Raw genomic sequence first — 72,089 nt, 5'->3', positions numbered from 1 at the left:
ATCTTGCAGCCCGCAGATGAAGAGATCCCCTTGTGAGCCAATACCACCAGGGCATTAGGTTCAAAGCACAGAGCTGTGCAGACTCTTGGAGGTCGCTCAGGCACACACAGAGACCCAGGAATTTTTGCATACTCGGGCCCTGGGAATTCTGGTGAGGCAGATCTGTCCATTCTCCTAGGAAAGGGGCTGAAGTCTGGGAGCCAAGTGGCATTGTTCAGCAGGCCTTGCTCCCAAGTTAAGACCCACTGGCTTGGAATTCCAGCTGGCCAGAAGCAGCAGGCTGGATACTCTATGAGATGTTCAAGTTCCCTGGTGGAGGGTCGGCTGCTATCTCTGCAACCTGAGTTTGCTGTTTTAGTCTGCCGGCTCCAGGGAGTCCGGGTGGTCCAGACCAGGAGCAATTCCCCAGAGCAGAGGACAGCTCTGTGGCAGATCATGGCCAGAGACTGCTTTTTTTTTTTTTTTTTTAATGGAGTCTCACTCTGTTGCCCAGGTTGGAGTGCAGTGGCACTATTTTGTCTCACTGCAACTTCTGCCTCCCAGGTTCAAGCAATTCTTCTGCTTCAGCCTCCTGAGTAACTGGGACTAAAGGTGTCCTCCACCACACCCAGCTAATTTTTGTATTTTTAATAGAGATGGGGTTTCACCATATTGGCCAGGCTGGTCTTGAACTCCTGACCTTGTGATCCGCCCACCTCAGGCTCCCAAAGTGCTGGGATTACAGGCATGAGCCACAGCATCTGGCCCAGACTGCTTCTTTAAGTGAGACCCCAATCCATCCCTCCTCAATGCGCGGGGCCTCCCTTCAAGAATTTTAGTGACTCTCGCCAAGGTTTCATGGACAGAACTCTGGTCTTTCTGGGTGGAGTCCCTCAGGGGAGGGGTGGCCATCATCTTTGCAGTTCAGTGACTTACGCTTTCCTGCCTGCTGGATCTGGAAAGTTCAGGAGGTCTGGAGGAGGGGGCTTTCCCCCCAGTGCAGCATACCTACTCCACCAACGGGCAGCCAGACTGCTTCTTTAAGCGGATCCCTGATCCCATTCCTCCTGACTAACTGAGACCTCCCAATAGGGATCTCCAGGCACTTCCTGTAATAGCATTTGGGGGCAGCATCAGGTCAGTGCCCTTTGAGATGGAGCTCTAAGAGGAAGGAGCAGGCTGCCATCTCTACTATTTTGCAGCTTCACTGGTAATACCTCCAAGTGCAGGGGGTACCTAGGTGATTAAAGTCTGGAGTAGACCCCCAGCCAACCACAGCAGCCCTACAGAAGAGGGGTCTGACTGCTGAAAGAAAAACAAACAAATAGAAATCAACAACAATAGCAGCATCAACAAAAAAGACCCCACAAAAACCCCATTCAAAGGTCAGCAACCTTAAAGATCAAAGACAGATAAGATCACAAAGATGAGAAAGAATCAATATAAAAATGCTGAAAATTCAAAAAGCCAGAGCCCCTCTTCTCCTCCAAATGATCACGACACCTCTTCATCAAGGGCACAAAACTAGGCTGAGACTGAGATGGCTGAATTGACAGGAGTAGGCTTCAGAAAGTGGGTAATAATGAACTTCACTGAGCTAAAGGAGCATGTTCTAACCCAATGGAAAGAAGCTAATAATCATGATAAAACGTTACAGGAGATGATAACCAAAATAGCCAGTTTAGAGAGGAATATAAATGACCTGATGGAGCTGAAAAACACAACAAGAAAACTTCACAGTGAAATCACAAGTATCAACAGCCAAATATGCCAGGCGGAGGAAAGAATCTCAGTGCTTGAAGACTGTCTTTCTGAAATAAGACAAGCGGAAAAGAATAGAGAAAAAAGAATGAAAAGATATGAACAAAACCTCTGAGAAATATGTGATTATGTGGAAAACAAATGAACAAACAAACAAACCTATGACTGATTGGTGTAACTGAAAGAGACGGGAGAGCAGAAGCAAGTTGGAAAACATACTTCAGGATGTCATCCGGGAGGACTTCAACCTAGCAAGACAGGCTAACATTCAAATTCAGGAAATCCAGAGAAGTCCATTAAGATACTCCACGAGATCAACCCCAAGACATCTAATTCTCAGATTCTCCAAGGTTGAAATGAAAGAAAAAATGTTAAGGCAGACAAAAAGAAAGGCTAGGTCACCTACAAATGGAAACCCATCAGACTAACAGCGGACCTCTCAGCAGAAACTCTGTAAGCCAGAAGAGATTGGGGGCCAGTATGCAACATTCTTAAATAAAAGAATGTCCAACCCAGAATTTCGTATCTGGCCAAACTAAGCTTCATAGGTGAAGGAGAAATAAGATTGCCTTCAGACAAGCAAATGCTGAGGAAATTCATCACCATCAGGCCTGCCTTTTAAGAGCTCCTGAAGGAATCACTAAATATGGAAAGGAAAAACTGTTACCATCCACCACAAAAACACACTGAAGTACAAGCAGTTCTCATGTCTCAGCCTCCCAAGAAGCTGAGATTACAAGTGTGTACCACCATACCTGGATAATTTTTGTATTTTCTATAGAGATGGGGTTTCACCATGTTGTCCAGATTGGTCTTGAACTCCTTGCCTCAAGCAATCTGCCCACCCCAGCCTCCAAAAGTACTGGGATTATAGGTGTGAGCCACCACGGCCTGCCAGCATTAATTATCTTACATCTGGATAACTTGCTGCAGCTTCTCCATCAACATTTGCTCTTTCACTTTGTACTTTTGCTTTATGAAGATGGCTTCTTTCCTTAAACCTCCTGGAGCAACTTCTGCTAACTTCAAACTTTTCTTCTGCAACTTCCTCCCCTCTCTCAGTCTTCATAAAATCCAAGAGGGTTAGGGCCTTGCTCTGTATTAGGCTTTGCTTAAGGAAATGTGGCTGGTTTGATCTGTCCAGACTACTAAAACTTTTTCCATGTTTTGCTTTTATATTATTCATGTGTTCATTAGAGTAGCACTTTTAATTTTCTTCAATAACTTTTATTTGCATTCACAACTTGATAACCGGCACAAGAGGTTTAACTTCTGACCTGTCTTAGCTGTCAACCTGCCTTCCTCACTAAGCTTACTCAGTTTAGCCTTTTGATATAAAGTGAGAGACTTGCAACTCTTCCTCGCATTTGAATACTTAGAGAACATTGGAGGGTTATGACTTGGCCTAATTTTAATATTGTTCTGTAGAAATAGGGAGGTCCAAGGAGAGGACGACATATAGCAACTGCCTATTGTTGGAGCAGTCAGAACACACACAACATATATTAATTAAATTTGCCATCTTATATGGGTGTGGTCCACGGCACCCCAAAACTATTACAATAGTGACATCAGGGATCACTGGTCACTGTAACAAGTATAATAATAATGAAAAAGTTGAAAATATTTTGAGAATTACAGTATTGTGAGAATGTGGCACAGAGATGTGAAGGGAGCACATACTATTGGGAAATAGTCCTTAGAGACTTATTTGATGCAGGGCTGCCAAAATCTTTAATTTGTAAAAAAAAAAAAAAAAAAATGCAGTATCTGTACAACACAATAAAGTGAAGTGCAGTAAACAAGGTATGCTTGTATTTGTACACTTATGCTCATAGCAGCATAATTTGCAATAGCCAAAGGTGAAAACAACCCAAATGTTCATTGACAGCCGAATGTATAAACCAAACGTGCTATATACACACAGTGGAATATTATTCATCCTTCAAAATAAATGACGTTCCAACACATTACAACATGGATGAACACAGATTGAAGATATTATGTTGAGGGAAATAAGCCCGTTACAAAAGGACAAACACTATATGAGTACACTTATATGAGGTACCTAGAGTATCAAATTGATAGAAACAAAAAGCGAAATGTGGTCTCCAGGAGCTGAGGAAAGGGAAAATGAACAGTTATTGTTTAATTTGCACAGTCTCAGTTGACAAAGATGAAAAAGCTCTGTAGACAGTGAGATGGTTGCAAAATAATATCAATGTACTTTATGTTCCTGATCACTAATGCTACATAATTGAAAAATGATAAATGGTAAATTTTATAGGAATTCTGCTATTGGAAAAGAGGCAGAAGCTGTTGTTTTTATTATTTACATACATTACAAATGTAACTTAAAAATGAGATTGATTTTGTGGCTTCTTGAGAAACCAAATGAAGAAAAATGGAACTAAGGGATGTCAATGATAAACACAGCCAAACATTAGTTAAATTGTTGAGAAAATACTTGAGTCAGTAATGACTATTGCAGTACGGAAAAGAATCCAGTGTGAACTCAAGTCAACTTAGATTCATACAGAGTGACTGGCATTATAAAGGGAGGATGAGGAAATAGGGAGCGGGTGAGTGGAAGCTCAATAGTGCCAGAGAAAGAAAACAAATTTAAAAGTGGAGAGTTTGTCCATGGAAAACACACCTGGGTTTGCTAACTGGCACTAACTGGCACTTGTGGGAATTAGGCTACACTTTTCCCACAGACACTGTGACACAGGGGCCCTAATCTTCAGGTGTTGGCTGAAACAAACTTTTGATGATCTTGAGTTTTTTCAGGAATGCACTTTAAGAAAGCCTAATATCATCCTACGGATGCAGCCTTAAACTGTTTGAAATGATTGAAGTGTGTTTTCAAGTCTTTATAGGCCAAAATTGGCAGGTATATTTAAGAAATAGGCTCCTCTGAGCCAGGCTAGAGTTTGGTAAAATAGAATCTTTTTTAGAGGTTAAGCATCTTCTATAAGTCATATATTAAGGGAATTACACTTCATTGGGATCTGAATTATAAGAGGAATTCAGTAGGTCAAGTGTAAGTTTGTAATAAGCCAGTAGAATGATTACAGTTTTTTCTCATTTTCTTTTTTTGGTCACACATGCTTACAGTCACTTAAAAATACATGTATTTGCCAACACACAGGCTTACCTTTTTATAAAGGTTACTTGCTATATCTTTATCTGAGGATGTCCATTCCCCACTCTGAAAAATTTTAGACTCATTGTACCAACCTTCAAATACATTTGATCATGAGACAGGATAAGATGAAAATTGTATATTTCCTCAACAGACATTTACTCTCTGAAAAAGGGAAACAGGGCTGGGTCACACTCTACAAGAATATTTTTCTCATTTTTATTTTACAAATGCTTCTCTGATCATCTAGGCAACATCTAGAGAGGGTAAACTCCGTTATATCCCTGTTGGCAATCTTCTTTCTTTCTCATTGATAAATGAGTATGTGGTGCCCAGGTTCAGTGATAAGTTGACAGCAGGAGATGATAAACAAGTTTTAAAATCAGATCAACTAACCTTTCAGTCTCTGCCTCTTTCAAGCTAATGGAGATAAGTGAAACCAAATCAGAGAAGCTTAAGAATTGTAACAGGGTCCATGGCTACTCTAAAGCCATTGTATTCATTATGTAAGGACCATGAGATAAGCATCTGTTCTATTTAACCATCCACCACCTATGGTGTGGGCTTTTCATCCAGCATGGTATTCAGAAATGATCCTCCTTTCTCTGGGCCAGGGAAGATTCAAATTGTCAACTTATTGAACCCAGTCCCACACTGTTTCCCAGGGCCACAATTTTTCAGTCCAATACTCACCCACCACTCCACCGCCTCCCACATCTCAAGTACTTTTTGGTAGAGTGGCCATGTCTTCCAGTTCAGAGTGTCCCAAGGTATGTGAAAACTAAATCCAGGAAGTCTACCTAATGATGAACTTGCCTTTCTCTACACAGTATTTGAGTTTCTTCTCTGAAAAACACCCTGCTACTTACACCAAGGAAATTAATGCGGCTAAGGAAAACACACGACGGTGTATTCATCTCCTGTCTTTACAACAACCACCAACAGTAGCCAATTCAGCTTATAGTGTTGCTTCTCTGTGATAGGCAATGTAAGTATTCAAAAGGCTATTCAGATTTCTGTCCCATTTTAGGAGAATATGAATTTAAGTAATTCAAAAGCCTAACATTCTTTTTTTTTTTTTTTTTCAGGCTAACCTGCCTCCCATTTAATTCTTAAATAAGATAGCCTAAAATTCTGTCACAAGGGATTGTGAAGAGAAGACAAGGAAGAGAAAGAAAGTTAAAAAAAAGAACTTTAATTTCCTGCCCTACCTGTTCATTCTCTATCTCTGGTAGTTCCCATCCTCAATGGGGTAGTGAGCTTTAGAAATATCTAGATAGGTATGGGAGCAGCTAGAAAATTGGGAGTACTTGTATGCTTTCCTCAGAGAATAAGGAGTAAGCAAACTTTGAGGGAAGCCTTGAGTTAACGGTTTTACAATGTGTCCTTGGTAAATAAATCAAACTGCTAGAGCCCATGTCCTTTAATATGGCTTGGGTTAATAACTTTTCAGTTACCGTAGAAATGGCACACAAAATTGCTAAGGGTGCTCAAGAGTAAACAAGAGGTAGAGAAAATCCAAGAGAACAGTATTTTACTTTAATTTGCAAAAACAAATTTTAAAAAGTATTGTACTGCATTAGACCAAATTTGCTACACTGAATTCAAATTTATTTTATTTTTTTCAAAATGTTTTTTCTTCACTATTTAGCAAAAAGACTAGCAAGGAAAGTTAGCTCAATTCACAGAAAATAAACAAATTAATATTTTCCCTACACTTTTCAGTGAAATGGTAGCCATTTGGTGATCTGCAGAGTCAGGTTGGTAAGGCTGTGTTGAGCTGTGTCCGCAGTGGAAAGGTTAGCCACCACCACCTATTACTGATGAAAAACACCAGCCAGTCCTCTTAGTTCCTGCACCCAATGTTGCTTTCTAAATTCCTTTAAGAGCTACTTTTACTTGCTGTGTATTTTTAAGGTGGATGTGTGATGAAATAAGGTCATATATGTGTCTATATACAAGTAGTACACTTGAAAAATAAAAAAAAAATTTGATGAGTTACAAATGCTAAAGCATACAGTATGGTGAAATCCTTTTGTCATAAGAGTTTTGGAGAACATCTAAAAGAGCTTAGTTTTATTCAGTTATGCTACTGAAAATTAATTTGTCAATGATATTGCTCAAAAATTACCAATAATCTGTAGATATAGAAGTTCCATTAGTACTTTTTATTATTTTATAATGAAATATTCTTGTCGATACTCTTAATATCTAATAATAAAATACTAATGGCTTTTCTGAAAACTAGCAGTGAACCTAATTTACATGGTTGTTATATTGCCATGAGATGGGTTCACCTTTGATCCCTTAAAAATGTTCTTATGGGTAGATGAGAAGAATTGCATATGGACAATTCCTAAAGCTAAAGAAATCCTAGTGCTAATATACTGTGGGTAGCTGACATAACTGCATTGAGTGGAAACCATCTAAGCATCTAGCTGCCTGTTCAGTCATTATTGCATTGCTCAAATATTCTATAATTTTTAGAGCTTTGATTCCCTTATCCTTGGTGACCTGAATTTGGAATCTATAAATGTGAATATTCAAATTAAATAATAATGATAATTTTTAAAACCCTGTGTATTAGGCCACATTTCATTGTCAAGTATGGGTACAAATGTAAATACAGACTGCATGATGTTACTTACTCTTGCCGTGAAATTAACAACCCCTGGAGAGTTTTGAGCCCAAAGATGGGCCATATATGAACCCACTGCATATCCCTACTTGCAATTTTCCATTCCTGTTCTTTGATCTGTATTAGTTTACACTACTTTGACATCATTCTGGCCTTTTGTGCAGCATCTTTACTCCAGTTCTATAGAGGAAGAGTAAATATCAAACACATGATCTTATTAAAATTTCCATGATGAGTCTAGATTATTTTTTACAATCACATCTAGCAATATCCTCAACTTATAAGCTAAAAATTTAAATAATGAAATTACTCTTGAATATTATGGTAGAAAAAATAAAACCCAGTTCCTTAAATTCACAAATTCAAAAGCTGATAACATTCAGATTAGCCTCTCTTTCTGATGTAGTAAACACTTAAGGAAATGTTTTCAGTAGATCTACCAAGATAGAAATCCATCACATCATTTATTTGTAGTTTTACCTCTGACATGTTATTTTATCTATTGATATCTCAGTTTTTTGACTCATAATTCATATTTAAACATTTGTTCAAAAGGCTTAATGTGATAATCAATGCCATATAATTATTACATGACAAATCCTATACTATGTGCTGAATTAATAAATGGTAACTATAATTGGAAAGAAGTATAGTATTGGGCATCTATATTTAAAATTGTGAATAATAAAAATTGATAGGTAACACAACACACTAAAATCTGTTTCTAATTCTGCAAATAGTGTTTCTTACTTTTTCCTCACAGCAACTCCAAAATGGAGGTACTATTGTTATCTCCATTTACAAATTAGGAAACTGAGGTACAGATATGCTCTCGGGTACTTGTCAGCAGTAGTTGTTCTACAAATAAGGTGAAAAGTAAAACCTCTTTATCATTAGGTATTGGATAAATAATCTCCCTAAGACTGTTTCATCCTCTGATTCTCTACATTGATTTAAAGGACTGCCACTATATTCACATGCAAAACATTAACAAAAAAAGTGTGAACATTGTTTTTTCAATAGGATTTTATGTAAGTTATTTAGCTCCTCATTAGAATAATTTTAGAATGACAACCTAATTTAGAATTTCAGTATTTTCTCTTTTAGTGGAAGAAGTCTTAACTATATGTGTGTGCTGCCATCTGATGATAACTTTCTAGGACTACATTTCATGTTAATGAATTTACTAAACTACAAGATGAGTGAAATAATTCATTAGCCTAACACTGTGTAAAAACATGGTTGTCAGCTTTTATTTTTTTCATGCAAGAAAAGACACACTTGTTACAGCCTGTGTCTAAGGAACAGAGATACAACACCACATTCAGTTTTCCCAGCAGAGGGAATATTATCACACTTACTAATAAAGATAACTTGCCTATTATTGAATACATATACTTAGAACAGGAACTTACCTAGTTAAATCCCAACTGACTGCTTGTTGTGGATGCTGTGCATCATCATTCTGAAGGGCTTATTCGCCCAGCAGCTGGGAGTCCTACCCCAAAGCAGCTCTACTGTCTGCCCTTTCTGAAAATTGCCGTAATCCCTTTGCTGGGCAAGCCCACTTCGAGAGCCGGTAGACATACATTTCAGGCTACCTTTCTCCAGTTCAGGACAACTCAGAAGAGCTTTCCTAGTTTTATAGCTTCCCATGGGATTAGCTAAGGCTTGTGTTGTGACTATATCACAGACCAGTTTCTTCTTGTGCTTAACCTTGCTCCTTGACAGGTACATTGTAAAAATAAATCTGTAGATTGCCCCCTAATAAACATTCTGCATGCTAATCTCCATCTCAGAGTATGCTTATTACATCCAGGGTAACCTCCCTGTAACACTAATTATATCCAGTTTGTACTTCAGACCACTTTGAGAAAACTGTCTAGGATATTACCTCTGACTACTGTTGGTAAAATACTTCTGTTTTATGATACATCCAGGAATAAAGTCACAAATGGGCACTCATAGTTGCTGCACCAGAGCTATGAATTCCAGCTTTAACAAGTGATTTTATTTAATCAGGTTGTCACTTTAGGTGATGACTTCTTTTTCTGTTTTCGAAAATCTCTGCAGGCAGTTATGTTTGGCCCTTCATTCTAACTGTAATTCTTTCAGGTTCACCCCACATATCCCATGCATTGGTTATAAAACAGTTTATTCTATATTCTCATATTTTCTTTGAAATGTCAATCAGTTTTAGTGATAAACTTAATTTATAATCTTGTTACTATTTCATAATTTTGTACCTTGGTACTTGAATACATGCATTCTTATAATATTTTCTAATGTCTCCTTTGTGCTCATCTTAACTCCCCAGTAATAAGGTTTCTAAAATCTTATTTTTAGACAAAAAAAGAGAAACCTTACTTTTAAATGAGCTAGTGTAAGGCTATGATTTTTATTTATTCTTCAGTCGTTTTAGTACTAACTAGGAACATTCATTTGCTCTTCTGGCAACCAAGGAGTTTGGACCCTTTTTGTCCTAAGGAAGAAAAGTGGCTAAGAGCAGAATACCTGGAGCTGGCCCACTTCCACTGGAATATGGACTCCAGTGCTTATAACTTTGGATAAGGTACTTAATTTTTCTGAATGTCAGTGTCATTATCTGTAAAATGGAGACGGTGGTATTATCTACCTCACAGGATTATTGGAAGAATTGAATGAGTCAATGTAAGAAGGTACTAGAAAATTGCCTGTCAATAAGCACCATATGCATGTTAGCTAAAATCCTTCCAACAGGAGAATGCTTATGATAGCTATTGATTTGTATTGTTTTGTTCAAATGACTTTTTGAATTCTAAGATGACCAAGATTAAAATGTTGTCCTTATGTAATTTGCATGAAGAAGTTGTTCATTAGAATCACCCTGCGGGGCCTGCACTATTTTCTAACCCTTGTTGCTCTAGGCCAGACCAGGGTTCAAGAAGCAGGTTGAGAGTGCTCATAAACCTGAGTGATACTGCTGGCCAATGAATGTGAAACTAATTACCTCATGTGCCTGACTTACCTAAATTGGTCTTGTGGAAGAACGTAGGTTTAGAGTGCAAAGACAGTTTCTCTCAGCATTTATGGAATGCAATGAAACTAGAGAGTAAATTTACCAACATTTGTTTATCTGACAACATCAACAGGCTAAATATCTGGATATCTTAAATCTCAGATGAGTGTCTTAGCCTCTGGAATACTGCCCAATGAGGAAACCTATGAAATGTATGGATAACTTGTTAATCAATATTTGCCACATGTGCTGGCAGCATCAGTATCAGTTGGGAGCTTATGGTGACCTCCATGTCAGACCTCCTGAATCAGAATATCAGAGAAGGGGGCCCAGGCAAGTGTGCTTTACTAAGTTCTTCAGAAGATTCTTAAAGACACTGAAGTTTGAGAAGCATTGTCTTAGGGTACATAAGCATGAAGCTAGACTAGCAGAAACTCTGTCATTGACTAACTGTATGATGGTGAGAAAGTTGCTTACCTCTTTTTAGCTTCTCTTTCTTCTTCTGTATCATATGTTTGTTGTGAAGATCAAACTTTTAGTACATTGCAAGTGCATGGAACTTAACAAAAACTCAGTAGACATTATTATTATTATTGCCAATATTGATGTTGCTGATTTTTAGGTCTTACCATCTACAGCATGTTGCTGGCTGGTGAAATGACTCCTCTCCTGAGGGTGTAATATGCATTAACAATTTCTTCTTGTACATTTGGTGATTCAATGTTTGTTATTTAAGTGGTGAAATTGTTCACTACATTTATTAAATATTTAAATGGTAAATACTACAACTGCAAGGAAACAATGGATAAAAACTAAAAACACTACATATCAAGGCACCAGTTGAGATTGCTTTTAACAATTTTAGAATCCATGGTAGTAAATATACTGTAAATGTATGTGTAGGTATATAGTTTTCCATAGCTGCACCTTATCTAAGTTATAAACATATACATTTTGCATAAATTCCTTATATATGGTTTTTAAAAGCAAATTAATGAGAGGGCAGAGAATTGGTGCTCATTACGTCTAACCTCAGAAGCAGGAGACAGATTAATTTACTTAGTCTGTTCCATTTTTAGAAGCAATGAACTTTTTTGAAAAAGTTTAAATAATCAAACTTCAGCTAAATTTTTAGAGTCATCCAGATAAAGGGAGACAAAGGAAGATGAAGACTCGTGAAATCAGCTGGCATTTCTCTTAGGCTGATTTATTTAACATGTAGTTCAACCTCCACAGTATTCTATTTCTTTCAAGTTGATTTACAGAATAATTTTGTGTTTTACAATTAACGGCATCTTCTATTAGATGAAATACTTTAATATATTGATATTCATTCCTAGGTTACCATGCTTCATCTGCCAATGCATTGAAAACTTTGAATATAAATTAATTCAACCACTGTAGAAGATGGTGTGGTGATTCCTCAAAGACCTAGAGGCAGAAATACCATTTGATCCAGCAATCCAATTACTGTGTATACACCCAAAGAAATATAAACCATTCTATTACAAAGGTACTTGCGTGCATATGTTCATTGCAGCATTATTCACAATAGCAAAGACATGGAGTCAACCCAAATGCCTATCAATGATAAAGAATATGTGGTACATATACACCATGGAATACCATGCACCCATAAAAAGGAACAAGATCATGTTCCTTTGCAGGGACATGGATGGAGCTGGAAGGCATTATCCTAAGCAAAATAACAAAGAAATGGAAAACCAAACACCCCATGTCTTCACTTCTAAGTGGGAGCTAAACAATGAGAACACATGGACACAAGGAAAGGAACAACACACACTGGGGCCTGTTGGGGGTAGGGGGAGAGAGAGCATTAGGAAAAGCAGCTAATACATGCTGGGCTTAAAGCATAGGTAATGGGTTGATCGGTGCAGCAAACCACCTATGTAACAAATCTGCACATCTTGCACATGTACCCCAGAACTTAAAATAAAAAAAAAATGTAAAAAACCTCAAGAAAAAAAGAAAATGTGATTTCTCATTGTAATATTGGAAATGTAAGTTAATAGATGGTAAATAACAGTATGTTTACATCATTAGAAGCAAGTTTTATGACTGATAAATGTTTGTATGAGACAAAATTCTAGCCAGTCTATGGAGGTTGAGGAGACTTCCCTGCTACTTTCACCAATTTTACCCAGCTTGTCTTTCACAGGTATGAATCTTGATGACACCATATGACCCCACAACTAGGTCAACCTGAAATGTGTGTTTTATTGAAGCAAGTTTTTGCCTATGTTTACTGTAGAGATAATTTTATAGCCTCCTATATCCTGCTGTTGCTCTTGGGCAGGTTTCCCAGGTTTTGTTGGTGAAGATGTCCTCTGATTGATTCTCTAGCAATCCTTTGATGACTGCTAGCTTAGGCCAATTTTCCTAGTGTGATGATTAAACTACAGGTAAGAAGATATCAATACAGACTGTTAAATTCAGAAGAAATTCAAAGCAGTTTGAAATCAACTTTGAAATATGACACAAGTAATAATCTATTATTTATTCTATTAAGAAAATGTTGAGAATTTAATGAAATTCAATTCACCTTTCTCTTGACAATATATGTAAAATATGCATTTTATTAGGCTGGTACAGAGACAAGATGCAAAGATATGCAATCATTTATATTTCTCTAAGCAAATTTAATCACCCGTTTCACGAACAAAACGATGAATTATTCACTCATTTGATATTAATACATACATTTTATGAAGCAACAGTCTTCATTTTGAAACTACCCATGAACTACCAAGTTTGTATCGTAAAAAATTTCTGTGAAATTTTAGGATTGTTCTTAAAGGTAAAAAAGTGGCAGTGCAATTCTATTTACTCATTATTCAATGCAGAACAGCTTTTTTTTAAATTAAGAGATTCTTATTCTATCACATCGTGGAAAGATAAGTAATGCATACATTTTAACATACCTTCTTTATTATTCTATTGGTTTCTATATCTATTTAGCTACTCTTTAACATATTACTGTTACATAAATATTAAGATAATTTAATTTTGTTTAATTTTTGTTTCTCCAATATGGACATTTGTTGTTTCCTAAGTGACTGCAAAGTGCGTTAGATAATCATGGGGACAAAGTAAAATGGCTAAACCACTCAAATCACAAGGACATATTTTCTGTAGGTACTATGCATACTGAATACCTCCTCATCTCTGTTATTAGTTATTATTTCAGGTAATCACAGAATAGGACAAACCCATGATGTGAGGTCCTACATGGAAATTTTAATTTTATTAAATTGAATTAAATAAGAATCATTACAAAGTAAACAAGGCAAATCATCTTTATCTCAAACTAATCCTAGAAGAGGACTGATATGTTGCTGAAATTCAATTGTGTTTCATATTCCCTTAGAATTCAAATTGTAGCTGAATCACCTTGCATAACAAAAAATTATGTTCTAAGATTTTTTATTTTTCATAAAGTGCTTCAAAAATGATCCTTCAATAGAATTTTAAAATAGCAATTAGGAGATAGAGATTTCAAATCCACAATAACAAAGTTAATTTTCTAACAATACTTCATTACTAAGATTTTCTTAATTTTAGTCTTAGGGAGATTTTTAAAAAATCATTAAATAAAGTAATGAATTTGTTAATAAAAATTGGAATACAACTTCTACATGCCTGCATAATTATCTTCTAATACACACACGCAGGAGTCTCATTTTCCTTTATGAATTTTGGTCACTGCAAAATTTACACCTTCCAAAAGGAAATAGAAGAATGTGACTAAAACAAATTGAGTTTTCATAAAACACACCTTTTTTTATTAATGACAGTCATGCTATATCCTCTGCAGGTCTGCATAATGTAAAATAGATTTTCTCATTAAATAACTGCACATGATTGAACGATTTTTAATGTCTTTAAAATGTACGCTTTGTAATACATCATGTGATATCTTCCACTGCCATACAGGATACAGGCGGAGGAGGAGAGACTCGTAGTGTGTATAGGGTCTAGCTCCAGCAAAGAAAAGGAAATATAATGTGTGTTTTTAGTTCCAGCATTAAGTAGAGAAACTGAGGAGAGTTACTTAGAGCTAAGGAATATAGAACTGATGAGAATTAAATAGAGATTAGATGAACTATGTAAGCGGACACAGATCATTGATTCTCATAACCTTAATAGAAATATCCCTTAAGAATATACATATTCCAAGGCCGGGCGCGGTGGCTCAAGCCTGTAATCCCAGCACTTTGGGAGGCCGAGACGGGCGGATCACGAGGTCAGGAGATCGAGACCATCCTGGCTAATACGGTGAAACCCCGTCTCTACTAAAAATACAAAAAACTAGCCGGGCGAGGTGGCGGGCGCCTGTGGTCCCAGCTACTCGGGAGGCTGAGGCAGGAGAATGGCGGGAACCCGGGAGGCGGAGCTTGCAGTGAGCTGAGATCCGGCCACTGCACTCCAGCCCCGGCGACAGAGCGAGACTCCGTCTTAAAAAAAAAAAAAAAAAAAAAAAAAAAAAGAATATACATATTCCAGAAAATGGCCAGACATCACTAATTCCCTTATAAGGTGGAAATTTAAGTAAGACATATTAGTTTTCTGAACTTCCTCTACCCCTAGAGACAACAGAAATTAGACCTGAATTTTAATATAGCTTTTTTCTCAATTATAAAAATTGATGTACCCAAGGATGGTTAATTCTTTTGTTTTCTTGAGGGGCACAAAGAAATAGCCTCATTAGGAGATGTCCAAAGTTCATGGGGAAAAGATAGGTTGCTGTACAGGATTTTTGTTGAACTATCTATCTTGGACTCATCCCTGTTGAGATCAAGCCAGTGATTGAGATTAGGATGGATGTAACTGGGGTAGCAGTGGGGAGGGGAATGAACTTTGATGAAAGAAGTGCTGGCCATGTCTGGAATTTAGGTCTAAGAAGTTCAAAAAATACGTCAAACAAAAGGAAACATCAAAAAAATAAAAGGAGGCAAAAGAAACTTGTATCTTGATCATGAGACAGGTATCGTGGAAATAGATTTAGAGCATCTGCTGCTCTCACTTTGGCCATTGTAATTTTAGAACACTGCTGGAGGCAGGCTGAAGTGGGAAGCCAAAAACCTAGAACGACAAATACATTTAAGTCTGGCAGCCTCTATCCCTTGACAATTAAAACAGATGTAGCAGAGAAGGAAGAAATTATGAGTACAGCAGCAGAGAGGTTACCCTGTGAGAAGGAATTGTCCATTTGTGGAAACAGAGGATAGGGAGGAAGAGACCATTAACTGCAACACAAAACATCTCACGTCTTGTGACTTTCTTCAACTCAACCTAACACAGAAAAAAAAATAAATAAAGTGAGAAGTCTTTTCTGATGTCTTCAGATATACCAACAAAGCCAACAAATATATCGATTCAAAAATATTTAATCTTATGAGAGGAAGATAACAGTGGAATATCATATACTAAAAGAAACTAAACTACTTAAAAAAATCAATACAAATTGTAAAAAGCACAAAAGTTGCAAAGAAATAAACAATGGAAATCTAAATGGTGATCAAGCTATTATAAAATATAACTGCTTAGAGATATTGGAAATGAAATAAAAAATAGTTAAAATAAAAACTCAAAAGGATAGGTTGCATAGTTCATCAGTTATATAAATAGGTAAAGAAAGAATGAGTGAGCTGAAGCAAGGGGGTGCAGTGCTTTCAGAATGTATTGAAAAGGGCCAAAGAGAATGATAACAAAGTCAAGATATGTAAAAACTTAAAGAAATTGTCAAGATCCACCAGTGATAGTCATAAAAGGAGAGAAAGTATAAATAAATGTGACAAAATATTTGAGAAAATAATTATGTATCATGAAAAATAACATAAGATCTCACAAAAAAAGAGGATTATGCCAAGAATGGTGGCGCACTCCTGTAGTCCTAGCTACTCAGGAGGCTGAGGCAGGAGAAATACTGGAGCCCGGGAGTTCAAGGCTCTAGTGCACTATGATCGTGTCTGTAAGTAGTCACTGCGCTCCGGCCTGGGTAACATAGCAAGACCCTCACCTCTGAAAAATAGAGAAGGGGAGAGAGAGAGGATCATGCGTTATGCAAAACAGCTAAGATTTAAGACACGTACGTAGAAATAGCACAATGAATTTAAACAACACAGCAAGAAGGAGGGATAGCATTTCAAGAGATATACGTAATGTAAACGACAAGTTAACGGGTGCAGCACACTAACATGGCACATGTATACATATGTAACAAACCTGTACGTTGCGCACATGTACCCTAGAACTTAAAGTATAATAATAAAAAAAGAAAATAAACAAATAAATAAAAGAAAAAAAAGAAAATTGTTTAAAGTTTTCAGAAAGGAAAAATAAATCACATATAAGAGATGTCTAGTTTTCAAAATACTCCTGGGTATTTTAAACAACTTTGTCAAGTAATTACAGCCATATTTTATATTTTGAACAACTGCAGTCATGACAGGCATATTATAACGGCTTCTTTATACATAATATATTTTACTTTTCATATTAGTTTAACAGTTCTTTTTATCAGGTTTAATAATTTCACTTCCATTCTTAATGTATTCTGAAATATCAAGAGATTAGTCAAATTTAAATTTATTAGCCACTATGAGTGAAGAACACGTTAAAACTCTATTAAACGTATTTTTTTTTTAAATCTGGAAAAATAACTGACACACATGTTCATGGGTGAGATGATTTGGCAATGAAAGAAGAAAATTTTTCTCAAACAATCTATAAATTCATACAAAGACAATCATAATCCATAGGATTTTTAGAGGGTGGACAGATGAACATATCGTAAGTTTTAAATGGGAAAATAAGAACTTTTTTAATAGGGACATTTAAGAAAGATAATAATAGAGCCCCTCGCCCTATCAGATATTAAGACAAATATGAAGCTTAAACATTGAAATCACAGAGAAAAAGGCATAGAATGATTTAAATAGATCAATAGGATAAAAGAGAAAATTTAGGAAGAGACCCTGTACATTCAGACACTAGGTTCCATAGATGATTGGATAGAGAAAATGTGGTACATAAATACAATGGAGAACTATTCAGTCATAAAAAAGAATGAGATTCAGTCATTTGCAAAAACATGAATGGAACTAGAGATTATTATGTTAAGTGATATAACCCAGGCACAGAAAGACAAACATCACATGTTCTCACATTTGTGGGATCTAAAAATCATAATCGAACTCATGGACATAGAGAATAGAAGGATGGTTATCAGAAGCTGCATAGGGTAGTGAGGCGTTGCGGGGGAGGTGGGGGTGGTTAATGGGTACAAAAATATTTAGAAAGAATGAATAAGTCCTACTATTTGATAGCACAATAGAGTGACTATAGTCAATAATAACTGTACATTTTAAAATAATTTAAAAGACTGTAATTGGATTGTTTGTTACTCAAAGGATAAATGCTTGAGGAGATGGATACCCCATTCTCTATGATGTGATTATTTCACACTGCATGCCTGTATCAAAACATCTTGTGTACCCCATAAATATAGACACCTACTATGTATACACAAAACATAAAAATCAAATAAATAAATAAATGAAAATAGAAAATAGTTTATATGGTAAGTAATATTTGATAAATTGGCTTACTGACAGGGGAAAAATAGAAAAATAGATCCTCAGCTAACCTAAATTATTTTTTAAAATATTATAATACATGAAATACATTAGGAAAGAATTCAGGAACAAATAAAACTGCAGGTCCAGGAATTTCTGCGAGTACATACTCATGTAAAGGGGTTTATGGAAGAAAAGTAAAGACATTTTTCACAAATGGATGAAAACTACTAAAGGAGGTGAAAACCTGAGAGATGAATATTAATATATAGTTAACAGCAAATGGATAACTTATGACCATATTTTTTAAAAAGTCAAATTATTTGTTCAAAACAATATGGTTTGTGCATTAGACAGATGTTATTAGATATTGCTTGTTGAAAATATTACCATGGTTCAGATTATACTGGAGAAATCCTTTGTTGTTTCTTTGTGGCATCCTTTCATCTTGTAAGTTATCTTTTCCAATAGACTGTGTCCATATTTATATTAGTGGTACCATCAATAATTGCACTACCTTCAGTGTTTTAGAATTTTCTGAAGGCAATTGAAAAGCAGGAGATTGACTTGCCAATGATCACATACTGTAGGAGCTTCTTCTTCATATATTTGCAATTTTTATACAGTATCTATGCTGAGCTGTAACATTCCATATAAGTAGTTTGCAAACGCGCTTGACAGAAAAACAATTTTTTAAAGAAAATGACAAAGATTCATAATAAATAGAAATAGATAATACTAATAAAAGGATCCCTCAGACATTCAGCTCTTTATCGTTCAGTTGAGAGCAACTTCTTGCCAGAAATTTTTCTGTCGAGAGAGTTTACACGTACCGTATGCCATAATGATTTGTCACTTTACAAATACGTTTCATGGCCCTGAACCACAGTGGAGAAGTTCTTACTCAGATTTTAAAGCCCCACCAATTAGAAGAATTGCTTACTCTATATATTGCAGGTCAGGAAACCTCTGTTTTCTTGCATCTGTAGATAATTGACCCCCTACACAGCGACCTTAGGAAAAATCTTCATTCATGCAAAAAAATGCAAGTTCACTTAGTGATAGGGTATTGGCCAAGTTAGAGGAGCCACGTTCTCTCAGATCCTCCTTCTTAAAACTGAGAAACTTGAGCATACACAACAAACAAGTACAGGAAGACTCTAGAAGTGAAACTAAGAAAGCAAACTGCATAAGGACCTTGGACTTGAGTATCATCATAAAAATGACTTCTCTGAGTTTCCTTTTTGCTTCCCATGTATACTAGACAGAGCACTGCAGAAGTCTCAACCCCAGAACTAGTAACAGGATCTGGCAAAAATTAAAACAAACTAAAACAGAATAAGGAAAGCCTGCTCAACTCAGCCAAGGGATGAAGAAGGGTGAAATAATAAAGAAGGAAAAAGAAATTGGCAATAACTGTCTGACTCCAGACAGAAAATGTAAAAACTGTCCACAAAATGCTTGGAATGGCTTCAGTAGAACTCAGCACAGAGGCCATAACACCTTACAAACTTCTGAAAAATTAGAGCTAATGAAAAAATTTAATAGGCAGAGAGGAACAATGTATACCTATGGATGAATAACAATTTTAGTGACAGTAGATTTCTCATTTGAAACCACAAAGTTCAGAAGAGAGTGGCACACTTTACAAGTACTTGAAAAATAATGATTAACCCTGAATCCTATATCCAGTGAAGGTATACTTGAGGAATAAAGGGAACATAAAGGCATTCTCACATAAAGAAGGGTCAGATAATTGATTTGTAAGCCTACCCTTAAAGAATGGCTAAAGGATGTTTTCTAAAGAAAAATAAAAAGAAATGATAAGAGAAGTTTTAAAAATTCAGCAAAGAAAGAACGTCAGAATGGATAAAAATAAGGGTTAAATGCAAGAGACTTGTCTCTTCGTGATTTTCTTAAAATATTTGTTGGTTGAAGCAAAAATTGTTACACCACACATGGAGATGTTTAGTATATGTAAAGTTAGCACTTAGCATAAATATATTATTAAAGTGGGAGGGAAAAGTACCTAAATAAAAGTGAGGTTTCTACCCTTCACTCTAAGTGACAAAATATCAATACAAGTAGACTGTGATAATTTAAGTAGATATATATATATATTTTTATATGTAGAGCACCCACTAGAAGAAGCTATACAAAGTGGTATACTCAAAAACAGTATAAATTTAAGATGGAAATATTAAAAATGTTCAAATAACTCACAGGAAGGCAAGTAAAGAGAAACAGAGGAATAACAAACAGAGACACAGATAAAAATAAATAATACAAGGCCAACTTAAGCCCACATATACTAATAATTTTTAAAAGCACAAAGAAAGAAAATGGTGGAGAGAGTATCAAGAGGGATCATGACATAGTTCAGTAAACAATTGAATTCAAAGCTTGACCAAAATGAGAATTCTGCTATGACAACATCATTTAATACATTATATTTAGATATGTACGTGGATACAGTTTCAGTGATAGTCATCACAAGACCATCGGGCAAGGGAAATTTCAATGGTATTTGAGTCTTCCTGGATACCTCTGGGAGGCATGATGATGTGGTGGGAATGGTATTAGACTCAGTCCAAAGGAATGGTTAAAATGAGATAAGAACCCCATCGAAGCTCTCACATAGTTTCAGACACAAAGAGAGGTATCAGGGCTCCATACCAGGTCTGTTCTCTAAATTGAAACATGTCTCACTTAGAAGCTCATTCTCTATCATGGTTCTAACATTCTAATTATTATTTGACAGCTCTATGCAATGCTTAGTTTAACAAGTATTTAAAAATTCTGTTCATAAAATGGTTGGAATGGATGAGAAAGAAAAGAATTTCAAAACCTACGTTTCATGCGTATACTTTCCACATTAGAGTCTTCTAATAACTTCCTCTATACTATTTTATGACATCTAAATTTTAGAAGGAGCTATTTTTGTGTAGGATCTCTCTATTACTTTCGAGCTATTTAATAATGAAGTCATGTAAAATTTTGGAAGCTTAGTGTTTACATACATAAAATTGTAATAATAAATCCCACCACAAAAGGCTATATGTAGTTGAAGTGATACTGTATAACTGACACAGTGTAGTAATAACATTCAGCATAATTCTAAACACCTGAATATAGTTACTATTTGAAAAAATGATTTGACATTTACAACCTCAAGTCAGAAACCTAAATGCAGTTGAGATTTGCAGAAGCAAAATAATTATCATGCCTCTTCAGAGGTAATTTAGCTTTATTTTAAGAACATACATGTTTGATATGTCTTTTACTAAATAATATTCTCAAGTTTTTGTAATATGATTCATTTATCTGCCTAAAGAAGCTCCAATATTCACAAAATTTTACCAACAAATGTGAAGTTTTTCGTACACTAGAGATATCTACATAAATAATTCCTCGAAAGTGTTATAGGGTGTTGTACAGATTAAGTAAAAGACCGGACATGGTATTTATGGTCCTTTTGTGCCCAAATGTTCCCTTCCAAAAGGGTTGCTAAATGCAGTGTATATTGCTGTGAATGCCATAAATACCACCTCAAGGTCTTGTTTTGGAAGTACTTTTCTGGAAGGATTTGCATTTAAGTGGTAGTGAATTCTGAACTTTACATTCTGTGAAGCCGGATAAAAACATTTCTATTCCATTTTTACATGAGGCCATTGGTTTCACAATAGGAAATTTTCTATATTGCTTCATGATTTTTCTTCCCATAAAAACATGCAGTAACTACATGCTAATATACGTATAAGGAACATACCACATCCCTACTATGATACAATGGTTTGCCGTATATAATCCCAGAGCTATTCTGGTATCACCATTCCTTTAGCAGTGAGGGAATAGCAGTGCCCTTCCTTGTTAAGGAAAACATAGCGTTTACCATGATGTCCCAACTATTTAGGCTTTGAGCACATTTCGAAAGTCCACTATTACCTTGCATGGCAATTATCAGTCTGGACACTTTGAAAGATTTTATTTTTGTCTCCATACACATCTATACAGAATATAGTATATATTGTAGTATTCTTATAATGAAGAGTCAAGAACGTGCTATCTTTGTTTGAGGCATCATTTAGGCTTTCTTTTCAAGTTACCCAGTAATCTAAATCTATTTTTTGCCACCCTGCCCTCCACTGCTACCTGACAACCTAATCAGATTTTTATTCGGAATGTTGACCTTTTCTACCTTTGCTTCACAGATCATCTTGACTTTCATTCATACATGTAAACACACACACACACACACACACACACACACACACACCCCCAGAGAGAGAGAGAGAGAGAGAGAGACAGAGAGAGACAGAGAGAGAGAGATTCAGAGAGAGAGAGAAACACATACCTGTTTTGGGCTCCTGAGTCTCCGCCCCCGACAGTGACCTTGAAATATATCATGAGTTTTCATACTATGAGTAAGTGTGCTACTCTGTCCGTAGACCCTGTTGATAAGCTATGGGCATGAGGGTGATGTTGAAGACCATTCTGAAAAATTACACCGTTGTTTGCCACACGTTTCCTTGGAGATAGCCTATGAAGCTATTTAAGTCACTTAGCCAATATTCTTCTTATAAGTAAGCATGGTTTCTACTCCCTCTTCCAAGTGATGTGACACATGGTGGATACCCAGGGAACTTTCTTTTGTATCAACTTTCAGGAGAAAACAGCGGATTTTTGGGAAAATAAAACACACTGAAACTAAAAACAAATACCAGGTATTGGGCTTTGCTTGTAGCTACACTATTGGCCATATTTCTTTAGTGTTCAAATTTACTAATGTTTATGTCCTCATTTGAAACAGGCAAAGATTTGTGCTTCTTGATCACTGAATATGTTAATATTTTACAACACTAAGGACTCATTGTTTAATATTTTGTTTTCACTTTCATTCCTCTACTTACTTAAAACGTGTGTCTAAAAAAGTTATCTGCATTTTTTCAAATTGTGTAATTTAATAAAATGCAATCAAAGGATTAGATATTTCAAATAACTCACAGCGGTATAAAGTGTTTCCAGTCATGATGCTAGAAATGTAAAAAATCAAAATGTTTGAGTGAAAGGAGGAATGAGAGCAACAGAGAAGTGGATGGGGGAGGGAAATACTAGATCATGTCATATGTATGTAGATTCTATAATTTTGACTTTTAGAAAACTGCATCTCTCATCACAAGAATATAAAAACTTTAATCGTTTTTCTAACCACCTGCCTAGTATTTCGTATCATGGATCATTCCTAATTTACTTAGCTTTTTATTTCTGCACCTAGGTGTATTTTTATAGCGTTTGGTTTTCCTTAATAATAAATAATGCTTAAGTAAAAATCTTTTTATAGAGACATATTTTTGCATGTGAGCATTTCAGTATAATACATTCCTTCACGAGAAACTGACAAAAAAAAAGCATGTTTTTTTTTAATTCACTTGGTATCTTTAAATAGGGGTCTTTTTTCAAACTTAGTTCCTACTAATAATGTATAGAAATGGTTGCCTCTTCCACTTCTCTGATGGGTAGATTTTAGCATATAATTAATTTATTCTTAGCTGGACAGAAAGATAATCCTACCTATATTTGAAATACATTTTTGTATTATGAAAGAGATAACTTTTCTGTTTAATGGTATGTGTATTTCTGTATCTATTTAGTGGTTTTTCTCTCCTCTTTTTTTCTAATGTAACATTTTTCATTATTACTGATCTATAGATTCATTTTTTATATTTATGTAAACATACATAAGCCACACAAATCAACTATGTATTGACCTTTTAAACTAAAAGATTTAAAAATTAATCTTAACCTTTCACTTGCTCATTTTTTAAAAAGTTTTCCAGTGAAATTACTGTCTTCAAATAAACACTTTCAAGATTTCATGTCATGATTTTGTTCAAATTTCCTGCCCTAGTATTTTAATACTGTTTTCCAAACGTTATCTTTCTCATATGTAAATATCTTTATCAAAACATACATCTTTTAATTTAATTTTAATTTTGGTGATCTCTATCGAATAATTATTTTCTGAATGAATTTAGGATAAACTCTATAAAAGCTCCTCTTGCTATTTCCATTATGATTGTACGATATTACTAAATAATGCAGTGAAATCAGATATTTCTGCTAAATTGAATGTTTTGTTTAATTAAAGGTAGTTTTATACTATAGATTTCTTGAAAATCCCTTTGTTGTATTAATAAATTACTCCATACTTGTTATGTTATTTGGGTTGGGGAAGAGATTGTTCATTTATTACCATAACACGTGTTCACTGCTGAGTTCACAAAAGGAAGAGTCCAGAGAGTGCCATCAACTATGTCTGAAGCGCAGAGCTCAGGGACTGGAGTTTGAAGAGAATGAATACTAATGCCGGCTAATAGTCATCGAGCACACTTTAAGCACCAGATACCTTTCTAAGGATTTTACATATGAACTCATTCAATCCTTAAAACAAACTTATGAAGTAGGTTCTGTCTCTTACTATAACTTATGAATGAGGACAAAGAAAAATAATCTTTTTCAAAGTCACAGAGCAAGCACATGTTGTGCCCTGAATTCAAACCAGCTGGGTGACATCTCTGCTCATGCTCTTAATCTTTGTATTATACACCTAGACCTTTTTTTTTTTCTTTTTTTTTTTTTTAACTGCTGTGAAAGTACAGACTGCCACTGGATATTGTTTCTGCTTCAAAATTATTTGTTATATTTATTCTATATTCAGTAACGTTTGGAAAGAGGTATAAGACTTTCTGTTTTTAAGAAAGCTGTTGCATAGTAAATAAGAATTCTTTCCACTGTCATCTAAAAATAGCTTTTTAAAATGATTTTCCAAACAATATGTGTGATTCTGAAAGCTTCTGAGATAATAGAAGAATGGTGTACATGAGGTCATCCCCCACCCCCAATCTTCTTCATTACGGGGTACTTTTCACATAGTCAATGTGCTCTGAGATATTTTGGGGGGAAATACTTTTCATATTTAACAAATATAATTTATTGCGAAATAAGCCAGCATATTATTTAAACTTGGGTAATGTAGACAAAGTCAAAGTTTTGTTACTTGCATATTTGATTTTCCTAAGACATAGACTTACCCTTCCTCCTCCTTCCCCAACCCTTGAGAAATATTTGAATATGCTTACTCTTATGCAAAGTGGGAAGATATGTAGTTGGAATGCAAATTTTGAGAAGTATCATGTTAACTTCTAGAGAGAGCATATTGTAGTGTAAGAACACGGTAACACTGCCTATAGTAGAGTGCAGGATTAGTTGGTTATCTAGCATGCAAAATTCAGAACTCAGGGCTCTAATTTGATCACTCTAAAATCTAATGCTACCTTGGTGAGGTAAGAGAAATCATAATACCTGATAATGAAAAAATAAGTAAAGATTTTCTACAGCACATGCATTTAATTTTCTTAGGTAAATTATTATTACTTTGATTTTTGTAATGTATTAAGTATTTCAGCTATAAAGTACCATCCTACTTACAGTGTCACAGGATAAGTTACTGTTCTCCTGATGCTAATATGTCCATGATTATGCTAATGACAATTACTCAAAAGATAGATACAATCAGGTGGGTAGATCTAACGAATGTAGTTTAAATAAAAAGTGAGAAAGGGTCTGAAGGATTTACATGGGAGAAATGCCCATGGATCTAGATGGAAAGACATGGGTCATGTCAAGAGGGCATCATTCTCAAATTGTCCTCTTTTCTTGGAGCCACACAGAATTTTTGTATCTGTGACAAGAACCTCTGTATGATGCAGAATGGGTTTAAGGCATGGTTTTTTTACTTTTGGAAAGTGGGTGATGTCTTTTTTTTCTCCAAACACTTTATTAAAATGAGTAAAGAAATATACAAGTAGGTAGAGCTACTTTTTATTAAAATGAGCAAAGAAATATACAAGTAGGGTATAACTTTGGTATAATGTTAAAATTTGACCAAATATTTCTAGCCTTCCCTTTTCTCATGTCAAGCCCTTCAATATTCCCTAATGCTTCAGTGCATTTTACGTTTGTTGGCCTTAACTGTGCTGTTCCATTGTGTTGAAATAATCATAACCTTTGCAATCCTGTTTACTCAGAAGATGTGTCATTCCACCCTTAAGGCTTTCCTGAATCTCCAAACAAAAGCTATTTATGCTCATCTGGCAATAATAATATGTGACCCGTATGTCTTTTGGGACTTATTTATTTCTCATATTATGCTATTTTTATATTTCTTTTATACTGCCTTTGAAATGAAATGAAACTGTATTCTTTCTGTATATATAAACATGCATCTTGCATGCAATCAGTACTGAATACATATTTTGTTAAATTAATGGCACACGAAGCTTTTTTTATTGTTTCTTGCTTCACAAATGTATATATAAATGTGACAATAAAACAATGAGACATTTAAACTACTTCCAATTAAGTGATATTTACCTTGCAAGATGAGACTGAACTCTGTTTGCTTTGTGGATTCCTTTAATTATTGATTTAAAGTAGAAGTAAAATTTTAAAAGTGAAGAATTATTACTGGATGTTAGTTGTGCAGGGAAGATAATCAGAGTGGCTGAAAATATGGGGAAAGCAGCGGTGGGAGTTCAACCACGTAAGACCTACTTTAGCCCAGGTTACTGTTGAGGGACTCAGTTATACCGTAAGTTGAATTATGCCAACTTAAGAACTATAAATTGCATGATTTAAATTTAAGGCAGGCGTTGGGCTTGGCCTTTTACTCCAGTAATAAGAAAATTGAAAACAGTGTTACTTCAGGATGTATCAGGACAGGAGTTAAGATCTCTAGCATGATTAAAATCAAATAAAATTTAGCAGAAGCTACTGAACTATAGCAAAAGACATGATCCAACAGACATCTCCTCCTCATCGTCACAGCACAGAACTGATGAAAATAACAAAGACCTATTTTATCTCAGTGTCACACAGACAAGTGGCTTTACAGAACATGCGAGGTGTCGAGTGGTTGCATCCAAGAAAACGGACTTCTAAGCTACAGTCGGTGTATTCATCATAGTAGATACAGGGGTTAGCTGAAAGAAAATAGTATGGTTTTACAACACAACCTTTTAAAAATCACATTTGCCGAGGAAAGAGACCATCTTATTAAAGACACAAAGAAATTTTTATTAACAATAGCTAACTCAATTTGATTAGCATAAGCTAACTTATGCTAATCCGAATGCAAAACAGGTGATAAGATCATGTTTGAAAGAAAAAGGTAAAATTTTTGTCTTTGTATAAAACAGGTTTTTTATCACAATTTTTTAAATCCAATATAAACAGATTGGAGAGGAATTATTTTTTAAATTACATTGTCATTTTGAAAGTATTAACTATGCCATTTCAATATAAAATAGTCACACTATTTTGTCTAATTATCTACTGCTGCATTGTTTATTGGTTAAAGGTTTGCTTTGGATTATTAAAAGTGATGTATAGCCAATGGAAAATGGAATTAAAAACCACATATAGGATGGCACCCACCCACCCAGAGGTTATCTCGATTAACATTCTAGTGATTTTTCTCACCTTGCTCTATCCCATGGATGTGCACGCACCTATATTCTGGTACATACAGAGGCAGAAATGCACACAAAATTCTCCAATCACAATGAAGATACCCAACATTTTAAATTTGTGGCAATAGCATCAAAAAGTTTACTAAAATAGTTTTTAACCTGAATTCTCTATCACAAATAACAAATGGATCTATTTGTCTCTCTATAAAGGCAAGAATAACAAGAATTTAATTCCCTCTCTCTTTTAAGATTTTCTGACCTTATCATGCAGTCCTGAATTTGAATCTTGATAATTTGGTGGTCAATTTAAATTTTTCCATTATATTTCTTCTCTTTCAATTATAAAGTTCGATCATTGCATGAAATTTGTAACAATCTTATAAATTTTAAATTTACATTTATGTCTTACTGTTTATTATTTTAGTCAATATCTTTCTACGCTGTATACATTTTCCCTTCCTAAATTATTAAACTGATTCACCTTTCAGGAACTTGGAGAATAACTACAGTAGATTTATCAAGGTGCAACAAGGAAATGAAATGTGGATGTTATATTACTCCTGAGCAATTGTATATTTGATAGTGTATCTCTGCTTCTTTTTCCTATAATCAGCAATTTGCCAAAGTCATTACTCCTTTTTGAAAAAAATCAATTACCTATCATTATCCTACTTTATTCTCTTATGTAGTATTCTGGTGAAATATGATTATCAATGGATTTTTTTCCTTTAGAGGTAACATTTTTTTCTTTGAATCTGTAAAATTATCAATGGATTTTTTTCCTTTAGAGGTAACATATTTTTTCTTTGAATCTATAAAGTGTTGTAATCCATTGTTTTCTTTTATCTGTTGTTATTAATTTATATACTTTCCTAATATTATAAGTAAGAATTATTATTTTTATACATTTCATTCGAATTGCATTAAATGATTTACATCTGCATATCTAGGTCTTACATTTTTAGCACTGTTTGTGCCCAATATATTCAATTCTTAAGTTCATATATTTCTTTAATAGCTCTCACTTCCTCAAACACTTACAGGTAAAGAAAGGGCTTATGATATACATCGTCTATGTAATAGAATCAATCTTCTTGAGTAACATTTCTCTTTCCTACTCTTCTTTTACTTCTATTAAATTATTACACCACTACAGACATTGTTTTTCTCACCTAGATTCTAAAAATCTACTAAATTGCCATCCTTTCTCCCCCTAAGGCATAGAAAATTGGTTGATTTTTATTTTTATTTTTATTTTTATTTTTGATGAGGAGGAAACTCTCTCCAACTACATTTTTTTTTCCAGAAACGGGGTATAAAAAGTGAAGTGGATACAGAGAAAGAGAGAGGAAGACAGACAGAGAAGTAAATAAATTAAGAGCAAAAGAGAAGAGAAATGAGAGAAAGGTAAAAGGAGGAAGAAGAATCCATTTTCTTTCTTACTGTAAAAGCAAATAGAGTAACCTGATTAGGTGAAGAAAAATAAGTGACCTTTCAAGTTGGAGGTCACAGGATATTTTTCTTAGGTTTATTTTTTCCTCCACAGACTTATTACTAATATAATTTATCTTAATCAATATTATTCCTAGGAATTAAGAAATTATGGTTGCAGGTAGGCTTTAAAAAGTGAAATTTGGCTATCTAAGTAAATAAACAGAAATGGCACCCATTTGGCTACAACTTCACCTTAGGTAAGATTTTTCAAGAAATTGAAAAAAAAAGAGGCTGTAAGGAATGTAAGAAATAATATGAGCATCAGCTAACTTTTTAGGTGGTTCACAGGAACAAAAGAAGAATAAGGATCACTCAGTAAAAATTTCATGCTATAATAGGTGGTCAGGCAACCTGAGTAGTCATGGAGTGGCAAGCAATTGGAGAACATCGGTAAACTGAAAGCAACGAGCCTAAATTATGGGCTGCAATAAGAGGGCCCAAGAACTTTTTAGAGAGCAGAGAAAAATCTACACTTACCTCAATATTTTATCTAGGTTGACCTTAAGTATTTTAATCTATAGGGTGGGAACTCGAGTTGTCAGACCTAGACTTTGTAATTTCCTTTGCCATAGGTTAAATCAACAGTCTTCAGTCACTCTGGCAATTGGGGAGGGGTAAGCAGAAATAATTTGTGTATTTTCTTTGGTATGAATGAGATGAAAGCTGTACAAAAGTGCAATGTTTTTCAATGCTTAATTTAAAGGATGTATCATTCCCAGACCAATGGGTTAACTGTAAACAAACATAATGTAGAAAACTTACTGCAAAGTTTGTCTTCACAGTTATTTGGGCAGGCTTCACATGGGACACCCTTCTTATAAGGTTCATGCTTTGTTTCAGGATCATTTCCCCTTGAATAAAAAAAAGTGATTTCATAAAACTCATCTTTGAAAAATGCATATAAAATCTTACTCACAGTGTACAGCCAACTTTAAAAACAAATTGTGCAAATATTCTTGTAAAGAAGAGTGATAATTTTTAAAATGGGTATAAGATTTCCAGTCTTATAGCTATAATTTTTTTTTTTTTTTTGCACATAGAACCAATAAATGTGAGTGACATGAAAATATTTTTCAGGCAATGTGCACATCTCGTTGGACAGTCAAGTCCTAACAGTACTTGGGAACTTTGGGTACCCTCGAGTACAAACAAGAGCACTCATAAGCAAGAGGGCTTTAGAGCCAATTACAACAGAACACTATTCTTCATTAATACCTATGAGGACTTGGTAAACCATCATTTAAAAGGGCATGATTCTTACCAATGTTAAGAAGAAAGTCTCAAGTGAGGCAAGTTAGAGAGGTTCTAACTCCATCTTGCACTATGTTATAAGAAATTTTTTACATGTTAATGTCTTTTGTTGAAACAGATGGTATATATAAAAGATGAAAGTACATCAGCATGGATAAAACTAAAGCGTTGGGGTGTGGGAAAGAAAGTAGATAAGAAGTTCTAGTTCTGGACTAACTTGAAACTTTTGAAAAGACAGGCAGGGCTCAATGACTTATCTCTGTAATCCCAGCACTTTGGGAGGGCAAGGTGGAAGGATTACTTGAGCCCAAAAGTTTGAGATAAGCCGGGGCAAAAAAAAAAAAAAAAAAAAGCAGCTTCATATTTACCACCAAAAAAAAAAAAAAAAAATTAGTCAGGCCTGGTGGCGCATGCCTGCAGTTTCAGGTACTTGGAAGACTGAGGTGGGAGGATAGCTGGAGCCCAGAAGGTCAATGCTGCACTGAGCTATGTTGACACCTCTGTACTCCAACCTGGGTGACAGAACAAGGCCCTGTCTCAAAAGGAAAAACAAAAAAGAAAAGACAATTCTTACCTGTGTATGTCTAAAAACATACATAGTGTCTAAAAACATAGATAATATCTGTTTCTAAAGTAATACAACTTAAAAAAGTAAATGTTCTGGTTTTAAAAAACCTTTTTTAATCTGGTATTCGTTTATCTGAGCTGCTAAAATTTCACTTTGAAAAGAAGATTATTACTAAATTCAGTAAGAGATTTAGTCAGAGACTTGGACTAATCTTCAACCAAGAAAATTCCCCTATCATAGCTCTCCATGTTTTATACTTTTCTTTTTCGGAGCAGTTGAAGTTCACTGCAGACCACCAACCCTTGAAAATACGTATTGCAAACCATGTGTTGTAGGAGCAAAGAGATTTTATTGTCTTCAGCACAATTTATATATAACTCAGATAGAGTTATTATATGATGATATTACACTCTGAATCAATAGTGATAGTGGAGGCATCACTGCAAATGTGAAGTACGGCAGTGTATTTTCAAATCAGTCATGTTCAGTGATTCATATTGAACATCTAGTATTGTGCTACATACATGGGAGACAGTGGTTGAGCACAATGCATTGAGCTAACATTATGGAGGAAAGACTTATGTGTTAATCTAAGAAATACATGTAGCTGAAGGAAATGCATAATGGCGACACTGACTTTTATCAGCAGAAGTGATATTGAACTGGCATTTGTAGTCAAATATCAGGCAGTTCTATTCAACTCTGAACAATCTTCTCTTTTCTGATAACCATCACTGGAGCCACACAGATGGGCCCTGCAGTCATCTTTGTCTTACTTGATCTTGTGTCATAATCACAGTTGATAGGAGAAGAAGGTGCAGCAGACCCTTACTGAAACAATCGGATTAAGTTTTCTAGGAATTGCGACTAGTATCTGTGATAGAATCTATAACATGTGAATTTCATTTTTAAAGAGAAGACATACATCAACTTTTTGACTAGATAGCTAAGTACAGAGAAAGATACTTGGCTCTTTCCATTTGTTTCCTTGTTAAGACACCACTGCATGCCTGTCCTTTTGGTCTAACAATACTCTTGTTTTTTAGAAAAACAATGCCCTCATTTCTTTGCTTAACCAAATTTGTTTCTCTTATATAATAATTACCTGAAGAATCAATGACACATAGGAAGACTGCTGGTAAATTGCTCTGAAAATATATTGGAGTTTTTTTTAAAATAAGAGAAAATACAGTCAAAGGAATAAAATAATATGTAACTAAATATGTGTTTTCACATAAATAGGAAGTAGCCAAGACTCAAACTACAGATTGTATAACCATTCATCTTTGAAGGACACCTCGGTTATTTCTAGCTCTTGTCTATTATGAATACAGTTGCTATAAACATTTGTGCACACACAAAAAACAAAGTTCGAAAAACTAGATTAGGTTACTTTAAGGGGTTATATATTTTAAAAACTAATAATACATACTCATGACAATAGTGACAAACGTAGAAATATCGAGGTGATCCTCTGTGGCGGCATGGTGCAATGGCACAGCCAATCAGGTAAGATGTGGCCCAAACAATCTGCAATGATAAAGAGTTGTTTTACTGCAGATTAGATATTTTACTAAATGACTATAATATCAATATAGTCATCCATGATTAAAAGTTAACATGTTGCTTTTAGGTTTACTTTGGGTATGGCTTAACAAGAAGTCATAGAAACAAAAGGACTCCTACATGTCTAGATACCATACATGCATGTACACACACATACCTGCACACAATGCAAACCAGGTGGAGAAAATCAACTGACAGGGGAGGGTGACTTGATGGTTGGCATTGTCTCTATTTATTGTCAGTTTTTCTTTCTGAAAATAAGTGGGGCTTCTAGATGTAATTTCTAATTTTAAAGAATCCCAATGTTCATTTTCTCTGAGATAGGAGAGATGGGTAGAGAGAAGGTAAAGGTACAAAAGGTAGTGTTGATCATTTTGTTATGAACAGGCTGATGTTCAAAGGAGACTTGAGTGTTGCCTTTCTGGACATGGGCTGTACATGGCTGTGCATAGGACTAATTTCTCTGATCGTATCCAGTGTACTCACGGCTGTTCAAAACTCTGTGTCGACTCTCCATGACTCATTCTTATTGGAACGAAACATGAGAGGCTGTCTTCAATGCTGGCTCATTCTCCCCTTCTCATCAAACTTATGTGGACGAGATAACTTATCAGTTTACATAATGAAGGCTGCTTGGTGATTATATAAAAATCAAAGCTTGGAAGAAACTTTTCTTATCGGTCAGTGAACAGGCATACTGTAGAGTACTGAGTTTGTTTTTGAGGAATAGTGAGCCAGGTTTAAATTCCATCATTTACTTCTTGGGTAGGTTGTACTTAAAAGTTTGTTTTATGCCTCTGAGTTTCATTTTCTCAGCTGTAAAATGGGATACAACAATGTTGTCCTCTACACCATCAGTGAAAGGTAGGATTAAACATTCAAATATTTAATAATATTTAAGTGGTTCGAAAGGAGATGTTTTCAGTAAGTGCGATTGTTCCCACTTGCCACTGCCCCACATGAGCCTGGGTAGCTTTCTTACAGTCCTAGAGACTTTCCTCACATTTCTGTTCATGTTCTTGATTACAGAACATGTCTGCTATGACTCTTTTAGATAAAATATTGTTTTCTCTTTACGAAGAGAGTCATGCATGAGTGCCAATCTCTCCACACCATATGGCTTTTAATTTTCTGCTGCTAACCTAGGCTTTTACTAAAACTATTGCTCTACCTGGGCATAAAAATTTTTATAATGTAGATTCTTTGTTTGCAGGTTCTTGCTAACATTTTCTACCAATGAGTATTTTCCATAAGACACCCTGTTGAATTCAGACTCTAATGGAGCACATAACCTGAAACATGATTTTAATAAAAATGCAGCTGAACATCTATTTTGCTATGTTCCCTCTGTGTGTTAATTGGTAATAAGATTATTGAACTTAATTTATTCATTTATTCCTTTAATTCATAGCAAAGAAAAATTGAAAATGAAACTTTTTTCATTAGGTCTTCAGACACAAATGACTTTAGGAAAAGAGCTTTTATTTTACAAAATTTTTCATGAACATACTAATGTATTTATACAAGGTTACAGAAAATGTCGGAAAATGTCTGGAAAAGACTTGTGGTATATTCCCCCACTGGGCCTGCTGTCATGGGCTTACTCACCTTCACATTAACATTCTTGTTGTTCAGTTGATTCTGCTTGGAACCCTATATTCTGCTCCTTGCCCTTCCCTGCCCTCAGCTGCTTCTGATTTTTAGAACATTAGGTGAAATGAAGTTCCCATCTCTCCAGTGCATATGAAAGATTAAGAGCTGTGTAAAGACCACTGGACTAGGATTCAGATCTGGGTTCTAGTCCTCACTCCTCCATTTGCTAGCCATGAAAAAAATCCATAACTGGTGGAATGTAAAATGTTTCTATATTCTACTGTATTAAATTTTAAGCAAATGAAAGCAAATTTCTTTGATTTCATTGTCTTCATTCCTTGGCAACAGGAAATGAGAGAAATCATTTTGATAAAACGTGTTCTATTTTGAAAGTGACAATGATTCACTTTGAAGGAGACAAATCAAGATTATCTGAAGGTGATGGAATTCAGTTAATATACCACAACGATGAGATAATGCTTTTGTGATAAAATTAGTGTGCTAGTTGACTTATATAGGAAATAGAAGGTTTGAATCAAGGCCACAAATTTGTTAGATTTTTAGCTTTCTAGATGTTCATTGTATTTTTATCCTCTAATCCTTTGATAAGGTAAATTATATGATTAAGTAGTTTAATGTTAAGATACTCCCAGATTCCTGCCACATACCCTTTGTGTCTAAGTGTATCAATCTTAAAAGAAAATGCTATTTACTAGTGTTTTATTTAGGATTTCTGCATTAATTTCTGTGATTATGCTTCTTTTTAAATATGCTGTATCTTCATTGACTTTTAACATCAAATTTAAGTAGGCTTTATTTCAAGTGGATTTTATTTTATGAAACTTACCAATGGGCACATGTGAGAATATAGTGAAAGGAAGCAATCTTTAAGCCAGAAGGAGAATCCTCTCAAGAAACTAACCATGCTGGCACTCTGATCTTGGACTTTCAGGCTTTGTGAATTCAAGAAAATAAATTTCTGTTGTTTAAGTCATTCAGCAATGTGATGTTTTGTTATGGTAGGCTGAGAACACTAAAACAGATTTTGGTATCAAGAACTGAGATGCTGGTTCAACAAATACCTAAAAATGTGGAAGCAGCCTTGGAATTGGGTAATGGGTAGAGACTGGAAGTTTTAAGTGCATGCTATAAAAAGTGTAGATTCCTTGGAAGGGACTGGTGATAGAAATAAGAGCATTAAAGTATATTTTGTTGTGGTCTCAGATATAAATAAGGGACATGTTCTTGGAAATTGGAAGAAAGGTAATCTTTATTATAAAGTAGCAAACAAAATGGCTGCTGCCTTGTCTTCCAGTGTTTGTGGAAGGCAAAAGTTGTGAACAACAAACATGGAAATTTAGCTGAGGAGATTTCAGAGCAAAGGGTTGAAGGAGTGGTTTGGTTTCTCCTCACCACTTACAGTAAACTACAAGAGGAGAGAAAGAAATTGAAGAAATATTTATGCAAGGACAAACCAGAACTTGAAGATTTACACGATCATTAGCCCATCTATATTACAGAAAATGAGAAAGTATTTTCCAAAGAGAACCCTAATGTCACTGAACAACCATTAGATAAAGATACCATGGATATGATTTATGGATTCAATCATACATCTCAGCAGAAATAGACGTGTGATTATACAGTGGAGGTACTGCCAGTTTGAACTAAAGTGGACAGAGAAAACAGACCCAAGTGATGGAAGGCTGTCAGACTTCTTAGACTCTTCAGAAAGACATGATGGAGATATTTCATTGTAAACATGCATTATCCTTCAAGAAAAGGGAAGAATGACTCCCCAAATGTTTCAGAGATCATGATGGCTGCCATTCCCATTACAGGTCCATGGTGCAAGGCTGCTTCCTGCATAGCTTCAAAGAGTATTGTCCCTTCAGGTGATCTCTGAAAGCAGCCATGTTAGCAGGGCCTCTTCAGAGAGTCATTTGATGAGGCTGCCTCACTGAGCTAAAGGGAAAAGGCTGCCCACAGAGCCATGGGTGATGCTGCCTCCAAGTTGGCCAAGAGTGCGGAGCATCAAACCAAAGAGAATTATTCTCAAGCCTTACTATCACATGAAATTTCTTTTGCAAGGTTTTGGATTTGCCTAGGACCCATTACTGCTTCCTTTTCTATTTCTTTTTTGAAATGAGAATATCTATCTTATGCCTGTGTGTCTATTGTACTATGGAAGCATATAACTTTTCTTGTTTCATGGGTTCACTGCTGGCGAGAAATGTTACCTCTGGATGAATCACACCTTGAATCTCATGCATTTAGATAATATTCAGATAATATTTAGATGAGACTTTGGGCCTTAGATTTTAGAGTTGATGCTGGAATAAATTAAAAATTTGAGGGCTCTTGGGATAGAATGAATCTATTTTGCATGTGAGGAGAAAATAAATTTGTTGGGGAGGGGCAATGGTACAATGTTATGAGCTGAGTTGGTCCCCCAAAATTCATATTCTGTACCCCTAACTTCCATCCAGTGTAGCTGTATTTGAAAATAGAGATTCTAAGGAAATAATTAAGATTAAATAAAGTCATATGACTTGGGCCCTGTTCCAGTAGGATGTGTCCTTATACGAACAGATGCTAGACAGCTTGCTCTTATGGTCTCTCTTGTCTCTGTCTCTATCCTTGATTCTCTCTGGCTCCACTTTTGCACTGGGAAAAAGCCGTGTTAGGACATTATGACAAGGTGTCAGGCAGAAAGCTTTCACTAGAAACTGACTATGCTCTATTAAGATCATAGACTTCTAGGATCCAGAATGTGGGAAAATAAATTTCTGTTGTTTAATCCACCTAGCTGTGGTATTTTGTTATGGCATCCTAAGCAGACTGATAGAGCAAAGATGTGAAGAAATTGCAAATTTTGTAAATTGCTGGTGGGAATATAAAATGGTGCAGCTGCAACAGAAAATATAATAGTACTCCAGTTTTTCAAATAATAAACATAATATTCACATATGATCCAGTAATTCCTCTCCTTGGCATATGCCCAAAACAATTGAAAGCAAGCACTCAAACAGATATTTTCACACCAACGTTTAAAGTAGTACTATTCACAATAGCCAAAAAAATGGAAACAACTCAAATGCCCATCAGAACAGACAAGCAAAAGGTGATATACACATACAGTGAAATACTATTTAGCCTTTAAAAAAAGAATACAATTCTGACACACGCTACAACATGGATGAGCATAGATTTAATATATTATGCTAAGTGAAATAAAGCAGACACAAAAGGACAAATATCATATAATTCCAAAGTTATGAGGTACTTTGAGTAGTGAAATTGTTCACAGAGACAGAAAGTAGAGTGGTGGTTGCCAGAGGTTTGGGGGAGGAATGGAAGGTACTGTTTAATGAGTACAGAGTTTCGGTTTGGGAAAATGACAAGATTCTGATGATGGGGTTGCACAACCATCTGAGTGGACTTATTGCCACTGAACATTCATGCCACATTAATGCTGAACATGAAACCGTTTAAAATGGTTAAAATGATAATTTTTAAAATGTATTTTTTACCACAATAAAACTAAAGTTAGAAATCAGGGGTTTCCCTGTATTTTAAGATACCATTATTTTCACTTTTACAAATACTACCAATATCAAATTAGATTGACATCTCATGATTTTGTGAGTTTCTGGAAAATCTAGTGAGTAAAGAAGGAAACTGAGAAGTTAGGCATCTTCTCTAAGCCATATTTTGAACAGAACAATTCCTTCTATTCCAAATTATAAGAGGAACTCAGTAAATTCAGTAAAGATTGCCATAAGAAGGTAGAATTATTTTCGGTTGTTTCTCACCTACGTTTCCACACACATGCTTATCTCTTAAACAATGTGCATGTTTGCCAGCACACAGGTTACCTGAGTGTACCGGTCAGTACTTATGTCATCATCCGTTGATGGCCATAGTCCATATCTGAAATATTTAGACTCACTGTACCAGACTCCAATTACACTGGACCATGGTACAGGATAAGATGTCATATTCCTATTTTCTCCGCAAAAGGTATCTGAAATGAGAAAACGGCCTGGGTCATACTCTGAACAAATGGGAAATAGTATACAAGGAGACTTTCCTCATTTTTATTTTGTGAATGGTTCACTAATCATCTTGACAACATCTTCTGAGAGGAAGTAAAATCTGTTGTATCCCTGCTGAAAGCCTTCTTTCTCATTGATGAATGAGCATGTGGTACTCAAGTTTAGTGAAAAGTTGATAGTAGGTGATGAACACATTTTGAAATCAAATCAATCAACATTTCAGTCTCTGCTGCTTCCAGGCTGCTTTAGATAGGTGAAACCAAATCAGAGAAACCTAAGAGTTTTAACAGGGTCTATGGCTTAAAAGAAGCTACACACAGGTGTTCACAATACAAAGATGTTGAATAATCATTTGTATATTTAGCCATTCATGTATGTTGTGGGCTTTTGGTTGAACATGGTATTCAGGAGTATCTGCCTTTTCTTAAGGCAGTCAGGAACCACTTTGCTATTTCACTGCTCAAAAGCATTGGACTAAGATTCCAAATATTCTGTAGATATAAATGTGAGTTAGCATTTTTAAAACATCTTAATTTTAAAAAGATTCTCATGTTAAAATATAATGTGTATTCCTGAGTGAAGGTGATATAGTTTGGATGTCCCCTCCAAATCTCATGTTGAGATGTAATCCCAGTGTTGAAGGTGGGGCCTGGCTGGAGATGTTTACCTCATGGTAGCGGATTCCTGAAATAACTCAGTGCTGTCTTCATAATGGCGAGTGGGTTCTCAAGAGATCTGGTTGTTTAAAAGTGCGTGGCACCCCCCAACTCTCTCTCTCTCGCTCCCTCTCTCACCATGTAAGACACTTGCTCGCCCTTCACCTTCTGCCATGATTGTAAGCTTCCTAAGGTCTCACCAAAAGCCAGGTAGATGTGGGTGCCATGCTTCCTGTACAGCCCACAGAGTTATGAGCTAATTAAATCTCTTTTTAATAAATTACCCAGGCTCAGGTATTTCTTTATAGCAACACAAAAATAGTGTAACACAGAAGTAATAATTTTTTTTAAATTTATTTCCTGGAAACTAGCAGTAAGTTACCTAATCTATATGCTTTAAGATGGGCTCGGGAGGGCGGAGCAAGATGGCCGAAGAGGAACAGCTCCAGTCTTCAGCTCCCAGTGTGAGCGACACAGAAGATGGGTGATTTCTGCATTTTCAACTGAGGTACCAGGTTCATCTCACTGGGGAGTGCCAGACAATCAGTGCTGGTCAGTTGGAGCAGACCGACCAGCCAGAGCTGAAGCAGGGCAAGGCATCACCTCACCTGGGAAGTGCAAAGGGGAAGGAAATCCCTTTTCCTAGCCAAGGGAAACTGAGACACATAATACGTGGAAAATAGGGTAACTCCCACCCTAATACTGCGCTTTACCAAGGGTCTTAGCAAACGGCACACCAGGAGATTTTATCCCACACCTGGCCGGGAGGGTCCCATGCCCAGGGAGCCTCCTTCATTGCTAGCACAGCAGTCTGAGATCTAACTGCATGGAAGCAGTGAGACTGGGGGAGGGGTGCCCGCCATTGCTGAGGCTTAAGTAGGTAAATGAAGCTGAAGCCGCTGGGAAGCTCGAACTGGGTGGAGCCCACAGCAGCTCAAGGAGGCCTGCCTGTCTCTGTAGACTCCACCTCTGGGGACAGGGCACAGCTGAAAAAAAGAAGCAGAAACCTGTGCAGATGTAAATGATCCTGTCTGACAGCTTTGAAGAGAGCAGTGGATCTCACAACACGGTGGTTGAGATCTGAGAAAGGACAGACTGCCTGCTCAAGTGGGTCCCTGACCCCTGAGTAGCCTAATTGGGAGACATCCCCCACGAGGTGCAGACCGACACCCCACACCTCGCACGACGGGGTACACCCCTGAGATGAAGCTTCCAGGGCAAGAATCAGACAGGAACACTCGCTGTTCAGCAACATTCTATCTTCTGCAGCCTCCGCTGCTGACACCTAGGCAAACAGGGTCTGGAGTGGACCTCAAGCAATCTCCAACAGACCTACAGCTGAGGGTCCTGACTGTTAGGAGGAAAACTAACAAACAGAAAGGACACCCACACCAAAACCCCATCAGCACGTCACCAACATCAAAGACCAAAGGCAGATAAAACCACAAATATGGGGAAAAAGCAGGGCAGAAAAGCTGGAAATTCAAAAAATAAGAGCGCATCTTCCCCTCCAAAGGAATGCAGTTCATCACCAGCAACGGATCAAAGCTGGGTGGAGAATGACTTTGTCAAGTTGAGAGAAGAAGGCTTCAGTCGACAAACTTCTCAGAGCTAAAGTAGGAACTACATAACCAGCGCAAAGAAACTAAAAATCTTGAAAAAAGAATGGAAGAATGGATAACTAGAATAATCAATGCAGGGAAGGCCATAAACGAACTGACAGAGATAAAAACCATGACATGAGAAATACGTGACAAATGCACAAGCTTCAGTAACTGACTTGATCAACTGGAAGAAAGTGTATCAACGATTGAAGATCAAATGAATGAAATGAACTGAGAAAAGAAGTCTAGAGAAAAAAGGAAAAAGAAATGAACAAAGCCTTCAAGAAGTATGGAATTATGTGAAAATACCAAATCTACGTCTGATTGGGGTGCCTGAAAGTGAGGGGGAAAATGGAACCAAGTTGGAAAACACTCTTCAGGATATCATCCAGGAGAACTTCCCCAACCTAGTAAGGCAGGCCAACATTCAAATTCAGGAACTACGGAGAGCACCACAAAGATACCCCTCGAGAAGAGCAACTCCAAGACACATAATTGTCAGATTCACCAAAGTTGAAATGAAGGAAAAAATGTTAAGGACAGCCAGAGAGAAAGGTCGGGTTACCCACAAAGGGAAGCCCATCAGACTAACAGCAGATCTCTCAGTAGAAACTCTCCAAGCCAGAAGAGAGTGGAGGCCAATATTCAACATTCTTAAAGAAAAGAATTTTCAACCCAGAATTTCATATTCAGCCAAACTAAGTTTCATAAGTGAAGGAGAAATAAAATCCTTTACAGACAAGCAAATGCTTAGAGATTTTGTCACCACCAGGCCAACCCTACAAGAGATCCTGAAGGAAGCACTAAACATGGAAAGGAGCAATCAGTACCAGCCATTGCAAAAACATGCCAAAATGTAAAGACCATCGATGCTAGGAAGAAACTGCATCAACTAATGAGCAAAATAACCAGCTAACTTCATAATGACAGGATCAAATTCACACATAACAATATTAACCTTAAACATAAATGGGCTAAATGGTCCAATTAAAAGACACAGACTGGAAAATTGGATAAAGAGTCAAGACCCATCAGTTTGCTGCACTCAGGAGACGCATCTCACATGCAGAGACACACATAGGCTCAAATAAAGGGATGGAGGAACATCTACCAAGCAAATGGAAAACAAAAAAAAGCAGGGGTTGCAATACTAGTCTCTGATAAAACAGACTTTAAACCAAAAAAGATCAAAAGAGACAAAGAAGGCCATTACATAATGGTAAAGGGATCAATTCAACAGGAAGAGCTAACTACCCTAACTATATATGCACCCAATACAGGAGCACCCAGATTCATAAAGCAAGTCCTTAGAGACTTACAAAGAGACTTAGATTCCCATACAATAATAATGGGAGACTTCAACACCCCACTGTCAACATTAGACAGATCAATGAGACAGAAAGTTAACAAGGATATCCAGGAATTGAACTCATCTCTGCACCAAGTCGACCTAATAGACATCAACAGAACTCTCCACCCCAAATCAACAGAGTATACATTCGTCTCAGCACCACATCACACTTATTCCAAAATTGACCACATAGTTGGAAGTAAAGCACTCCTCAGCAAATGTAAAAGAACAGAAATCATAACAAATTGTCTCTCAGACCACAGTGCAATCAAACTAGAACTCAGGATTAAGAAACTCAGCCAAAACCACTCAACTACATGGAAACTGAACAACCTGTTCCTGAATGACTACTGGGTACATAATGAAATGAAGGCAGAAATAAAGATGTTCTTTGAAACCAATGAGAACAAAGATACAACATACCAGAATCTCTGGAACACATTTGAAGCAGTGTGTAGAGGGAAATTGATAGCACTAAATGCCCACAAGAGAAAGCTGGAAAGATTTAAAATTGACACTCCAGCATCACAATTAAAAGAACTAGAGAAGCAAGAGCAAACACATTCAAAAGCTAGCAGAAGGGAAGAAATAACAAGAAATAACTAAGATCAGAGCAGAACTGAAGGAGATAGAGACACAAAAAACCCTCCAAAAAATCAATGAATCCAGGAGCTGGTTTTTTGAAAGATCAACAAAATTGACAGACCGCTAGCAAGACTAACAAAGAAGAAAAGAGAGAAGAAACAAATAGACGCAATAAAAAATGATAAAGGGGATATCACCTCCGACCCCACAGAAATACAAACTACCATCAGAGAATACTATAAACACCTCTACGCAAATGAACTAGAAAACCTAGAAGAAATTGATAATTTCCTGGACACTTACACTCTCCCAAGACTAAACCAGGAAGAAGTTGAATCCCTGAATAGACCAATAGCAGGCTCTGAAATTGAGGCAATAATTAATAGCCTACCAACCAAAAAAAGTCCAGGACCAGATGGATTCACAGCCAAATTCGACCACAGGTACAAGGAGGAGCTGGTACCATTCCTTCTGAAACTATTCCAATCAATAGAAAAAGAGGGAATCCTCCCTAACTCATTTTATGAGGCCAACATCATCCTGATACCAAAGCCTGGCAGAGACACAACAAAAAAAGGGAATTTTAGACCAATATCCCTGATGAACATCGATGCAAAAATCCTCAATAAAATACTGGCAAACCAAATCCAGCAGCACATCAAAAAGCTTATCCACCATGATCAAGTGGGCTTCATCCCTGGGATGCAAGGCTGGTTCAACATACACAAATCAATAAATGTAACCCATCACATAAACAGAAGCAAAGACAAAAACCACATGATTATCTCAATAGATGCAGAAAAGGCCTTTGACAACATTCAACAGCCCTTCATACTAAAAACTCTCAATAAATTTGGTATTGATGGAACATATCTCAAAATAATAAGAGCTATTTATGACAGACCCACAGCCAATATCATACTGAATGGGCAAAAACTGGAAGCATTCCCTTTGAAAACTGGCACAAGACAGGGATGCCCTCTCTCACCACTCCTATTCCACATAGTGTTGGAAGTTCTGGCTAGGGCAATAGGCAAGAGAAAGAAATAAAGGGTATTCAGTTAGGAAAAGAAGAAGTAAAATTGTCCCTCTTTGAGATGACATGATTGTATATTTAGAAAACCCCATTGTCTCAGACCAAAATCTCCTTAAGCTGATAAGCAACTTCAGCAAAGTCTCAGGATACAAAATTAAGGTGCAAAAATCACAAGCAATCTTATACAGCAGTAACAGACAAACAGAGAGTCAAATCATGAATGAACTTCCATTCACAATTGCTTCAAAGAGAATAAAATACCTAGGAATCCAACTTACAAGGGATGTAAAGGACCTCTTCAAGGAGAACTACAAACCACTGCTCAGTGAAATGAAAGAGGACACAAACAAATGGAAGAACATAACATGCTCATAGATAGGAAGAATCAATATCGTGAAAATGGCCATACTGCCCAACGTAATTTATAGATTCAATGCCATACCCATCAAGCTACCAATGAGTTTCTTCACAGAATTGGAAAAAAACTGCTTTAAAGTTTGTATGGAACCAAAACAGAGCTCACATTGCCAAGACAATCCTAAGCGAAAAGAACAAAGCTGGAGGCATCACGCTACCTGACTTCAAACTATACTACAAGGCTACAGTAACCAAAACAGCATGGTACTGGTACCAAAACAGAGATATAGACCAATGGAACAGAACAGAGTCCTCAGAAATAATACCACACATTTACAGCCATCTGATCTTTGACAAACCTGAGAGAAACAAGAAATGGGGAAAGGATTCCCTATTTAATAAATGGTGCTGGGAAAATTGGCTAGCCATAAGTAGAAAGCTGAAACTGGATCCTTTCCTTACTCCTTATACGAAAATTGATTCAAGATGGATTAGAGACTTAAATGTTAGACTTAAAACCATAAAAACTCTAGAAGAAAACTTAGGTAATACCATTCAGGACATAGGCATGGGCAAAGACTTCATGTCTAAAACACCAAAAGCAACGGCAACAGAAGCCAAAATTGACAAATGGGATCTAATTAAACTAAAGAGCTTCTGCACAGCAAAAGAAACTACCATCAGAGTGAACAGGCAACCTACAGAATGGGAGAAAATTTTTGCAATCTACTCATCTGACAAAGGGCTAATATCCAGAACCTACAAAGAACTCAAACAAATTTACAAGAAAAAAACAAACAACCCCATCACAAAGTGGGCAAAGGATATGAACAGATATTCCTCAAAAGAAGACATTCATATAGCCAACAGACACATGAAAAAATACTCATCATCACTGGCCATCAGAGAAATGCAAATCAAAACAACAATGAGATATCATCTCATACCAGTTAGAATGGCAATCATTCAAAAATCAGGAAACAACAGGTGCTGGAGAGGCCATGGAGAAATAGGAACACTTTTACACTGTTGGTGGGATTGTAAACTAGTTCAACCATTGTGGAAAACAGTATGGCGATTCCTCAAGGACCTAGAACTAGAAATACCATATGACCCAGCCATCCTATTACTGGGTATATACCCAAAGGATTATAAATCATGCTGCTATGAAGACACATGCACACGTATGTTTATTGTGGCACTATTCACAATAGCAAAGACTTGGAATCAACCCAAATGTCCATCAGTGACAGACTGGATTAAGGAAATGTGGCACATATACACCATGGAATACTATGCAGCCATAAAAAAGGACGAGTTTGTGTCCTTTGTAGGGACATAGATGCCGCTGGAAACCATCATTCTCAGCAAACTATTGCAAGAACAGAAAACCAAACACCGCATGTTCTCACTCATAGGTGGGAATTGAACAATGAGATCACTTGGACTTGGGTAGGGGAACATCACACACCGGGACCTATTATGGGGAGGAGGGAGGGGAGAGGGATGGCATTGGGAGTTGTACCTGATGTAAATGGCAAGTTGATGGGTGCTGACAAGTTGATGGGTGCAGCACACCAACATGGCACAAGGATACATATGTTATAAGCCTGCACGTTGTGTGCATGTACCCTAGAACTTAAAGTATTAAAAAAAAAAAAAAAAAGATGGGCTCATTTTTGAGCACCTAAAATTATCTTATGGGCAGCTGTGCAGGGCTGCATATAACTTATTTCTCAACTGCATTACCGTTCCAAAGCTAAGAAGATCCCCTGGTGTTATTGTTCAGTAGCTAAAGTAACTACACAGAATGGAGACCTAGGTCTGTAGCTGCTCACTCCACTCTTCTGCAATACTGAGAGTTTTGATTCATTTCTCCTGATGGTCAGAGCTTGGAATCTGAAAACTTCAGAACTTGGAATCTGAAAACTTAAAGATATAAACCTTAAAAATTAATGAGTTAAAAACAGTGTAATAGTCCACAACTCACTGCCATGTATGACCCAGTGCAAACAAGGAAATCTAGATGACTTAATTTACTTTCATCAGGGTACATAACAATGCCTGTTTTACTATTGTTTTTTTTTTTCTTTTTAGTCCAAAGGCGGGTCATAGAGACACACACTTACTTGGAAGTCTCCTCTCAAGGGGGTTGCTCTCTGTCATATCACAATAGCGTGAAAAAATTTTGGCATTTTGTGCAGCCTCTTCACTCCAACTCTGTAGTGGAAAGGAAAAAAAAAAAAAAAAAAAGCACATGGTCCAATTAATATTTTCATATGATTCTAATTTATTGTTTCTAATAATCCATGAGATATAATATCTTCCATTGTGTCAACTAGAAATACAAATAAGGAGATTACTATTAAACGTTCTAGTAGAAAGAGAAAGACAACAATTTCAATGTATTATGTTGGCCCTTGAATTCACAAATTCAAAATTTGGTAATTACATTCAGAGATAGATTCTCTCACAGATGTAGTAGAGAATTTAAGTAAATGCTTCCAGGGAAACAGACCAGAGTTCCCTAGTAATTTATTTGTAGTTTAAACTCAGACATGTTATTTTATCTCTTGGAATCTCAGTTTATCCGTCTGGAAACTGTTAGCTGTAATTTATGCCCAAAGGTTTGTTCAAATGTGATAATCCAAGGAATACAACTAAGATGTGATAAATCTTATGTATTGAATAAATGATGGCTGTGATTAGAAGCAAGGACACAGTCACATTTATATCTAAAATTATGAATAACAAAAATGGAAGCTAACTCCACATGGTAGAATCTGTCACCAATTTTGTGTGTATCTTCTGTCACTTTAACCTCAGAGCAAGTCTACAAAAGAGATAATATTATATCCATTTGTAAATAAGATAACTAAGGCACAGAGATGTTAAGTAACTTTTAGGGGGTCACACTACAAATAATTGACAAAATAAGAATTTGAATCCACTTAGGATGGCTTTAGAGTATGTGTTCTTGAATCTCAGTGTGCATCAACTATGCCGAGTTGAAGCATTTGGTCAGGTATGAGTAAGTAACAGCTATTCTCCCAATGCAGAAAAGGAGAAATTCTGCATCTGTAAGCATGACACTCCGCGGTAAACGATCTCCCTAATATTCTTCTATCATTGTGGTGTATATGAAACTGCCCAATTTTTACAAAGAACTGAGCCTATGAACATTTGTCTTATCTGAGTTCCTTTGTCAGGAAACCCATCATCAGGCCCCTCAGGTGGTAGCAGGGAACTGAGGCTTTCCTGATCACCACACCTGGGCAAGGAGACACAGCTACTACCTGTCGACCAGCTCCTCTTTCTTGTCCCTCCTGTTTTCCGTCCCTCCTATATAAACATGTAACTTTGGTTGGTTAGGGAGAGGGAAGGATTTGACAGGCTGACATCACCCACAACAAAGTCTTTCTTCTCAGGCAATGGACAATACTCATCTAGTGACTGGCTTTCTGTGCTGCAAGCAACTATACCTTGGCTGAACGCCTGGTGTTCAGCAGCATATACATCCATTTAAAAGAATATCCTTATATGTGCATATAACACATTGCCAACAGAAGGTGTAGAGTTTGTTTTTACTATAAGTTTTTATGTAAATCATTCAGCTACTCTTTAGACTGTTTGGAGGACATTCATTTTCAGTATCGTCCCGAGCATGTAAAGTTTAATTATTATATGTATTTGCTGCCATCTTGTGGTCAACTTTTTGAATTACCTTTGGGGTTGAATGAGACGAATTAAATAACTCATTAGCTTAGCACTGGGTAAAACCATGGTTTTGCAGGTTTTGATCGTTTCAAGAAAAAAAATTATTTTAGTTATGGCTATGTCTAACTTTTGAGCAGAAATGACACAACACATCTACCAGTGTATAGGCTCTCTGGGCTGGGGGAATACCATGGCATTCACTAGCAAAGAAAACATGGGAACTGGAACTTATCTGGTTAAAATATAGCAGGACGTTTGCACTTTGAAAAAGCTGTATAGGACATTACCTCTGATTAATGTTGGTGAGATACTCCTTTTCTGAGACATATTCACAATTAAAATTGAAGTTTGTACTATGATCATACCAAAGCTCGGAATTTCAGCTTTAACGAGTGACTCTGCTTTGGTTCTAATACTGTGTTCAGAAACTATTTTTTTTAACAAAATCTCTGCCTGGTAATTGCGGTTAACTCTTCAGTCCTATTGTTCCTTAAACTTGCTGTTGCTACTTCTAATCCTATATATGTCCTATGCATTGTTTGTGGAGCAGCTGAACCCTCCTATTTCTTTTGAAATATTTCTCCGTTTTACTGGTACACTTACTTTTATCATCTTGTTGACATTTCATACCTTTGTGCCTTAGCGCTTGAATATATGCATTCTTATATTGTTTCCAGTTTTTCTTCTGTATTTGCCTTTCATCTCCAATCTCAAATCAGAGGCTATATTTTTCACATTTCTTTAACCTTGTTTGTACCTCCTAGGTAAACTTATTTGCTCATCTGGCAACCAAGAAATTTGGACTCTACTTCTCCAGCTCCTTGGATCTGGCCCACTTGCATTTTAATCTGGGCCCCAGTTCTTAAGATTTTGAATAAGCTCCTCAATTTTCCTTAGGTTCAGTGTCATAATATGTAAAATGAAGAAAATTGTATTGGAAGAATGCAATGAGCTAATGTAACAAGGTATTTGAAAAATGCCTGTAAATAATAAACACAACATGTATGTTTGCTACAACACCATGTAGGAATGCCTCTGAAAGTTATTGATTTTTATCTTTAGTTCAAATACCTCTTTGGATTTTAAAGCGATTAAGAGATAAATCTCAAAATCATTTATCTATTTCCTTGTTTCATCCTCTTCATCATTTGTAAGAGAAAGGTGTTCCTTAGAATCACCCTCCACAGCCTGCACTGTTTCTAACCCTTGTTGCTATAGGCTGGTCCAGGGTTCAAGGAAGCAGGCTGAGGGTGCTCATGAAACTGAGTGATACTGCTGGATAACAAATGTGAGAGTAATCACCTAAACACCTGAGACTTCCCTAAATTTTTCTTGTAGCAGAGAATAGCAGGTTTATAATGAAAGAATTTCTCTTCCTCTTTATGGGATGCAATGTTGGTGAGATACCAACATTGGTATGCAATGTTGCAATGAAACTGGGGGATAAATTTATGGGTGCAATGAAACTGGGGGATAAATTTGCCAATATTTATTTACCTGGCCACATCAACTAACTAGATATCTGGACATTTTAACTCTAGGAAGAGTGTCTTAGCCTCTGGACTACTGCCCAATGAAGACAGCTATGAAATGCATGGATAACTTGTTGATCAATATTTGTCGTATATACTGGCAGCATCAGCATCAGCTGGGAGCTTGTGGCGGTCTCCAGGTCAGACCTCCTGAATCAGGATATCAGACACCAAGAAAGTGTGCTTTACTAAGTTCTTCAGGTAATTCTTGAGTACATGAAAGGCTGAGAAGCACTGTCTTAGAGTATTGAGGAATGAAGCTAGGCTGGCTGAGCTCTGTCCTTGACTAACCATACAATCATCAGAAAGTTACTTACCTTCTCTGGGTCTCTCTTTCTTCTGCTACGTAAAATATTTGTTGTGAAGATAAAACTTTTAGCACTTTGAAAGTGCGTAGAACTTAATAAAAACTCAGTAAACACCACTACGATTATTGCCATCATGGTTGTTGCTATTGTTCGATCTTACCATCTTCAGCATGTTGCTGGCTGGTGGAACTACTCCTCTTCTGAGAGTGTTGTGTATATTAACGATCTCTTGTTGTACATTTGGCAAGTCAGTGACGAGCTTATTAAATAGTTTTTTAGCTGATTTCCTCTGTTACCAGAAAAATATTAATTAGTGTTACTTCTTTTAAGTGGAATTTGTCATATATATTTTGCAGACCTATAGGCAATGCAAATTAAGTTTATATTAAACAGTGATTTATAGCATTTTCAAATTTATAGTGTCTCATTATATTGGATTCCGTTTCTCTAGTACTAGTTTTGAGGATTTCTGAACATCAGGATGACATTACATTAGTCTTCGGAATAATGCACTGGTTATCCTGTGATTAGGATTTTTCCAGGTTCATACTTTGGACCATGATGAAGCACTTTTTATTGGGCAATAAGATCCACAAAGGAAGATATCTTCAAAGCACGCCTGTTACTTACTTCTCTGGCTTATTCTCCACACACCTCCCACCCTGCAACAATTGTACTCTCTGCTTCCCAAATAAACTACTTCCACTTGAACCCTTGTCTAGTGGTGTGTGTCTGGGAGAACCCAAACTAAGAAATTCATTACTGAGGACAAAGCCACAAGTGCTATCAACACAAATTCTGTGTCTTCTTTCTGTTCGTATGAGAAAACATCAATACTCTCAAGTGTATGTGTGAGAGAGTATAACATAGAATTCAAATTCAGCCTACAATCTTGAATTCGTGACTGTTCTTTTCATTTATTTATTTTTTATTCTGAAACTCACTAAGAAGAAAAATACATGACCAAAGTATTTAGTTTAGCATTAATCGCTATAAAGAGCATTATTGTGTGTGTGTGTGTGTGTGTGTGTGTGAGATATCACATGTACTTCATACCTTTTTTTAAAAATGTAGCAGAACTAATGTACTATAATGTGAGGGGTGTCTGTTGCTTCCTTAATACCACAAGACCATCAGCACAATTTATGAATGCATAAGATCTAGCACCATAACTTACACAAATACAGAAGTATTCACTGTCATTTATATCAACAGTTCAGGGTATGGGGAGAAAACTTAAATATGGAATTCAGAAGACTCCTCTAGAGACTGTCTCTATGGACATACTCACATGGTGTTATTTTTTTCTCACATTGCAAGTCACTCTGATTTGGACTAGAGGAAAGGCTGAGGACCTACATGATTCCACATACCATTTCCAGATTACAACTCTCCTTGCTCCTCTGAAAACCTTTGCCGTATGGAAACTCATGACATTTTCCTCTCACACCTCATTCTTGAACATTTATTTAACATCTTATCATGGTTTTTTTCCTACTTCCTCTCTTTCCTGGAAATTGTGTTTCCTGAAACGAATTCATCTTTTCCACTCAGATTTCTGAAGTCAACTCAAAGGACTTTAATATCCACATGGATGAATCCAACCCTTTGATGTCTCAGGCCCTTAAAATCTTCCTCCTCTAGACTTCTCCTTCAATCATCTTTATCCTCACTTTAATGGTCACCAACTGTATCTCACTACATCCCAAAACATCATACCTCTCAAATCACCTGGTCAAGCATTTCCCTGCCTGATCAGAATTTCCTGTTCTTCCAAGTTGCCATGATCAGACATTCTGACTGTTCTTCAATATAATTGAGCCTGCTAACTCATTCTTCGTTTTCTCTACTAGCCCTCTCTTGTCTTTCCTTTCATCTCTATCTGTGTTCTCTAATTTCACAACTCTCATTTTGCAATATTTAATCTTTTGTCTGCACACCATCATCTAGAAATGCCTAACTAAAACACCCCAACTTTGGATGAGACTGACAATTCTCCTGCCTGTTCTATCAGCTGAGCATTGCCAGAAAAAATGTCTCAAAAAACAACACAACACATATCTGCATGACCCCAAATCAGTAAGATTGACCTCAAATAGTTCCTTAATTCTGCTAATAAATTCTAATGAATTGTTTGGTTAACTCACTCTGTCACTCTCCACTTTACTGTAGAACTTTTGCACTCTCCTCTATTCACAACTACCTTCTCTCAACAGATTGTGAAACATCCTTCTTCCCTCAGTAAAGAGAAGCAATCAGAGGGCAGCTGCTTCAACTGTCTTACCCAGTCTGTCAATCTACCTGTATCTGTCCCCTTTCTTTCCTCTTCTTCTGTGGTACAAGTGAATGGGTCATTCTTTCTAATCTTTCTAAGGCTCAACTCTCCAACAGTGTTATTTAGTCCATTCTCTTCTACCTTTTCCCCAAATCTTACATTATTTTTCATTTTGTTTGCTGTCAGCCACTCTTTTTTTTTTTTTTTTTTTTGCCCTTCCCAGTCCTGTTTACTTATGATTATGCAGCTTATATCTTTTTTTGAGAAGAAGTCCTGCTCTGTTGCTTGGAGTGGAGTGCAGTAGCATGATCTTGGTTCACTGCAGCCTCTACCTCCCAGGCTCAAGTGATTCTCCTGCCTCAACCTCCCAAGTAGCTAGGATTATAGGCATGCACCACCATGCCTGGCTGCATGCTGCTTATATCTTAAAACAAATAAACAAGCAAACATCTCTTCGTTTACCTCACTTTCCCATTCAACTATTGTTCTCTGTCTCTGCTCTCTTTCCCTATCTATATTCTGGAAAATATTGCCAACTCTGGCTGTGTACAATTGCCCAAGTAATAGAGCCTTGCATTTACCTTCCCCCATTTTTTCAATAATATGTTTTCTATCCTAGGCGATCCACCTCCCCTGCTGCTTAGGCATTAGGCAATGTCTGGAGAAATTTGAAGTTGTCATGATGGGCATGATAGGGGGAGATAAGATTGCCATCTTAGAATAGAGAGCAAGGATGCTGCTGCTAAATTCCTGCAAGGCCCAGGACAACCCTCCCTGAAACAAATAATTATCTCATACAAAATGGCAATGAGGTTTAAGTTGAGAAATGCCTCCATTAAAAATATTCCTATTAAGGTCTCTGACAAGCTCAATTTGCATATGCAATATTGTTTTAATGACTTTATTCTACTTCGTTTATTGGCAGCTGACTCCTCTCACTAAGCTTTCAGTGTAGAAATAGTCTTTCTTTTGGTGTGAGGAACAAAACACTCTCTTTATTTTTCTCTTTCCTTTCAGACTTCTCTGTTTCTTTCACCTGGACTGATTGTGGCTACTGTCTAGCTTTCCACTGGCCTTCCTGAATCCACTAATGCTTTACTACATCTACATTCTCTGTCCCACTCCTTGATCCATCATTCTTCCATAATCCAGTCTCCAGTCGTCATTCAGAGCAAAAATTTTAAAACATAGACACAATGGAGTCACTTTACTGTTAAAAGTCTTCACCAGTTTACCATTCATAGAAAGAGAAACTCAAATCTTTAACAAGGCCTTTGAATATTCTGTTTATTCTCAGCCTCTATCTAGGATATGTGCCCTTATCTCTGCTGTAGTCACATTAATTTTTTTTTTTTTTTTTTTTTTAGTTATCTGAATGTGCCAGTTTCCTTCCTGCCATAGAATATTTGCCCATGCCTGTATCTTTGATGGTACATCTTGTTAGTTTGCAAGGCCAACTTATTCTTCAGATCCCAGGTATACCATGTGCTCAGAGAAGTCTCTCATTAACTCAGAGAAGATTCAGCCTGCCTGTTATCTGATCATAACTCTCTATAGTTTTCCTTAAGAAAACTATTTGTGTAACATCTACCAGATTGTCGTGGAAAACTACCTATATAAAAAGTAAAAACAATTTCTGTTAAATTAGATGCTTAATATCCCAGCAAACACTGCCACTTGTGGAAGTTTAAAATACAATTCAGGTCTGGTGGTTAGTCCATTTGATTTCTACCTGGAATCTGAAAAAAATAAAGCATAATACTATTTTTGTTGGCAAATTGGAGCACATTATTTACTTTAACTGAGACTCATGTTTAAAGTTTATGTAATAAATTTGTGTTGGGGGCTTAATTTATCTTCTTGTTTAAATGTAAAATTCTTAAGCCTTTATTTTATGACCAAACTGTCTACAAAATTGTATGAAAATATTCTAATAGATCTCTGTTATAAAGCATAAACATATTGTTTTATCAATGCCTTCTACTTTTTCTTTTGTATTCTTGGTCAAAAGCGGATTGGGTATGGTTTCCCATTGGGTGGAGTTCTACTTATCTACTCTTTGCTCTGGACTTTTAACTAGCGATGCTAATTTCATCTTTCACATGACGATCTGGGTTAGGCTGTTTCCCAGAATTTGGCCTAAGTGGTCTAGACAGCCTAGTACTAGGTCTTGATGGCAAACATAGGTTTCTGACTGTTTGCCCTTTTCCCATGCCTCTGGAATGGTGGCTACACTTCAGATTAGCTTTTTCCTTATTATGAAGCATGAAGATCACTCTTCCACACTGGGGAAGTAAAATGGTCAGAGAATCAGAGGGAAGGAAGAAGTCTTATTCAGGACTCTAATTCAGGACACTAATTCCAACTTACTGGAGGATTACTGGGCATTAAACAGGAGCTCCACCTAGTCTCTCTTTGGGGAAGAGGAGTGAGTAATAGGATTCAAATACCAAACCAACACCCTAATAGCCTACTGCATATGGATTTTCTTTCCACAATAAAACTAAGTGCCTTTTATTTCTTACTTCTCTACCTGGCCTATGAAAATATTTTCTATACCAAGGTTTTCTATACCATGGTTTTTTCTATACCACTCATTTTCTATACCAAGGTTATTTACTTCAGTTTGTCATAAAATTTTGGGTAAATTAAAATATATATTATTTTCTTTATATCATTGAAGTTATTTAAAGGTGAATATTATTGGCTGATCATAGAATATTATGTCATTGTGTGTTCTACTTCTGTTTTGTGACTGTTGAAGTTATTGTTTTTAATTATTAGTGAGATTAAGGTAGCCTATGGAATTCAAACTGCTAATTAGCTCCTCATGTCGCTCTTTGTGCTATTGGCACCTTTCCATTTTATATTTAATTTTGATGCTTTAAATTATTATTATAGTAAAAAATTATATAGCTCATCTGCATTCTCAGCTTTTTTCCTGTATTATCCAGAGGGGCCACAATGAAATAGATATGGACCCATGGAGCTAACTGATTAAGTATAATTTCAGGCCCTGCCATGTCTTATTCCTCAGATATTGGCCATATGACTCAACTTTCCTATTCTTTGGTTCTCTTTTATAAAATGGTATTAAGATGAGTACTTGCCTCACAGGGCTATTGTGAAAACAAAGTGAGTAATGGGTGTAGCAGTCTCACAACAGTGCCTCTGACGTGAATTCTATTAAAGTGTTAGCTCTTATCTTTATTTAGAAAGTAATTATGAAACCCAACCCTCACATACTTTCATGGACAACACAGGCAGTAAGCAAGCAGCAGCAACCAAAAACAAGAGGTGTTTAATTTCCATCCCTGAAAAGAAAAATAACATAATTTTAGATTATTCTCAATTCATGGGATAACATCTTGTAATAAACTTTATTTAAACCACTTTTACATGTGTTTGCAATATTTTCCCTAAAAGAAACCTTTAGGATCCAACCAAGACTTAATGTATTAGTCATTAGGACCCAGATAGGAAGGCAGGACTGTTGTTTGAGGGATAGTAGACTCTCAAAAATATAAATTTTTTTAAACCCTGGACCTTTGAATATGTTATAATGTGTGACATAAGGGAATTAAGGTGGTAGATGGAATTCAAACTGCTAAATAGCTAACATTAAAGTAGGGAGATTTTCCTGGAATATCTGGGTGGACCCAATGTAATCACAAGCGTATTTAATGTTGAAGAGGAAGTCAAAAGAGTCAGTGTCAGTGATGAGCATGAGACAGACTTGACCAGTCATGCTGAATTTGAAGACAGAGGAAGATACTGCAAGCTAAAGAATATGGATAGCCTCTGGAAGCAGGAAAAGGTAAGGAAACAGATTCTCCCCATAAAGTTTCCCTGTTGACATCCTGATTTTAGCCCAGGAAGACCTATCTGAATTTCTGACCTCCAGAACAGTAGGATAATAAACCTATATTTATTTTAGAACATTCAATTTATGATAACTTGTTATAGTAGCAAGCGGAAAGTAATATAAGAAACGGAAAGATTATATTTAAACTCTCCATCAGCTACAAAGAAGAGGAGTAATTTGGTACTACTAATTTATGTAAGTGACTTAGAGATATTCCATAATATCTGATCACCTTGCTAAGCATGGTTGTCATTGAGTCAAACAAATCAGAGCTAATGTACCCTCTCCTTTCTTTTTAGTTAATATAAATAGTTAACTCTAGGATATTAATAAGTATAGATTATTGAATTTGGTTGGCACCTTCTTTTCACCATCTGCGAAGTTTATTTCTGAATTAATCCTGCTGTGTGAGAAGTAAAAAAGGCTAACAGTTTGGTTCTCATTTTACAAAAGCAAGCACTTTTAAAGAACAAGTTACCAGATTTGTGCAGAATAATACAGGGCAGACAATTACTCGTGCTTTTCCCCCCAATGATGTAGTTTACCACTGCTCTCACGCTTCCCATGCTGACTGCCAGACATGCTCAATATGAGAGAGAACTCTCTAAATCAATTCTTTCAGAGAATACACACATGTAAACAATCTCACCTTTATTATTCTCTTTTATCTATTTCCTTGCCTTTCTCTCTCCCTCCAAATGTTCACATAGCCTCACATTTCAAGATTTATCGTAATGTGGTGACACAGATGATGAAATATCCCTTTTTCTTACTAATCCTAAAAAAATCTAGTAAAGCAGACAATATTAACCCTGAGGTAACTGAAAAAAAAGTAAAATAAAAGGGAGATTCTGAGGGGAGGGGCTTCAGGAGAGATAGCTGATTAAGCATCTGGCACTTGCCTTCTCCACAAAGAAGAACCAAAATAAGGAGTAGATAATTAAACTCCAAATAGACCATCTAGTATTCAACAGATAAGTGACATGAAGCACCTAAAGCAAGGAAGGAGAGAAAAACAAGGCAGTCTGCTCAGTTGAGATTGGCTGGGAGCCTGGAAAGACTCCTTAATGTATGGAAAGGGTAAGAGAGTGACCCCCACTAATGCATATTTTCATCATGGACTTCTGCATCCTAGCCATTGGGATGCCTCTAGACCCTCACAGACCACCAGCCCCCATCCCCCTGAGGCTACCAAAGAGTTGCCTGGAGACTGCCCAAAGGCACAGTTCTAGAGGAGAGTTCATGGTGGGTCCCACGGGTTTCACACACCCTTGAGTGCTAGGCAGCTACAGAAGGGTCCTTTATTGAGACCCTATTCCCAACCAGGCTGCATTCTGCACAGGGTCCCAATAGCCCTTGCATATCCACATCTCTGGAGCCACATTGACATTTCCCACCTGAAGCGTCTGCTGCACCTAGCTGCTGCTGCCAGAGACGATATATTTAACAAGTGCTGAAAGAAAAAAAAAAAAAAAAAAAAAAAAAAAGAAACTTCCACCTATGGATACTATAACCAAGAAAGTTATCCTTCATAAATGAAAGATTTTAAAAACGTATATTCCAGACAAGCAAAAGCTAAGGGAATTTGCTACCATTAGACTGGCCCTACTGGTAATGCTTAAAGGAGTCCTACACATGGAAGTGAAAAGATATCTACCATCATGAAAACACACAAAAGTATTAAACCCACTGGTAGAGCAAACACAAATAAGGAAGAGAGAAAACTCAAATGTTATGACTATGTAAAACCAGCTGACCACAATGATAAACAATAAGAGAAAAAGGAAACAAAAAATATACAAAACAACCAGAAATTAACTAACAAAATGACATATCAATGATAACATTGAACATAAATGGATTAAATTTTACACTTAAAAATATAGAGTGGCTAAGTGGATTAAAATATAACCCAACTATATTCTATCTTTAAGAAACTCATCTCACCTATAAAGACAGATATAGAATGAAAGTAAAGGGATATCAAAAGATATTCCATGCAAATGGAAACCAAAACCAAGCAGAAATAGCTACAGTTATATAAGATAAAACAGACTTTAAGTTCAAAATAGCAAAAGCAGACAAAGAATGTCATTACATAATGAAAAAAGGAATCAATTCAGCAAGAGAAAGTAACAATTCTAAATGTATACACCCAACAATGGAGCACCCAGATATATAAAGCAAATATTATTATATCTAAAGGGAGAGATAAACTCCAATACGATAATAGTGGGGAGTCCAACACCCTACTCTCAGCATTAGACAGCTCATATAGATAGAAATTAACAAATAAACATTGGATTTAAATTGTATATTAAACCAAAGGAACCTAACAGACATTTATATAACATTTTATCCAACAGCTACAAAGTGCACATTCCTCTCATCAGCACATGAAACATTCTTTAGCATGGACCATATGTTAGAAAACAAAACAAGTCTCAATGAATTTTTAAACATTGAAATGATGTCAAGTATCTTCTCTTACTACAATGAAATAAAACTAGAAATCAATAACAAGAGGAACTTTGGAAACTGTAAAAAATGTGGAAATTAAACAGCAGACTCCTGAATGACCATTGGGTCAAGGAAGGAATTAAGGAGTAAATCAAACATTTTTTTAAACAAATAAAAATGGAAATACAGCATACCAAAACCTATGGGGATACAGCAAAAGCAGTGCTAAAAGGCAAATTTATAGTGACAAACAACTACCTCAAACAAAAGAAAGATTTTAAATAAACAATCTAACAATGCATCTCAAGAATGAAAAAAAAAAAATAAGGGCAAATCAAACCCAAACCTGGTAGAAGAAATCACAACGTTCAGAGCAGAACTGGACAAAATAGAGACTTTAAAAAATAATACAAAGGATTAAAAAAGTTGAACTTTTGAAAATATAAACAAGACTGATAAACCAGTAGGCCAAGTAACCAAGATAAAAAAGAGGAGACCCAAATAAATAAAATCAGAAAAAAAGAAGATATTACAAATGTCACTAGAGAAATACAGAAGACCACAAGACAATCATGGATAACTGTATCCTAACAACTGAAAATTGTAGAGAAAATAAATGAACTCCTGGAGACATACAACCTACCAAGATTGAACCAGAAAGAAATAGAAACCAGAACTGACCAATAATGAGTAATGACATTGAATTGTAATAAAAACTCTACCAATAAGAAAAGTCCAGGATCAGATGATTTCACTGCTGAATTCTACCGAGTTTTCAAAGATGAACTAACATCTATTCTTCTCAAACTATTCCAAAATATTACAAGAAAAGTAAAGTTGCCCTAATTCATTCTAAGAGGCTGGCATTACTCTGATACCAAAACCAGACAAGGATGCAACAAAGAAGAAATCTATAGGCCAATATCCCTGATGAACATAGATTCAAAGTTCCTTAACAAAATACTAACAAACCAAATCCAACAGCACATGTAAAATGTAATGGACAATGATCACGTGGGATTTATAGCAGGGATGCAAGGATGGTTCGACATATGCAAATCAATAAATGTGACATATCACATTAACAAAATAAGGGAAAAGAACCATATGGTAATCTCAATAGACTCCTTAAAAGCATTTGATAAAATTTAACATCTCCTCCTAACAAAAAACTCTCAACAAACTAAGCATTGAAAGAATCTAACTTGGCCAGGCACAGTAGCTCACACCTGTAATTCCAGCACTTTGGGAGGCTGAGGTGGGCAGATCACTTGAGGTCATGAGTTTAAGACCAGCCTGGGCAACACGGTGACACCTCGTCTCTACTAAAAATACAAAACATCAGCAAGGCGTGGTGGCACGTACCTGTAGTCCTAGCTACTCAGGAGGCTGAGGTGGGAGAATTAGTTGAACCTAGGAGGTGGAGGTTGCAGTTAGCCAAGATCATGCCATTGCACTCCAGCCTGGGCGACAGAGAAAGACTCCATAAAAAAAAAAAAAAAAAAAAAAAGAACATAATGCAACATAATAACGGCCATAATATGACAAATCCACATCTAGCATCACACTAAATGGGCAAAAGCTGAATGTCTTTCCTCTAAGACCCAAAACAAGACAACATTGCCCATGTTCAGCACTCTTATTTAATATAGTGCTGGGAAGTTCTAGCAAGAGAAATCATGCAAGAGGAAGAAATAAAAGGCGTTCAAATTGGGAGAGAGAAAGTCAAATTGTCACTCTTTGCAGATGATATGATATTATATCTAGAAAACCTAAAGACTCCACCAAATTCTTAGATCTGATAAGTAAGTTAAATAACTTTGCAAGATACAAAATCAGCATGCAAAAATCACTAGTGTTTCAAATAAAATACCTAAAGATAAATTTTACCAAAGAGGCGAAAAAATTCTACAAGGAAAATTGCAAAAGTCTTATGAAAGAAATTGAAAAGGACACAAATAACTAAAAGTAATCCCATGCTCATGAATTAGAAAAATTAATTTTGTTAATATAACCATAATGTCTAAAGCGATCTACAGATTCACACAATTCTCATCAAAATACCAGTGTCATTTTCCATAGAAATAGAAAAAAAGTCCTACAATTAAATGGAACCAAATATAGCTTAGATAGCCAAAGCCATTCTGAGCAAATAGAATAAAACCAGAGTCATGATACTACCTGAGTTCAAAGTATATTACAAGTCTCTAGTAAATAAAAATCGAGGTATTGCTATAAAAATAGATACATAGAAGAGAGAACCAATAAAATGGAAGAGAGAACCAAGAAATAAACCCACATACATACAGCCAACTGACTTTTGATAAAGACACCAAGAGCATTCATTAGAAAAAGGATATCCTCTTCATTAATGGTGCTAAAAAATTGGATGCTCATATGCATAAGAATGAAAGTGAACCCTTATTTTTCACCAAATGTAAAAATAAACTTAAAATAGATTAAAGACTTAAACACAAATCTTGGAACTATAAGATTATTAGAAAAAATCATAGGAAAACTTCAGGACATTGATCTAGACAAAGCTTTTATTATTGAGACCTCAAAAGCACAGACAACAAGAACAAGAATAGGCAAATGGGACTGTTAAACTAAAAACTTCTTCACAGCAAAGAAAACAATCAACAGAGTGAATGGCAATGTGTTTAATGGAAGTAAATATTTGCAAATATTCTTGACTAATATCCAGAATATGTAAGAAACTCAAACAACTCAACAGTGAAAAAACAAATAATCCTATTAAAAAGTGTGAAAGGACTTTGGATGAATAGATATTTCACAAAAGAGGACATAAGAATGGCCAAAGAATATATGAAAAAATATTCAACATCACTAATCATCAGGGAAATGCAAATTAAAACAACAATGAGATATTATCTTGCTCCAGTTAGAATGACTATTATTAAAAGACAAACAATTACAGATGCTAGTTATGGATGCTAGTGAAAAAAGAGCTCTTATATGCTGTTGGTGAGAGTATAAATTAGTATAGCCACTACTGAAAACATTATGGAGATTGAAAACATGTAAGTAGAAGTACCATTCAATCTAGTAATTCTACTGAGTATTTATCCAAAAGAAAATAAATGAGTATATCAGAGGAATACCCATACTCCCATGTTTATTTCAGCACTATTTGCAATAATCAAGATAAGGAATTAATCTAAGTGCTCATTAATGGATGAGTGGATTAAGAAAATGTGGCATATATACACAACAGAATGCTATCAGCCATAAAGAGTAATGAAATTATGCATTTGCAGCAACATGGATAGAACTGGAGGTCCTTAGATTAGGTGAATATGCTAGGCACAGGAAGACAAATATTGTATGTTGTCACTCATATACAGAAGCTGAAAAAAAGTTGATCTCATGGAGACAGAGAGTAGAATGATAGATATTGGATACTGGGAAGGGTGTGTGTGTAGGTTGAGGCACGTGGGAGTGGATAAAGAGAGGTTGGTTAATGGGTGCAAACATACAGCTAGATAGAAGGAATAAATTCCAATGCTTAATAGCACAGTAGGTTGACTATAGTTAACAACAACTTATTGTATATTTCCAAATAATTAGCAGAGAGGACTTGAAATGTTCTCAAAACATGGAAATGATACTCCAGGTGAGGGATGACCCAAATAGTCAGGCTTGAATATTACACAGTCTTTGGATGTAACAAAATATCACATGTGCCCCATTAATACATACACATACTATGTTTCAATAGAAAAGGAGGTTCTGACACAAAGTAGATTAACGTATAGTCACACATTTATATATATACTATACACACACAAGTATATATATACTTTACAAATTTATCTCTACATTATATATATTGCATACATGTGTAAACACATATATATACAGAAAACATATATATATACCTATACTCTGACATTTTATTATTCATATTAGTCCTCATTATGAGGCTATCTATACTGCTGTTTTTACATTTTCTGAGGGACACTTTTTTGGGGTGATGTGTGCTTATTATCTTGATTGTTATGATGCTTTCGTGATTGTACACTTACATGTACCTTAACTGTACCTCAAAAAAGCTGTTATGAAAAGCTCAAGAACTACCCTCCCAAATGTATTTGTTTTCCACCAGATAAAAATTGGTACTGATAATTTAGATTTTGTCTTTCAAGTCTTCTTTTTTCTTATATACAAATCCAGTACTTAGTAGAATTTACACGTAAAAACATAATTTATGTAAAATATTATCTTGCTTTTCTCAGAATTTCCATTTTATTTTGAAAATATGATTAATTTGTAATTTACCTGTGATTTTGATATAACACTAAATCTAGGTAAATTAATCCCAGAACTTATTTTCTGTGCAAGTACTAAAAGCATCCAGAAGAAAACTCATTATGATCTCTTGAGAATGATAATGGGATAATCGGTGTCACCTGGGATTATGGTTACTTTGCATGTTGGCATATCCAGTGAATTCTGATTGATCAAAGTTTAGGACAACTATGCTAAGGGAAACTGCTAAGAAAGGACCTTAGATTTTTCAGCCCATGTTTTGGCTTGAGGGCAATGAATAGGTGAAACGCATATACTCGAAGTTACACCTTGTCAGAGAAAAGAGGCTGCAAACAAACAAACAAACAAACAAAAAAGCAGGAGGGCCATTATTTTTGTTTGCTTGAGGTCTAAATAGTGGGTGACTGAGTCACAATATGAAGGTAAAAGTTAATAATTCAACATCAGCAGTAAATTAAGCATTTTAGAATAAGGATTGAATACAGGAAATTATGAAGGTATCTCTGTTGTCCCAGAATTATAATAGTACAGATTTTGGGCCCTGGGATAATTCCTGGAGGTATGGATCGAAATTGGGTAGGGCTGAAGGGATGGAAAACTGCAGGAAATAGAGCATTTGGCAAATAGCAAATCTTGCTGATGTAAGAAAGATGTAGACATAAAGATTAGAATTGTAGAGCATAGCTCAGAGCTGGAACAGAGGTTGTGAGGGTGGAAATATAAATGGGTCCAGGATAAAAGACCCTGTAGATCCAGACTGAGATACTAAGCCCTAGTCCAACCTCTGGGACTTATCTTATCTCAGTGTTCCAATGGAATAAATTATTCTCTACTGCCTGGAGGATTGCAAATCTAGGAACTAAGTAGGCCATTTCAGCCAAGGAATTACATAGCTGCTTGAACTCAGGTAAAGGTAGCTCTTCTGAACAGAAGTATTACAGAAGAAGAAGCATTACTTCATTGGCTTTAGCATAATTCCTTCTTAAGACAATTATTTTATACACAAATGGCAATCTTAAGCCAATACTCTTAAAATATTTTTAGATAATAATACCAGCAACTTGATACATTATTTAAATGTATTTCTTTACCCTTTAGTTTCAGGTTGTGTTTCTTGTTGACAAATTTGTAGATCATAAACAACTGAAAGTTAATATTTTGTGAGAGGAAAGATCCAAGATGAGAGAAAAGGCTGAGGACAGCTGGGTACTGCCCTATGGCATGCCCTGGGGAATGCACTCTCATAGATTCAATTGTTAGACCATGACCTTCTCAGCACTTACATGAAGAACAGTCCCTTCCTTGCCTTAACCAAAGAAAATACATCTTCTTTTTAATTTTCCCCACCTCAGTGAATCTGTTATTTGTTTAAAAAAGTTACTGAGGTGTAACTTACATATAACATAGCATGCAAGTCTTAAGTGTATAGTTTGATTCGTTTACAACTATGTATATACTAGTGTAACTACGACCAAAATCAATATATAGATGATTTCCAATACCCAAGAAGGTCCCGTGCACCCCTTTCAGTCTGAAGACCCCAAAAGTAAAACCTATCTTGATATAACTAGGATTAGTTTCATCAGTTTTTAAACTTTGAATAAGTGAAATATATATTTTCAATATCTAACCTCTTTCACCACTCATTATTATGCTTATGAGATTCATCCATGTTGCATGTGAAGAAGTTTGTATTTGTTAATAACTGCAGAGTATTCTACTGTATACACACAGTACAATTAATTTAATCATTCTATTCATTATAAGAATTTTGATTATTTTCAGTTTGGAACCATTATAAGTAAAACTATGAACATTTTCTCTGTACCTCTTTTAGTAAACACTGTTGTTATTCACTCTGTGTGTGTGTGTGTGTGTGTGTGTGTGTGTTTGGATATATACCCCAGAGTGGGATTATTGGGCTGTATGGTACACACATGTTTTCCTTTAGTAGATATTGTCCAATATTTTTCCAAATGAGTTTTATCAAATCATACTCGCGTAAGCTTCATATCCTCACCTATTATTTGTATTCTCAATTTTTTTTTCAATTTTATCTATTATGTTTGTGTAATGATATTTCATTGCAGTTTTTAATTTATATTTGTTTAATAACAAGATATTGAGCTTATTTGCACGTGTTTATCAGCCACTTCGATCCCATCTTTTGCATAATCTCCATCGAATGTTTTTTCCATTGTTGTAATTAGGTTGACTGTTTTTTTCCTTTTTCGCTTATATGAATTCTCTACATCTTCTTGATAAGGCAATTGTCAAATGCTTTACAAATATCTTCCCTTAGTCTGTGGCTTATGATTTGAACTATCTTAGTTGTAGCTTTTGTTAAACAAAAGTTTCTAATTCAAATAAATCTAACTAATCTTTATTTTCTTATGTTAGTGCTTATGCATGTGTTGGCGTGTGTGTGTTCTATTTAAGAAATTTTGGCCCAAAGTTAATGAGTCATAAAGACATTTAGCATTGAAAAATATTGGAGAACAAAGCTGTAGGATTTACAGTACCAAGTATTAAAACTCACTATAATGCTGAAGTCATTAAGACAGCGTACTAGTAACACGAGTACAGATACATGGACCAATGGCAAATTATGTAATTCAGAAACAAGTTCACATACATAGTCACTTGATTTATGACAGTCTCAAATGCAATTGAATGGAGAAAGGTTGATCATTTTTATAAAAGACAGGAGGTCAATGGAATATCTAATAGAGAAAAGATAAGTATTCTGATCACCACCTTCCACGAAAAACAAAAATTGTTTTCCCTTGAGTTATAGATTTAAATGTGAGTACCATCTTATTTTTACAAATCTAAATGTGCAAACTATCGTATCTGTAAGACATAAATTCCAGCTATTTGATAATTATCTGATATTATTTGAAGTGTGCAGTCACATTTCTTCCAAATTCTCTTGTCTAGTGATTTTCTCTCATTATAGTCAATTTGATCCATTGCATTATATGTAAAAGGTCTTCGTGAAAACAAAAGGAAGGCACTTAGTGGAGGCTTTGGAATATATTACTAAACGTAAGATTTCCGTAAGCGGTTTTGGGGAGAATAATTCAGAGAGCACAAAGCATTAATGGGATTGAGATAGAAACTGGAAAGGGAGTGAGGGAGCAGGAAGGGCACAAAGGGAAGTTGTTGAGAAAGGCCGAGGTCAGGTGGGGCACAAAAGTTGTGTAATTTATGAATCCAAGACCTAGCATGAAGACCCTGGAGACTTGAAGCAAGAGTGGAGACTGGCAGATGGAAACACTGCAGAAAGGAGTTTGGACAGCTTAAAATCCTGCCCGCTGGGGCCCACCACTGAATTCTCAATTTCTCCTTCATGCTGTCTTGGTTCTGATAGAGGCTGCCTTACAGTCTTTGTAAAACAAATCTTTTATCGCCATTATCCACTAAATGTCTAGCAACTCTCCAAAATAAAATGTCAAGTTATAAAAGAAACAGAGGAACACTAGCTGTTTAACTATGGCCCCTTAATACTGGCTAACTCTTTTGGCAGCATTTTCAATATTTCATGAAACAAAAGATGCCTACCTTGTCATTTTCAGATCTATATAACCACATGGTAATTGTCCCTACATGAAAAAATGTTTCTTCTAAGTCCTCCCCAAGAAGTTCATGAGAATGAACTCAACATGTAATATTACTTTGCATTTATATAGTATATTTTAGCTTGTAAACTCCTTTATTAAAAGCATGGAGATAACTAAACATTTACTTTTAGATCACAATAGTATTAGAATAAAACATTGCATGTAATCTCATTTAACATTATAGCAGTGCTATTTGGTAGTCACTTATGAATCTTATTTTAAAATAAAGAAACTGACAAAGATATAATATAACTTACCCAAGTCCACACAGCTTGTAAATTTGTGTCCTAATAAGAACCCAGCCTTTCACTATGTAGGGTACTCGGGCTTTTAAATGACAGTACACGGGGGAGATTTGTTCAATGAGGCAGTCAGTACAAGGTACGTGCCTCTAACAGATCAAGGGATTTACAGTGGACACTGGACATGAATACATGATAATCAGAACAAATCTAGAGTCTGTGAAGATTACAAATCATGATTGTGAGGACATTTCTAGTTTGTAACCCAGGCAACATCATCAATGAACCTCACCAATTTTAAACTTTTACCTTGGGAACAAACTGCAAAGATTAGTTGCATGATTCGGCAGAGCCACAATCAGATAACAAAGGTCACTGTAAGGGAAAATGACTTGCTGGTCCAGAAAAGGGTAACAACTTCTCAGCTTTATTAAATTCATTCAGTAATTATTTTTTGAGGTCTTAAGATGATTTATGCTCTCTTCTAGATGCTGAAGATACGTAGAATAACCAAACATATAAACTACACAATCTTACGGAGTTTGGTAACTGTTCTATAATGTGTCACATACTTGGAGAGGTTCTGGGAATGAAAAGATACTCAATTTTCCTAAGAACTTCCTGGTTAAAAGGAAAACTACCTGCAGTTTGGGAGAATTCTAATAGATATTTGTCCAGAAACAATGTGGAAGCAACTAACTACGTTGAAAGGTATAGAAATACTGAACACTAAATTGTAAAACACTAAAAATTCCAGATATCGTTTGAGCCACATGATGAGAAATAAACAGGACATTTAGAACAAAGAAAGAAATATCACACAGACAGAAATCACATATGAGAATAGAAAATTTACTCTGAAACTAGGTGTAATCAGATGTTGTTGAATTGTCTTATTATTCTGAAAACTTGGGAAATATTTGTATATGTGAGTGCATGGCCATTTATATTGAAGTCTCTACATAGCTTGTTGGCATCTTTTTAAAATTATGAATTAAGTTTTTGTTCTTTGTAAGAAAGAATATATTATAATTTAATAAAAAATATTTTTCTTATGTCTTGCTTAAGAAAGGGCAATTGAATATCTAAAAGGAAAGAGTAAAAATAAGGAAAGAAGTGTATAGTCATAAGTTATTTTGTGTTAGTTCTGGGGTGATGATTAGGAAATAAAAATTAAAAGAAAGATCAGAGGCTCTTAAGATAGAACTTTCTGGTCTTGCTAAAGTATATAATGAATGTCCAGAAAACTATCTGCAGGAAAGGAGAACTAAACATCACTAAAAATTGCTCACCTACAGCCAGAAGAATTTTTTTTTTTTTGGTTGAGGCAGATGGTGTTAATTTAAAAACATACCAAAGCTTATCTGTAAAGTCTTTCATGGATAAGATGAATTATCTTTAGCTTAACTTTAATTGACTTTAAATAATTTTACATGATCTTGAAATCAACACTTACAAATTATTGAGCAACTTTCTCCAACAAACTACATTGTAAAAAGAAAGCTGGAAAAGAATGCTGTTACTTCACCACACCAGCATGGTGTATATACTGGAAATGTATAATTGTCATTTATTTCTTGCTAAACTGCTGTTTATAAAGGAGAGTGTTGATTCAACATCAAGTGAAGTGTTTATGGAAACTTAATTGCTTTGGTTTTATCTGTTGGTCCTGTCAATTCCTGGCATTGCTCTACCCAACACAATGCTGTCTGTATTTATAGCACTGATGTCTTCATATAGAGTTGTTATCCAGCTTCAGATATGGTTTTAAAAGAATTTAGGAAGTGTTGGAAAGCAAAGAATAACTTGATTTGCATGTGAGTCCCAAACATGGGTGCCAGTTGGCTGTTTCTCTTCATAAATTTCCTATTTTCATAGATTGTTCTCTTTCTGTTTAAGCTTTTTAGCATAGTAGGAAATTATCTACAGTAACTTTTTTTCCCCTAAAACAAAAATTTGACACATTTATCTAGCATATAACAACATGATAGAATATTTCTACTTGAATTATCCCAGAACACTCTTGAGAGATAAAGGCTAATTTGCTTACAATCACATCTTGTTTGTCTGAATATATCCATTTAAAAAAGAACCTTTACATCAATCATTTATTCAGAGATTGGCTAACAAAAATTTTAGAAACCACATATAAATAATACATATTGAAGGAAGCATTCATGTGTTAAATGTGATTTTAAAATCGTATTTGTAAAATAATTGTTGCATATATTCTAGCTATGGCTTTATTCTAATTATCCACTGGACACAGACATCCTCTCCCTTCACTTTCTCCATGACTGAACTCTTACCTACAACAATCTCATTTGTGTCTGATTGCTTCTTCACGCCACTCAGTAAAATTGTGCTTATGCTTCAAAGTCCTCTATGTTGCAAGAGCTCAATGACTCCAGACTTGCTCAGAATCTCAGGCCAAAAAGTACTCTAGACTTTAACAAATTCAAACTTACATTGCACATAAAATAAAGCCAAAGTCAGTTTTTGAATTTGAATTTTAAGAACCCTGGGAGATTAGTGGCCCTTTGAAAATTTCCTCCTCTTATTCTACAATTTGCAGCCTCTCCTGTGTTCTTGTATCATTTGCTCAGGAGTAGATAACTGCCAAGTTATAAAGATAATCAGAAGCCCTGTGGAAAGGCCAATCTGGAGAGCAACTAGGGCCTCCCACCAACCAACAGTACCAACTTGCGAGTCACATAAGTAAATCAATTTGGAAGCAGGAAAGTCATCAGAGACATAAATGTCTGCAGTCTCAACTGACAACTGATTGCAATCAATGAGGCACCATAAACTAAATGTTTTCAGTCAAGCCATCCTTGAATTACTGGTTCCCAGTCCAAGAGACAACATTTGTTACTTTAAATCATTGAGCCTTGGGATTATTTATTATGAGAAGTAGATAGGTAAAACAAAGTTGAATAGAAAGATAAATGTATATTGACTTTCATTCTGATTATGAAAGCTATAAATTGCAGAGTCATTGAGCCCTTGCAACATAGAGGACTTTGAAGCATAAGCAGATCTCAGGATATATTGCTTAATTTTAAAAAATAAATGCAATTTAATTTGATTAATGATCAAATACAATGAATCAATATTTAGTCTTCATAAATTTTTAGTTTACACTTTGGCAGTCAGTCCCTGACATAAAGCAACCAACCTAAAATTACCTTATGTGTCCTCATGTTAGGCTATTTTTCCTACCTAGAGAATATAACACTTGAAATCGTTTCTCACTATGCACACTCAAACTTAATTTTGATAATTAAGAATGAAGTTTTCATTATTCATCAACAAAATGGAGCCAAAGGAACAGAGTTCTTTATAGAACTGGTCGTATTAAATGTGAAAGAATGTTATTTCTTTCAAGATTATGTATTGCTTATACTACTGGTGGCAACAGTTCTACCTTTAGTGAAATTATTAGCAGTAGGAGATAAAATATTTAAAGTTGTTTTTAAAGCTCAGTACCTACACTTAACAAAAATATAAACTTGACAACCCATTTGACCTCCAGATTTTATTTCCTAGTTTCATTTCAGTGAATCAGAACCATAAAGGTGAGCTACTAATATATTTTAAGGAGTGTTAAACTGATAGACACAAGCAAATATCTGTGTATAACTGAAAATTCCTAATTAGTTGATTGGTTTAAATACATTCTTCAACCCACAGATATTTCAATTTTCTTATTTTAAAATATAGAAATTAGGATATACGCTCTCCAAGTATTCCTCCTGAATTAATATACCATGTTGAACTTTAGTTTTCTCTGTTCTTCCAAAGTTAGAAAAAATAAATAAACAAATGAGGAGGGAGACATTTTCAGTCAATAAGAGAACCTTAGCAAGCCCGAAACCTAATGTAGTTATTACTATTAATGATAGATCATCCTTCAGTAGTTATTGAATAATAAACATGGTAATTCTGAATAATATTAGAACTAAAACAGTTATATAGTTTCTTAAGGCAAGTACTGACACCTAATGCTATAAAACATTTAGAAAAATAGACCCAATTGATTTCAGATAACTAAAAACACTCAGAAAAATCATGATGTTTTCCCTTCATGTTCTTCCAGAGTAGTTCAAATCATAACTGATAATGTGCAAAGAGTAATGACATTTGATTTTGAATGTAAATGTTAGAAATAACTTTCTTCTTGGGGTAGGGAAAACCACCATTTTTAAGGGTTGGTTAACTCAGCCCTTTCAGTCTGCCTTCAGGATATTATTTTATGAGGCCAGCATCATCCTGATACCAAAACTTGGTAGAGATACAACAACAACAACAACAAAAACTTCAGGCCAATATGCTTGATGAACATTAATTCAAAAATCCTCAATAAAATACTGGCAAACCAAATCCAGCAGTGCAGCAAAAAACTTATCCACCATGATCAAGTTGCCTTCATCTCCAGGATGCAAGGTTGGTCCAACATACACAAATCAATAAATGTGATTCATCACATAAGCAGAACTAAAAACAAAAACCACATGACTATCTCAATAGAATGCAGGAAAGGCCTTTGTTAAAAAACCACATCCCATTCATGTTAAAAACTCTCAATAAATTAGGTATTGAAGAAACATAACTCAAAATAATAAGAGCCATGTATAACAAACCCACAGCAAACATAATACCAAATGGGCAAAAGCTGGAAGCATTTTCCTTGAAAACCAACACAAGACGAGGATGCCCTTTCTCAACACTCCTATTCAACATATTATTGGAAATTATGGCCTGGGCAATCAGGCAAGAGAAGAAAATAAAGGGTATTCAAATAGGAAGAGAGGAAGTCAAACTCTCTTTGTTTGTAGATGACATGATCCTACATACAGAAAACCCCATTGTCTCAGCCCAGAAGCTTCTTAAGCTAATAAACAACTTCAGCTTCAGCAAAGTCTCAGAATACAAAATCAGTGTGCAAAAATCTATAACATTCCTATGCACCAACAAGAGGCAAGCAGAAGGCCAAATCATGAGTGAACTCCTAATTAGGTTCACAATTGCTTCCTAGGAGTATAGCTAATAAGGGAAGTGAAGGACTTCATCTAGGAGAGCTACAAACTACTGCTCAAACAAATCAAAGAGGACACAAACAAATGGAAAAATATTCCATGCTCATGGATTGGAAGAATCAATATCGTGAAAATGGCCATACTGCCCAAAGTAATTTATAGATTCAATGCTATTCCCATTGAACTATCACTGGCATTCTTCACAGAATTAGAAAATTTTATTTTAAAATTTATGTAGAACCAAAGAAGACCCCAAATAGCCAAGAAAATTCTGAGCATAAAGAACAAAACTGGAGGCATCACTCTACCAAACTTCAAACTATACTACAAGGCTACAGTTATCAAAACAGCATGGTACCGGTATAGGAAAAGACACATAGACCAGTGGAACAGAATAGAACACTCAGAAATAAGACTGCTCACCTACAACCATCTGATCTTCGACAAGCCTGACAAAAACAAGCAATGGGTAAGGATTCCTATTGAATAAATGGTGCTGGGAGAGCTGGCTAGCCATACACAGGAAAATGAACTGAATCTTTTCCTTACACCTTATACAAAAATTAACTCAAGATAGATTAAAGACTTAAATGTAAAACCCCAAACTACAAAAACCCATAAAAAATCTAGGCAATACCATTCTAGACATAGGCATGGGCAGAGATGTCAAGATGAAAATGCCAAAAGCAATTTCAACAAAGCAAAAATTGACAATGGGATCTAATTAAAGAGCTTCTGCACAGCAAAAGAAACTATCATCAGAGTGAACAGAGAACCTACAGAATGGGAGGAAATTTTTAGTCATTCACCTGACAAAGGTCTAATATCCAGAGAGTACAAGGAACTTAAACAAATTCACAAGAAAAAACAAACAACACCATTAAAAGATGGGCAAAGGACACGAACAGATACTTCTCAAAAGAAGACATTCATGCAGCCAACAACATATGAAAAGAAGCTGAACATC

At 35.7% G+C, this 72,089-nt stretch overlaps 1 protein-coding gene and 1 long non-coding RNA gene across 2 annotated transcripts; one reads left to right on the top strand and one right to left on the bottom strand.

Annotated features, from left to right (window-relative positions):
- Positions 1 to 2,447: 2,447 nt before the first annotated feature.
- Positions 2,448 to 12,037, top strand: LOC114677595 (uncharacterized). The gene is made up of 4 exons (XR_013416915.1): positions 2,448 to 2,479; positions 8,287 to 8,392; positions 10,689 to 10,854; positions 11,862 to 12,037. It is a non-coding gene; the product is annotated as an uncharacterized LOC114677595 (long non-coding RNA).
- A 14,539-nt stretch (positions 12,038 to 26,576) lies between these two features.
- CRISP1 (cysteine rich secretory protein 1) lies at positions 26,577 to 66,148 on the bottom strand. Its single transcript, NM_001032811.1, is given in 9 exon segments — positions 26,577 to 27,032; positions 27,034 to 27,160; positions 29,906 to 29,994; positions 32,395 to 32,492; positions 38,000 to 38,148; positions 45,898 to 45,988; positions 49,486 to 49,614; positions 54,847 to 54,914; positions 66,099 to 66,148. Coding segments are annotated over 7 exon segments (749 nt in total). The 5' UTR covers positions 54,913 to 54,914; positions 66,099 to 66,148; the 3' UTR covers positions 26,577 to 27,032.
- Between the last annotated feature and the right edge of the window lie 5,941 nt (positions 66,149 to 72,089).

The sequence above is a fragment of the Macaca mulatta genome, chromosome 4 (assembly GCF_049350105.2).
Source record: "Macaca mulatta isolate MMU2019108-1 chromosome 4, T2T-MMU8v2.0, whole genome shotgun sequence".
Classification (NCBI taxonomy): domain Eukaryota; kingdom Metazoa; phylum Chordata; class Mammalia; order Primates; family Cercopithecidae; genus Macaca; species Macaca mulatta.
This window is presented reverse-complemented; position numbering and strand designations above follow the sequence as displayed.